This window comes from Oncorhynchus kisutch, linkage group LG27, assembly GCF_002021735.2.
Source record: "Oncorhynchus kisutch isolate 150728-3 linkage group LG27, Okis_V2, whole genome shotgun sequence".
Lineage (NCBI taxonomy): Eukaryota > Metazoa > Chordata > Actinopteri > Salmoniformes > Salmonidae > Oncorhynchus > Oncorhynchus kisutch.
The window spans coordinates 10,683,824-10,753,901 of NC_034200.2; the positions used below are offsets into that span (position 1 = coordinate 10,683,824).

Consider the following 70,078-nt stretch of genomic DNA (forward strand, 5'->3'; position numbering starts at 1 on the left):
GAAGCTTCCAGAGGCGCCCTTCAAAAAGCTCTCTACGAGGGTCCCCAGTCCGGGGTCCGCAACGAGGCTCCCCAGTCCAGTGTCGGCGGCGAAGGTCTACCAGAGCATCGACCAGAGCATCCACCGTGGAGAAATGCCCACCCAGACTCTCCCCTATAGGTTCAGGTTTTGCGGCCGGAGTATGCACCTTTGGGGGTGGGTGTCCCTATTTTGGTTTGGTCAGGGTGTGATTTGGGTGGGCATTCTATGTTCTTTTTTCTATGTTTTTGAATTTCTTTGTTGTGGCTGGGTATGGTTCTCAATCAGGGACAGCTGTCTATCATTGTCTCTGATTGGGAACCATTCTTAGGTAGCTTTTCCCCACAGGGTTTTTGTGGGTAGTTATTTTCTGTTTTGTGTTTCTGCACCTGACAGGACTGTTTTCGTTCATTCTCTTTGTTATTTTTGTTATTGAATGTTCAGTTGAAATAAAAGTATGAACACTTACCACGCTGCGCTTTGGTCCACACCTTCTTCAACAGACGATCATTACAGAAAGCTTCAAGTTCCTCGGCATACACATCACTGACAAACTGAAATGGTCCACCCACACAGACAGTGTGGGGAAGGTGGCGCAATAGCACCACTTCAACCTCAGGAGGCTGAAGAAATTTGGCTTGGCACCTAAAACCCTCACAAACTTTTACAGATGCACAATTGAGAGCAAAAGCATCATCAGGGGTAAACTACCTGCCCTCCAGGACACCTACAGCACCCAAAATCACAGGAAGGCCAAAAACATCAAGTACCACCTAAGCCACTGCCTACTGAGCCACTGTATACTGAGATTTTTTATATATAAATATGAACTTTATCAAACAAAACATATAAATATTGTGTAACATGAAGTCCTATGAGTGTCATCTGATGAAGATCATCAAAGGTTAGTGATTAATTTTATCTCTATTTGTGCTTTTTGTGACTCCTCTCTTTGGCTGGAAAAATGGCTGTGTTTTTCTGTGAGTAAACATAATGGTTTGTGGTGCTTTCGCTGTAAAGCCTATTCGAAATCGGACACTGTGGTGGGATTAACAACAAGATTACCTTTAAAACGAGAAATTTTAATTATGGGATTTCTGTTGTTTTGAATTTGGCGCCCTGCACTTTCACTGGCTGTTCCCGTTAACGGGATTGCAGCCATAAGAAGTTTTAAGCAAGTCAGCCATGTTTTTTTTAAAGGCAGTAAATGAGGCTGAATGATGTCACGTTCGTCATAATGATCACTGAACAACTACAACTACTTTCGTCAGAATGAACACTGAACAAACAAACAAAATAACAAAACGAACCGTGAAGCTAATATGAGTAGTACAGACAGGCAACTAAACATAGAACAAGAACCCACAAAAACAAAAGGGAAAATGGCAACCTAATCAGAGACAACGATAAACAGCTGCCTCTGATTGGGAGCCATATCAGGCCACCATAGACATACATATACCTAGACCTACCAAACCCCTAGACATACAAAAACCCTAGACAATGCAAAACTAGCATACCCACCCTTGTTACACCCTGACCTAACCAAAATATAAAGAAAACAGAGATATCTAAGGTCAGAACGTGACAAATGAACTGTTTTGCTGCCAGACAAGTTTCTGCTGATAGCCAGGTGTAGCCAGGTGTAGTTCCTTCTTAGGCCCCCTTTCAACATCATCAAACACATGGTTTCCATGTGTTTTGATGCCATTCCATTCACTCTGTTACAGCCATTATTATGAGCCATCCTTCCCTCAGCAGCCTCCACTGAATTATATGCATGAGATTTTACATTTCCTCAGGTTAAATTGTGCTAGACACTCCTTTGTCTGAAGCTACACAATTTGAATAGATAATAACATGTTAATGAGGAAGCCAAGGGTGTATAAAGTTATAATTCTGTATTTTAAAATAAGTGAGCCAGGGAGGGAAAGTTTGGCTACTAGTGGTATGTACTTGCTACTCTGTTACATTGAACAACGTCATCTTTCTGATCTATTCACCCCATTTTGTCCTACAGGGAGTCATCATGCAAATAACTTAATTAACTACAAAGTAACTTTCCAGTGTTTCCACCTTTCTATGAAATATGACCTGTAAATAATTACATTAAGAGTGAAATAGTTTTCCTTTCATGAAATAGTAATTAGGTATGTTAAAAAACTGCTTTTTTTGTGTTGGAATGGTGTGGGTGCATATACAGGTCATTAAAAATATTTATGTGAGTAGACTGCTGATTGGCCAGTTCATCCTCCTCAGGATGACATGAGGAAATAGTAATACTTTTTTAAACGGTTTGTTTGAGGTGGAGTTTTTAAAGTGTTTATTTTTTTTCTCCAATTAATACTTTGACCACAAATACGAGTATAGGCTGAGTCGGCAACATTATTTGGTTATGAGTAAACAGATTATGAACTTTTAAAAGGGAGATTTTCACCGGGCAATTTAACAGGGAAGATTGTTGATTAACAAATACATTGACAATTGAAAAAAAAAACATGTATATAGATGAATTAATACAATCTAAATGCAATGCGTTAAAACGTTTCCTTTCTTGTATTTTAAAGTCCAAACACACAAACTATGAGAGCAGAGCAAGGTCAACAAGGGTCATGGATACAACTGTAAACTCTCAGGAGGTGACTGCTGTTTGGAACAGTGATTTCATAAGAGCACTTTAAGGCAAGGAAATACTATTAGCAAAATAAGATAATAATGTCTTCAATTCCTTCATATAAAAATAAGCAAACACATTGAGAAGGACTTCTTTAGGCATAAGCATCATAAAATCAAACTGAAGCGCTTCACCTTCATATAAACCATGTGACGCTACATACAGCATATTCAATAATGCACAATGCATACATCTTGAATAATAACATCATTGGATACTCTTAGGCTTTTACAGTGTATTAATAAAATATTTGATGACAGAAACTTGACATCGTTTGTTCAGTACATTCTACTGAAAATGGGTGCATTAGATAACATTAGTAACATTAGATCATGTATATCTAGATAATAAAATATACCACAGGATTCTTCATAAAGCATTTCAGTGGCCCTAACAATAATTCTGTTTCTTCTTCATAAGTGTGGACGACCCTAACAGAAATGGAAAATCCATTTCAGAGCAAGGCACGCTGGTGAAAAGCTTGGACACCTACTCATTCAAGTTTTGTTATACTTTCCAGGTCTATACCCAAACAGTTTGAGCTTCTATTTTTTTTTTATTAATCTCTCCATAAATAAGTCTCTCACTGTTGCCTCCTGTTATAGACCCCCCTCAGCTCTCAGCTGTGCCCTGGACACCATATGTGAATTGATTGCCACCCATCTATCTTCAGAGTTCGTTCTGTTAGGTGACCTAAACTGGGAGATGCTTAACACCCCAGCAGTCCTACAATCTAAGATAGATGCCCTCAATCTCACACAAATGATCAAGGAACTCACCAGGTACAACCCTAAATCCGTAAACATGGGCACCCTCATAGATATTGTCCTGACCAACTTGCCCTACAAATATACCTCTGCTGTTTTCAATCAGGATCTCAGCGATCACTGCCTCATTGCCTGCATCCGCTATGGGTCCGTGATCAAACGACCACCCCTCATCACTGTCAAATGCTCCCTAAAACACTTCTGCGAGCAGGCCTATCTAATCGACCTGGCGCAGGTATCCTGGAAGGATATTGACCTCATCCCGTCAGTCGAGGATGCCCGGTCATTCTTGAAAAGTAATTTCCTCACCATCTTAAATAAGCATACCCCTTTCAAAAAATGTATAACTGAGAACAGATATAGCCCTTGGTTCACTCCAGACCTGACTGCCCTTGACCAGCAAAAAAACATCCTGTGGCGGACTACAATAGCATCAAATAGTCCCCGCGATATGCAACTGTTCAGGGAAGTCAGGAACCAATACAGGCAGTCAGTCAGGAAAGCAAAGGCTAGCTTTTTCGAACAGAAATTTGTATCCTGTAGCTCTAACTCCAAAATGTTTTGGGACACTGTAAAGTCCATGGAGAACAAGAGCACCTCCTCCCAGAGGCTAGGTAAAACAGTCACCACCGATAAATCCATGATAATCTAAAATTTCAATAAGCATTTCTCTACGGCTGGCCATGCTTTCCTCCTGGCTACCCCAACCCCAGCCAACAGCACCGTACCACCACAGCTGCTTGCCAGAGCCTCCCCAGCTTCTCCTTCACCCAAATCCAGATAGCAGATGTTCTGAAAGAGCTGAAAAACCTGGACCCGTAGACATCAGCTGGGCTAGACAATCTGGACCCTCTATTTCTAAAATTATCCGCAACCCCTATTATTAGTCTGTTCAACCTCTCTTTCGTATCGTCCGAGATCCCTAAAGATTGGAAAGCTGCAACGGTCATACCCCTCGTGAAAGGGGGTGACACTCTAGACCCAAACTGTTAGAGACCTATATCCATCCTGCCCTGCCTTTCTAAAGTCTTTGAAAGCCAAGTTAATAAACAGATCACTGACCCTTTCGAATCCCAGCGTACCTTCTCCGCTGTGCAATCCGGTTTCCGAGCTGGTCATGGGTGCACCTCAACCACGCTCAAGGTACTAAATGATATCATAACCACCATCGATAAAAGACAGTACTGTGCAGTCGTCTTCATCGACCTGGCCAAGGCTTTCAACTCTGTCTATCACCGTATTCTTATCGGCAGACTCAATAGCCTTGGTTTCTCAAATGACTGCCTCGCCTGGTTCACCAACTACTTCGCAGACAGAGTTCAGTGTGTCAAATCGGAGTGCAGTCTCTGGCAGTCTCTACCGGGGTGCCACAGGGTTCAATTCTCGGGCCGACTCTTTTCTCTGTATATATCAACGATGTCGCTCTTGCTGCGGGTGATTCCTTGATCCACCTCTATGCAGACGACACCATTCTGTATACATCTGGACCTTCTTTGGACACTGTGTTAACTAACCTCCAAACGAGCTTCAATACCATACAACACTCCTTCCGTGGCCTCCAACTGCTCTTAAACGCTAGTAAAACCAAATGCATGCTTTTCAACCATTCACTGCCCGCACCTGCCCGCCTGACTAGCATCACTACTCTGGACGGTTCTGACCTAGAATATGTGGACAACTACAAATACATAGGTGTCTGGCTAGACTGTAAATTCTCCTTCCAGACTCATATCAAACATCTCCAATCCAAAATCAAATCTAGAATCGGCTTTCTATTTCGCAACAAAGCCTCCTTCACTCACGCCGCCAAACTTACCCTAGTAAAACTGACTGTCCTACCAATCCTCGACTTCGGCGATGTCATCTACAAAATAGCTTCCAATACTCTACTCAGCAAACTGGATGCAGTCTATCACAGTGCCATCCGTTTTTGTTACCAAAGCCTCTTATACCACCCACCACTGCGACCTGTATGCTCTAGTCGGCTGGCCCTCGCTACATATTCATCGCCAAACCCACTGACTCCAGGTCAAGTCTATGCTAGGTAAAACTCCACCTTACTGCTCACTGGTCACGATAACAACACCCACCCGTAGCATGCGCTCCAGCAGGTATATCTCACTGGTCATCCCCAAAGACAACACCTCTTTTGAACGCCTTTCCTTCCAATTCTCTGCTGCCAGTGACTGGAACGAATTGCAAAAAATCTGAGCAGCTAACCGATCGCTGCAGCTGCACATAGTCCATCTGTAAATAGCCCACCCAATCTACCTACCTCATCCCCATATTGTTTTTATTTACTTTTCGGCTCTTTCGCACACCAGTATCACTACTTGCACATCCTCATCTGCTCATCTATCACTCCACTGTTAATCTGCTAAATTGTAGTTACTTTGCTACTATGGCCTATTTATTGCCTTACCTCCTCACGCCATTTTCACACACTGCATATAGACTTTCTTTTTTTTCTATTGTTGTCACGTTGTTCATTGACTATAGCTCAGCATTCAACACCATTGTGCCCTCCACGCTCGTCACTAAGCTCAGGACCCTGGACCTGAACACCTCCCTGTACAACTGGATCTTGGACTTCCTGATGGGCCGCTCGCAGGTGGTGAGGATAGGCAAACACACATCCGACACGGTGACCGTCAACACGGGCCCCTCGCGTGCGTGCTTGTTCACCCACGACTGCGTGGCGGTGCATGACTCCAATACCATCATTAAGTTTGCTGATGACACGACGGTGGTTGGCCTGATCACCGACCATGATGAGACAACCTATGTGGAAGTCAGTGACCTGGCAGTGTGGTGCCAGGACAACAACCTCGACGTCAATGTCAGCAAGACAAAGAAGCTGATCGCGGACTACAGGAAAAGGAGGGCCGAGCACGCCCCCCATCCACATCGACATGGCTGCAGTGGACGGAGCCTAGAGCTTCAAGAATTTGTGTCCACATCACTAAGGCATTATCATGGTCCACACACACCAACACAGTCCTGAAGAAGGCACGACAATGCCTCTTACCCCTCTATTGCTAAAAAGATTATGCATGGGCCTTCAGATCTTCAAAAAGTTATATAGCTACGCCATTGAGAGCATCTTGACTGGCTGCATCACCACTTGGTTTGGCAACTGCTTGGAATTTGACCGCAAGGCCCTACAGAGGGTAGTGCATATGGCCCAGTACATCACTGGGACCGAGCTTACCAGGCGGTGTCAGAGAAAGGCCAGTCAGCCTCCCAAATAATAGAATGTTTGTTCTGATACCACACGGCAAGTGGTACCGATGCACCAAGTCTGGGACCAACAGGACTCTGAACAACTTCTACCCCCAAAAGCCATAAGACTGCGAAATAGTTTGTCCGAGTAGCTATTGGTTAACTATTTAACTATGTGCATTGACCCTTTTTGCACTTAACTCTTTTTATTCATCACTTAGGCTACTGCTGTTTATGATCTATCCTGTTGCCTAGTCACTTTATCCATACCTATTGTATCTACCTCAATTACCTCCTACCCCAGCACATTGACTTGGCACCCCGTGTATATAGCCAGGTTATCATTACTCCTTGTGTATTTATTCCTCAAATTCTTCTTCTTCTATTGATCCTTCTTCTCTCTCTGCATTGTTGGGAAGGGCCCGTCAGAAAGCATTTCACTGCTAGTCTACACCTGTTGTTTACGAAGCACGTGACAAATAAACTTGATTGATTTGCGAAAAATATGATGTGAGTATTAAAAACATTAACACGGGTAAAAACAATTTAGTGTACAACTTCATCCAACGATCAGGGTATTTCCATAATTACATGTCAGCATGAAAAAAAAAATATTGCACTCAAATCATGGGAAAACTGAATAAAAAGGCTTCCCATTCTCTTTTTGGAGACTTGAATGAAACACCAGATAAGTGGACAGGAGAGAGCAGTTGAAGGCTCCCTCTCATTGGTCCTGGACAACGATGTCAGCAACCCCGTGCACCTGTGTCAGCTGTTTACAGTCCAGAGCTGCTACCAGCTTCCTGTGTCCAGCCTGGGTGGGTATGAAGTGTTCTGTCCGAGTCACCGTAGAGTGGCTCCCAACATCACTTGAGAGAGGAGAGAGACAAGAGTTATCACTTAAAGCAGGGATGAGCAACTGATGGGGGGGGCCTACAAAACATCTGAACTCAGCATGAGGGGCCGCAGTGGCTCAAGGGTCTGGGTAACAACATCCATACCCACACATGCAGTCAGCGCTCGAAGTGAAACATTTTAGTGGCTCGCCCCCTCTCGACAGCGGAGAGAGAAACTTTTAGAGTTCATTTCCTGCAATTCTACACATTGTCATGTTGCAGTTCTAAAGGAAGTTTGTTGCAATTCTACACATTTTGCCATGAGGCGGATAGAAGATTTAGCCATTTTAAAGCTCATTTCCTGCAATTCTACACATTCTGCCATAGGATAGAGAGAAATGTTTTCAGTTTTTAATATATCTGAGTGAGAGTGACTAACAAAATCAATGGGAGGCCCCCCCAGTTGTAGTAACCTTATAGTTACCATGACTACTACAAGTTTAGATAGCTGGCGTGACAGAAAATATGTATTTACCTCATTTGTTGGATATTTAACAATTATTTACTTAACAAACAGTAAGGTACTTCTGTCCTACCAATTCTCTGTTGAAGAGATGGTTTCCACTCTAGCTTCCTGCAGTTAGTCTGGACGTATGGTCAAGCAAACAGGTTTTTGCTAGAGATAGTTTGAGCTGACAATGACTTAGTGATTAAAAACCTAAAAACGGGCATTCTATAGACAAGATGTGGTGTGTGTGACCCGAGGTAGAGAGAGCCTGGAGTTTAGCACAATGCCTCATTGCCTCACCTTCCTGGCATCTGGGAAACTACGCCGGGTTGGAAGAAAAACAACATCCCGTGCAGATAACCAGGAGATGGACCAAGGAGGCTTATGGGAATGGTAGAAATGATTGACTAAGCATTTTTTAGGGCCTATATAAGATCTGTTTTCTCATGATCAGTCAAGCACTCGGCAACACACTTTGGAGTGTGGGGTCGACGCTTTCATTATTGCAATAATGAATCGATGTTAAATAAAGATGATTGCTTGAATAACTGTCCAAGTCTCTCTGAAATTTCCACGACACTGGCTAGACTAACTAAAATAAATTCTTGACATGAGCTAATTGAGTGACTGTCAGTGACTGACATAAGAAACAAACTGCTGATGGACAACCACATTTCAAAATTGATTCTAACTCTCAACAGTAAGTTGAGTTCCCAAATGATTTGTAAAAAAAATAATTGGGGGAGGGAAATTGATGTATGTGCATGCGGCTCGTGTGCCGCCCATTGCCCATCCCTGACTAAGAGTAACTGGGAGAGGAACAGAGGAGTTGATATACATATGGAGAGAGATCGAAAGGAATATCATTACTGTAATTGACAGTTATAAAGTGAAAGAGAGAGGAGAGAGCAGGATAATAGCAAGCTAATAGAGGTGGGTAGTGTCTTACCCCACAACCACCTCTTTGACCTCCTGCAGGCCCAGTCCCTCCACCCTGAGCACCACGCCCCTCAGTGTACGTGGCAGAGGGTTGGTGAACGTGATCTTGGCTGTCATCTTCTTACCTACCACCGCCTCCCCTACAGCCTGAGGAAACAAACACAATAACTATTTTCAGCGCTGCTGTTTATCTGTGCAGTGACATCTGTGTGCAGTCTGTGCCATGGTCCTGAGGCAAGACATCAGTACTTCATTTCTGTGGCATTACATTTGTTTTGGGATACTATACTGAACAAAAATATAAACGCAACATGGAAAGTGTTGGTCCCATAATTTCATGAGCTGAAATAAAAGATCCCAGAAATGTTCCATATGCACAAAAAGCTTATTTCTCTCAATTGTTGTGTTTGGCAGTACGTCCAACCGGCCTCGACTGCATGCCATGCGTAATCAAGCCAGCCCAGGACCTCCCCATCCGGCTTCCTCACCTGCGGGATCATCTGAGACCAGTTATCCGGGCAGCTGATGAAAGTGAGGAGTATTTCTGTCTGTAATAAAGAGCTTTGTGGGGAAAAACTCTCATTCTGATTAGCTGTCCTTGCTCCCCAGTGGATGGGACAGTTTACCAAGCGCCCCTGCCCAGTCTCATGAATTTATTTCAATTGACTGAACTTGAACTCCGTAAAATTTTTGAAATTGTTGCATGTTGCGTTTTATATTTCTGTACAGTATATGTTAATAGAGACAGAGGGAAAAATGACTGATAGAATCATAACCAGCGTATTGTATACCATTGATTACAAAAAAAACGTGTCTCTACACTGTTTGAAATTCAATTGTAAACGGCTTTTATTGACCATCGAATTTACAAAAGATGGAAAAGGTACATCCTGAATCCCAGTAACAGATTGTGTTCATGTTAAACTGTGTCTTACCTCGATGCTGAGGTCGGGTGTGCGTAGCCTGAAGCTGGTCTGAGTGGCCAGGACCTGTTGGGTCTCGCTGACCCGTCCAGACAGAGTCAGCATTAGAGCAGCCTGGTCCACCAGCTGGTCCTGGTAGCTATGGTAGGGCAGGACCCACTGCATGGCCTTCACTGAGGAGGAACAGAGAGAGATTACTACACATTCTACAGGGACCATTTGAGAGGATGGAGGATGCAGCGCGGAGAACATTTTTCATATTACGGTGACTGAGCTGAAATGGTGGCAGTGGGGCTAGCTGCTGGCTTCTGTTTGCTTGAGATTAAAGTTGCCCTTAACTCCAGAGGGTTATGGACACCCTCCACCTCCAGCCACTTACTAACCTTCATTGGGCTTGAGCGCCACAGGCATCTTGTCCTTCTTGACGGTGCCCTTCAGCACCCCGGTGTAGTACATGACTGCCACCTGGATGTGTAGCGTGGTCTTGCGGGTCTGGGAGCTGAAGTTGGTCATCACGATGGTCAGCTGGGCGTCAGCCCCCATACGAGGCCCCTCTCCCTCCAACTTCACCTCCAAGCTCACGTCCTCCGCCATGGATGTAGAGTACACGTCAGGCTTGGTGCCATAACGACTGGCTGTCTCCACGGCGATACGTTCCTCCTCTGATCCTGGTGGGGGGAGAGTGGTGAGAGAGGGAAACTTTGCTGGAAACTTTGGTGTGTAAATATCTATCCCCGATGTCTGCACAATTAATACATTAATAGTATGTTTAATAGTATGTTTCCTCAGAGCCTCAGATGTGAACTCTGATATTACTGTCTTTGTACAGGTAACCATCCGAACCTTAGTGTTTTTATGTGTGTGTATGGTTGCCAAGCTACCCTCTGACAGTGTGTTGAAGTGTATGATGACATGACTGTACCTTCGGTGTATTTGTACAGGTGTGTGATGTCATTGCGTTTGTCAGAGCCCACAGCCTTGGTGCTGATGCAGTGGCCCACAGCCTTCTTTTCACATTGGATCTGAGTGAAGATACCATCCAGGTTCCTCTGCCAGTAGATCTTATCACTGTTCACCTGACCAGACACACACAGAGACAGACAGGAGAAGTAGGGAAAGTGTGCCATCTTTGATCAAACCTAGGTAGTTATCCAAGGTCAGTTTTGCCATTCCCTTTCTATTTGGAGATTTGGGATGGTTAAGCTGAAAAAACTGATCCTAGATCTTCGACCATCTCCTTCCCATAGTGCTCACCTCAGCAAAGATAAAAGGTGTGTCGTATTTGAGGTAGACCTGGCCGGTGCGGATGGCGGTGACAGAAGCAGGGCCACAGCGGAAGGTCCCCTGGCTGGTCTCCTGCGGGGTGGCGTCTAATGCCTGCCAGCCGCCGTTACCAGGAGGAAGGTCTGGCCTGGCCATCCAACAGTCGTTCCATACATGGAAATTCCTACAGAGAGGAGGAGGGGGTTGAGATTACATACGTAGTTAGGATCAGGAGTTTGACCATAGACATCTATTTATATAACTAGAGCCTGGAGTTTTTCTTGATCCCAGTCACATGGTCAGGAAAATCTCCTGGGCCTTTTTATAGAGTATGACTTGTGTGGCAAGGCAATGGGTATTTAAAGTGGCACACTTTAATCTTAGACGCATTTGAGGTGACGAGGAAAACCGGGCCCTACTTAAAGTGGATGATAACTCACCAAACAGAGTCAGTGTTGAGTTCGTCGAACGGCTCCATTTTCTCGTCAAAATACATATCTGTGGTGAGTGAGACGTCTGTGTCGTGGGCCGACTGGAAGTTTGTTACGCTACGGCACGGTATACCCAAGCCCCTGAGCACTGAGAGTTGGAGAGAAAATGGAAAGGAGGGGGAGGGAGAGCGAGGAGCACAAATGAGGCAAGGCATGAACAAAATTGACAGAGATATGAAAAGCAAGCAAAAGGGAGAGATCGCACAGAGAGCAGGGGTGTAAAAGTACTGAAATAGAGCCTTGTGTAGTCTTAACATTCTGTGTACTCCCCTTGTCCTAAGGGTAAAAAATGACCCGCCTTCACTAAACCCCTAACATAAAAGCAGTTTAATTGAATTTTAAACCCCAAATCTATTTCTGCATGAAGAAGCAACCTGTCATTCATCACAAACTTTGTGAATATCTGGGGTTTTCCCTCTGCACAATGCAGAAAGACTGCATTTAATCAGTGGACACCACTCGTTTTTATTACAACACACCTGTCATAATGGTTTTCTTTACTAAAGCAGAGGTTTATTATTATTATTGTTAAAGGTACTGCATAGGTGTAAACATTTTTTTTTAGCAAGAGATAACACTTGTATGGCCTAAGAAAGTTGCAGAAATTTGCAGAAAGTAGTTTTGAATGCATTTTATTGAAGGGAAACAACAGTCTTGAACTTTTTTGGCAACATAGTGATATATTCTTATATACTGTACAATGAGGAATTCAACTACAAAATACTAGTCTTCTCCCATTTTTTTTAACTATTCCCCCCCCGCACAAGGTGTATAAACAACAACAATATAGAAGAATAAAATACGATACTCTAATTAGCACATTTGTATTTGTTTTTACAGTCCTTCTTTGGGGGGCAGAATTGGCATCTCCTCCTCTTGCCTGCCCCAGCTGCAGCCTCAGATGGATCAGGACAAGAATCAGCCCCCTGAACAGCTTTCTCAAGTGCTGCAGAGGCTGCTGTGCACGGGAGGCGCTCCCTTCTTTGAATGTGTGGGGTTAAAAGTGCCTTTCCCAGCTGCTCCAGGAACACACTCCTCTTGTTCCGCTTATCAGGTATCCAGGTAGGGTTGATTTTGTTCCATATCATGAAGACATTGTATGAGGACACATTAATGATGTTATGGACAACCTGGACAAGATGATGTTATGGAAGATGACCAGGGGCCAGCGGGCAGTTGTCTTCCTGCAGCTGTAAGTTCCAATCACCTTGTCCAGGTTGTCCATGCCTCCTTTGTTGTGGTTGTAGTCCAGGTTAATGGCTGGCTTCTTGTCCTCACGATCACTGATCTCAGCCGTTTTGGGCAGTGTGCTTAGGAGGACAACATTCTTGTTCGTCTTCGGGAGGTAAGAAACTAGATTGGTGGTGGGTGGGAAGGCAAACTTTGATGAAGGCCTCGTTCCCCCTTGTTGCGAGGAGTGCAGGTTGGGAGCTCAGGCTTGTTCTTTCTAACTATGCCAACCATGGTGATCTTCCTCTTCAGGAGCTACTGGCTGAGTTCAATCAGTAGCACACATAATCTCAATTTCTCATTGTGTGTGTGTGTGTGTGTGTGTGTGTGTGTGTGTGTGTGTGTGTGTGTGTGTGTGTGTGTCTGTGTGTGTGTGTGTGTGTGTGTGTGTGTGTCTTTGTGGTTTTTGTGGTGTGTAAATGATTTTATAACTGCCGGGTCAAAATTGACCCGAAGACAATCTTTATACCCTGGTGGTGTACAGCTTTCATGGAAATATGAACAAATGCGATGTTTCACTTTTTCTAATGTTGTTGAAAAAACATAATTTAGGTTTTTTTTTACCCTTAAGACAACACAAGGGTTAAGTAAAATACTTTAAAGTACTACTTAAGTAGATTTTTGGGTATCTGTACTTGACTTAACTTTTTTTGTCAACCTGTACTTTTATTTCACTTACATTCCTAAAGAAAATAATATACTTTTACTCTACACAATTTCCCTGACACCCAAACTTATTCGTTACATTTTGAATGCTTAGCAGGACAGGAAAATTATCTAAATCCTGCACTTATCAAGAGAACATACTCAACACAAATGCTTCATTTGGGGCGTGCCCCTGGCACTCCTTAAATAAAATAAAAATAGAAAATAGAAAATGGTGCTGTCTGGTTTGCTTAACATAAAGAATTTGAAATTATTTATACTTTTACTTTTGATACTTAATACAATTTTAGCAATTACATTTACATTTGATTCTTAAGTATATTTAAAACCAAATACTCAAGTATTATTTTACTGGGTGACTTTCACTTTTACTTGAGTCATATTCTATTAAGGTATCTTTACTTTTACTCAAGTATGACAATTTGGTACTTTTTCCATCACTGCCAGAGAGTCAGCAATAAATGTGCCTGTGTGTCTGTGACAAAAGTGTTAGGAATGAAAGGAATGCTGTTGGGGTATTTTGGGTAGATATCAGTTTTGGGACCCTATCAGAGGCACTGCTATGTGCTGCTCTGGGGTCAGCTACCGAGTGAGGGCCACCCTGGCCTGCACTCAGTATGAATGGTGTTCTGTTACTAATTAGAACTAATTAGCATGACAGACTAGACACATAACAGGATGTGATGGATAATGATATTGTTACTGTGTCTACCTCATTTCTACCTAGCATGCCACATGTGCAACCAGAGGAAAAAAATTCTAGACCACCTTTACTCCACACAAAGCTCTGTACAAAGCTCTCCCTCGCCCTCCATTTGGCAAATCTGACCATAATTATAGCCTCCTGATTCCTGCTTACAAGCAAAAACTAAAGCAGGAAGTACCAGTGACTCGCTCAATACAGAAGTGGTCAGATGACAGGGATGCTAAGCTACAGGACTGTTTTGCTAGCACAGACTGGAATATGTTCTGGGATTCATCCGATGGCATTGAGGAGTATACCACATCAGTCACCAGCTTCATCAATAAGTGCATCGATGACGTTGTTCACACATTGACCGTACATACATATCCAAACCAGAAGCCATGGATTACAGGCAACATCCGCAATGAGCTAAAGGCTAGAGTTGCTGGATTAATCCAGACGCTTATAAGAAATCCTGATATTCCCTCAGACGAACCATCAAACAGGCAAAGCATCAGTACAGGACAAAGATTTAATCTTAATAGACCATCTCTGACACTCGTCTGGTGTGGCAAAGCTTGCAAACTATAACAGATTACAAAGGGAAACCCAGCCGCAAGGTGCCCAGTGAAGCAAGCCTACCAGATGACCTAAATACCTTTTATGCTCGTTTCGAGGCAAGCAACACTGAAGCATGCATGAGAGCACTAGTTGTTCTGGAAGACTGTGTGATCACACTCTCCGTAGGGACCAGACGAGTTACCAGGATGTATACTCAGAGCATGTGCGGACCAACTGGAGAGTGTCTTCACTGACATTTTCAACCTCTCCCTGACCGAGTCTGTAATACCTACTTGTTTCAAGCAGACCACCATAGTCCCTGTGCCCAAGAACGCCAAGATAACTCGCCTAAATGAATACCTCCCCGTAGAACTCCCGTCTGTAGCAATTAAGTGCTTTGAAAGGATGGTCATGGTTTCCATCAACACCATCATCCCGGAAACCCTAGCTAGACTCACTCCAATTCGCATAACGCCCCAACAGATCCACAGATGACGCAATCTCAATTGCACTCCACACTACACTTTCCCACCCGGACAAAAGGAACACCCTATGTGAGAATGCTGTTTATTGACTACAGCTTAGTGTTCAACACCATAGTGCCACAAAGCTCATCACTAAGCTAAGGACCCTGGGACTAAACACATCTGCAACTGGATCCTGGACTTCCTGACGGGCCGCCCCCCCAGGTGGTAAGGGTAGACAACAACACATCTGCCACGCTGATCCGCAACACGGGGGTCCTTCAAGGGTGCATGCTTAGTCCTCTCCCGTACTCCCTGTTCACCCAAGACTGCATGGCCAAGCGCGACTCCAACACCATCATTAAGTTTACTGACAACACCGACAATGAAGAGACAGCCTATGGGGAGGAGGTCAGAGACCTGGCAGAGTGGTGCCAGGACAATAACCTCTCCCTCAATGTGAGCAAGACAAAGGAGCTGATCGTGGCCCACATGAAAAGTAGGGCCGAGAATGCCCCCATTCACATCGACGGGGCTGTAGTGGAGCGGGTCGAGAGCTTCAAGTTCCTTGGTGTCCACATCACCAGCAAACTAATATGGTCCGAATACACCAAGACAGTCATGAAGAGGGCATGTTAACACCTATTCCCCCTCAGGAGACTGAAAAGATTTGGCATGGGTCCCCAGATCCTCAAACAATTATATAGGTGCATCATTGAGAGCATCCTGACAGGTTGCATCACCTCCTGGTATGGCAACTGCTCTGCATCCGACTGCAAGGCGCTCCAGAGGGTAGTGCATACGGCCCAGTACATCACTGGGGAAGACTCCAGCCACCCAAGTTATAGACTGTTCTCTGCTACCGCACGGCAAGCGGCCCGGGAGCGCCAAGTCTAGGTCCTAAAGGCTCCTTAAAAGCTTCTACTCCCCCAAGACATAAGACAGCTGAACAAGTAATAAAATGGATTCCCGGACTATTTGCATTTCTTTACACTGCTGCTACTCGCTGTTTATTATCTATGCATATTCACTTTATCCGTACCTACATGTTCATTTTGCCTTATAAACGAACCTATACCAACACACATTTACTCGGTACCAGTGCCCCCTGTATATAGCCTCATTACTGTTATTCTATTGTGTTACCTTTTTTTACTTTAGTTTATTATATTATAATAATAATATTATATTTTCTTAACTCTTATTTTCTTAAAACTGAATTGTTGGTTAAGGGCTTGACAGTAAGCATTTCACGGTAAGGTCTGCACCTTACCGGCGCATGTGACAAAATTAAATTGTGATTTGATTTGATTTGACACACCTGTGGTGGTGACCCCAGAGAAGACCCAGCACTGTCCGTATTTGACAGGCAGGCCTCCCTCCTTGTGGTATTTCTTCAGGATCTCCACACTGCCATTCCAGGCTGTCGGGGAAACTCCTCCTACATAGTTCCCTGACCAATTCCCAGCCAGGACCCCATTGTCATCTTGGGAGTTGATCTGGAACGCAACAAAAAAAATGGGAGAGACCGTTTTGTTTACAATAAGATAAAATACAGCAGCACGTGGTTGTTTTTACTTAAAGGTCAAATAAGTCGACAGGTAACGCACCATGGCAGATATGACTCTGACCACGTTGACAGGGTCCCCTCTACCAGGCGGAGGGATCTCACTCTTCTCCAGCACATAGAGACAGGCCTCCAGCATCCCCTCAAGGAACTGAACAGCACAGCGAGTGGGAAACAGACAGACAGGGAGAGATGGAAGACATGATAGGGGTCAACCAATGAATAAATGACTTGTGTTCTGTGGTTCATAAATGGCTTAAACGACGGTGGTTTTCAGGATGACTGGAATTCGCCGAAAGACATCATCGCCACCGCACTTGATGTTGAATTCCCTCCCCGTCTCGTACTTGTCCGTAGTTCCATGTGCGATCTCCAATCTGTTTCTCTGTGCCGTAGTAGAGTCTTCCTGTGTCATTCAGCACATACTCCTTCTTCTCCTCCTCATCATCCATGTACACGGTGTCATCTTAGGGGGAGTGGGAAGAGGGACAAAGATTAGGTATGCATTTTTCAGTTATTCATGGCAAAAATGATTTCTGTTTTTCTTAACATTTCTGAAATGTAATCTGGTGTGAAGTCCACAACACAGTCACATCTGCCAAAGATAACTATTTTGATAAACACCGGGGAGAATCGGAGAGAGAGGCAAGGATAGGGTTCACTGTTATTTGATGAATAGGGGGAGAGTGAGTGTAGCCAGGAGAGGGTAAATCACTACTAGCAAAATGTCTGGACTTCACAAAGCCGGGAGAGGGTTTACTATTACTAGAGGCCAGAATAGGTTTAAATGTTGCTAGCACAGTGGCTGGCGCTCACTGAGGGGCCTTACTCCTTTAGAGGAAAAGGGATGGATTGTGTGAAATCATCCTAAATGGATAATACACCACAGGGTGGAGTAAGGACCCTATGGGAATATCTGGTTCTCTCTTTTCCATCCGTTTGTTGTCTTTACTGACCACATGGACATGATTATCTGTGTGAGACACTGTGAAACAGGAGAAAGCTATTGGGAGGAGGGACAAGAAGAAGGGGAAGCAGAGGAAAAAGCTAGGGTGGGGAGGGGGGGGGGGAGTGAGAACTAGCAGAAGGGGCAGAGAGGTTCAACGATATGTTTGGGAGCAGTGGTCAAGATGGGATGTGGGAAGGAAGAGGAAGGAAGAGGTACAAAAAGGCTACACAAACTAATGGCGGGAGAGGACGCTATAAAGAGGGAGTGGTAGAATCTCAAGGAGGGAGGGAGGAAGGGTAGAGATTGTGTAGAGGTTTTATGGGAGGAGGTACAGTATAGATTTGAGCTGTTGACAGGATCTAGCAGCTGAGATTTGGCTGGCTTTACTACTTAATAAACATCTACAGCACGGTAGAGAGAGAGAGAGAGAGAGAGAGAGAGAGAGAGAGAGAGAGAGAGAGAGAGAGAGAGAGAGAGAGGAGAGAGAGAGAGAGAGAGAGAGAGAGAGAGAGAGAGAGAGAGAGAGAGAGAGAGAGAGAGAGAGAAGAGAGAGAGAGAGAGAGAGAGAGAGAGAGAGAGAGAGAGAGAGAGAGAGAGAGAGAGCAATAGAGAGAGCAATAGAGAGAGAGAGAGAAAGAGAGCAATAGAGAGAGAGAGAGCAATAGAGAGAGAGAGAGAGAGAGAGAGAGAGAGAGCGCTCAGATTGCCAGCAGCTGTATTACTGTCATATACTCCTACGGTGCAAGGCAGTTTGTACAGGAATTGCACAGAAGTTCTCTTGTTTTAACTCCAGAAGCCTCAAAATACAGGATTGATTAAAAAGACAATATAGCAACATAAGGGAAAACAGGCCAAGCAGGCCAACATGTCAATTGGCAAAGACCAGAGTCCCAAGCAAATGTATGTGTGGTCTTGACGTGCAACCAGAGAATGAAACAAACATTCTGGGTCACACTGGGTCAAGCTGTGACTTTATGATGGATAGCAGCACATTATTGGGCAGTGAGCTGAGTTTCTCGCCTATGTGCAAATTAGCGCTTCTCTGTGAGACCAAGAGGCTAAATAGAGCACAGTCCTAGAGACAGCCTCTGTTAGACACTGAGGGTACAAAACATTAGGAACACCTGGTCTTTCCATGACATGGAAGGTGAATCCAGGTGAACGCTATGATCCCTTATTGATGTCACCTGTTTAATCCAATTCAATCTGTGTAGATGAAGGGGAGGAGACAGGTAAAATGATTTTTAAGCCTTGAGACACCTGAGGCATGGATTGTGTGTGTGTGGCATTCAGAGGGTGAATGGGCAAGAAAACACATTGAAGTGCCTTTGGTATGTCAGTAGGTGCCATGCGCACCGGCTTGTGTTTCACGCTCAACAGTTTCCCGCGAGTAACAAGAATGGTCCACCACCCAAAGGACATCCAGCCATCTTGACATAACCGTGGGAAGCATTAGAGTTACCATGGGCCAGCAATCCGATGGAACTCTTTCGACACCTTGTACTCCATGCCCCGACTTATTGAGGCTGTTCTCAGGGCAAAAGGGGGTGCAAACTCAATATTTAGGAAGGTGTCCCTAATGTTTTGTACACTCAGTGTAGAAACCCCTAGCTCTTTTGAACTCTACGTCTACTCTGTGATCTGTCACTTGGTCCTGGTGTTTAGATGGGGTCATAAGTCTGTTCCTTTAGCAACGGAATAACAACATTGAAACATTAGACTTATATACAGCATTGAAGCTGAACTGTGATACAATGGGATACCTTTGTTTGACCCACTGTGTCAACTTTAGGTGAACACGGGGGTGGGGTTGGCACTTCAGTGGCAATGGGATGGTCCTTAACGTGCCGACCTTGCCTCCCAATATTTATTTTTTCTCCCCCTTCTCTCTCATTCCTTCCTCCCACATTTCCCAACAGTCTTTACCTTCACACCAGGGGTTGAACAGCATGACGATGTCTTTCCTGGGGTCGCGTGTGGTTGCAGACCTGCCCTTCGGAGACTCCACCGTCACGGTGAGCTTGTACTTGCCAATCACAGCTTTGGCGTGCGAGTTGACGGACAGCTTGATCCTGTTGCCGTTCCGCTCCACTATCTTGGCCTCCCAGCGGTTGTCCTCCAGCTCTTCCACCAATTGAATGATGACGTGCGTGTTCTTTGACACCATGGGGAGGGGTCCTGTCAGACACATTAGTAAACGGTTTGTCAGGTTATTATTTATGGTCATCACAAGCGTGTGCCAAATGGCGCCCTTATATAGTGCAGTGCACTATAGGGAATAGGGGGGCCCTTTCAGGTAAAGCTTCAGGGGGATTGAAGCAGTGTAATATTGGTGGAATATCATTGTAGTAACAGTGTAGTGGTGCCTGAAACCCATCTCAACAAACTATGCAGTGTTCAGGACCATCGTGTTACTCCCAAAGACCGCCGTAAAGATAGATTGTTCTCTTATCTCTGATGGAAACCGTACCAACCCACATCGAATTCCTACTGCACCTCTCTTGGACTTAAGCCCTCACCCTTCACACAGAAAAGGTCCACAATACACACGCAATCATTGAAACCTGCTTTCAGTCAAATACACCATACGGATAACACCTGCACTTGACTGGCATACACATTCTATTGCAGAGGCAGGAATCCCATTCTTCACATAACCAGAGGGGTGGAAATTCCAAATCCCGTCACACCCCACTTGGCAAATACCAATGCTGACTATTTATACAGAATGAATGTGTGTGTAATTGCATGTGAGAAACAGTAAGAAAAAGCTCTGCAAACTATACCAGTGAAACACTGTCTTGAATTGACCTTAAAAGAGTTGAAATTAAGGTAAGATAGTGGAATGACAACGAGTGGCCTTTAAAGGTAACGTTTAGTCTGCTGTGCAGGAAAGTGAGGAAACCACAGTATCCACACCACTGTAATTCAGAGCCAGTTGTGCCAGAGGGTGACAGTGCCAAAACCAAATGTGAACCACAAGTGTGTCACTGTTACGCAGTTCAGTTCAGCTTCGGTAAACTGAGCTGAGTACTGTGAAAACTCCACTGAGGGTAAACACACAGAACGTCTTCACACATACAGCGGGGTCTGAAGATAAACTGACACCCTTGTTAAAGATGAGCCAAAATTGACCGTATCAAATATATCATTGAAATACTGAGCTATGTTGTATGCTCAAAGCATATGGGAGAATATATTATTTTATTCTAATACAACTGCTCAGAGAAAGAGATTTTGATGATCAAGTATTCATTTTGATTTTCTTCGTCTGCGCCTATCGACTGGCCTCTTCGATTCAAACCACAGTTTTTCAATGGGATTCATGAAATGGCAATTGCAAAATGTTGATTTTGTGGTCAACCATTTCTTTGTGGATTTTGATGTGTGCTTGGGGTTATGGTCTTGCCGGAAGACTCATTTGCGGCCAAGTTTCCTGGCAGAGGCAAAGTTCAGCTCACTGGTCACCATAGCAACACCCACCCGTAGCACGCGCTCCAACAGGTATATTTCACTAGTCATCCCCAAAGCCAACACGTACTTTGGCCGCCTTTCCTTCCAAGTTCTCTGCTGCTAATGACAAAAAAAATCACTGAAGCTGGAGTCTTATATCTCCCTCTCTTACTGTAAGCATCAGCTGTCAGAGCAGCTAACCGATCACTGTACCTGTACACAGCCAATCTGTAAATAGCCCACCCAACTACCTCATCCCCATATTGTTACTTGTCCTCTTGCTATTTTGCACCCCAGTATCTCTACTTGCACATCATCATCTGCACATCTATCACTCCAGTGTTACTGCTAAATTGTAATTATTTTTCCTCTATGACCTATTTATTGCCTTACCTCCCTACTCTTCTACATTTGCACACACTGTACATAGATTTTTCTATTGTGTTATTGACTGTACGTTTGTTTATGAGTAACTATGTGTTGTTGTTTTTGTTGCACTGCTTTGCTTTATCTTTGCCAGGTCGCAGTTGTAAATGAGAAATTGTTCTCAACTGGTTAAATAAAGGTGAAATACAGTGCCTTGCGAAAGTATTCGGCCCCCTTGAACTTTGCGACCTTTTGCCACATTTCAGGCTTCAAACATAAAGATATAAAACTGTATTTTTTTGTGAAGAATCAACAACAAGTGGGACACAATCATGAAGTGGAACGACATTTATTGGATATTTCAAACTTTTTTAACAAATCAAAAACTGAAAAATTGGGCGTGCAAAATTATTCAGGCCCCTTAATAATAATACTTTGTAGTGCCACCTTTTGCTGCGATTACAGCTGTAAGTCGCTTGGGGTATGTCTCTATCAGTTTTGCACATCGAGAGACTGACATTTTTTCCCATTCCTCCTTGCAAAACAGCTCGAGCTCAGTGAGGTTGGATGGAGAGCATTTGTGAACAGCAGTTTTCAGTTCTTTCCACAGATTCTCGATTGGATTCAGGTCTGGACTTTGACTTGGCCATTCTAACACCTAGATATGTTTATTTTTGAACCATTCCATTGTAGATTTTGCTTTATGTTTTGGATCATTGTCTTGTTGGAAGACAAATCTCCGTCCCAGTCTCAGGTCTTTTGCAGACTCCATCAGGTTTTCTTCCAGAATGGTCCTGTATTTGGCTCCATCCATCTTCCCATCAATTTTAACCATCTTCCCTGTCTCTGCTGAAGAAAAGCAGGCCCAAACCATGATGCTACCACCACCATGTTTGACAGTGGGGATGGTGTGGTCAGGGTGATGAGCTGTGTTGCTTTTACGCCAAACATAACGTTTTGCATTGTTGCCAAAAAGTTCAATTTTGGTTTCATCTGACCAGAGCACCTTCTTCCACATGTTTGGTGTGTCTCCCAGGTGGCCTGTGGCAAACTTTAAACAACACTTTTTATGGATATCTTTAAGAAATGGCTTTCTTCTTGCCACTCTTCCATAAAGGCCAGATTTGTGCAATATACGACTGATTGTTGTCCTATGGACAGAGTCTCCCACCTCAGCTGTAGATCTCTGCAGTTCATCCAGAGTGATCATGGGCCTCTTGGCTGGATCTCTGATCAGTCTTCTCCTTGTATGAGCTGAAAGTTTAGAGGGACGGCCAGGTCTTGGTAGATTTGCAGTGGTCTGATACTCCTTCCATTTCAATATTATCGCTTGCACAGTGCTCCTTGGGATGTTTAAAGCTTGGGAAATCTTTTTGTATCCAAATCCGGCTTTAAACTTCTTCACAACAGTATCTCGGACCTGCCTGGTGTGTTCCTTGTTCTTCATGATGCTCTCTGTGCTTTTAACGGACCTCTGAGACTATCACAGTGCAGGTGCATTTATACGGAGACTTGATTACACACAGGTGGATTGCATTTATCATCATTAGTCATTTAGGTCAACATTGGATCATTCAGAGATCCTCACTGAACTTCTGGAGAGAGTTTGCCGCACTGAAAGTAAAGGGGCTGAATAATTTTGCACGCCCAATTTTTCAGTTTTTGATTTGTTAAAAAGTTTGAAATATCCAATAAATGTCGTTCCACTTCTTGATTGTGTCCCACTTGTTGTTGATTCTTCACAAAAAAATAAAGTTTTATATCTTTATGTTTGAAGCCTGAAATGTGGCAAAAGGTCGCAAAGTTCAAGGGGGCCGAATACTTTCGCAAGGCACTGTATATAAATAACAAATATTTATTTTTGCAATATTCAATTGGTAGTTAAGGTCTTGTTGGACTCAGGAGAGGCAAAGGTCAAGAGCTGTGTGTCCTCTGAAACATGACCCAGCCAAGCTGCACTGCTTCTTGACACAATACTCACTTAACCAGGAAGCCTTGTCAGCGTGCATTGCGCCCGACCCACCACAGGAGTGGCTAAAGCGCGATGAGGCAAGGACAACCCAGCCAGCTAAACCCTCCCTTAGGCTAGCGAGCAAACATGAACTTGATTGACCATGCTGTAGGTCATGTAACTGTTTGTTAAATGCAATATGTTTTGTGGACTCCACTGGACAGATGTTGCTCTCCGGTTTTGTGATGACAAAGGTGTGGTTGAATTTATTCTGCTGAGGTATCTTATTGTCTCGGGCCTTAGGCTTAGATATCACGGTGGCAAGGCATATGAACTAACAGGTTATAGAGTGGCGCAGTCGTCTAAGACACTGCATCTCAGAACAAGAGGTGTCACTACAGTAGCTGGTACGAATCCAGACTGCATCATATCCCGCTGTGATTGGGAGTACTGTAGGGCGGCGCACAATTGGCCGAGTGTAGTCCTGGGTTTGGCCGTTATTGTAAATAAGAATGTGTTCTTTACTGACTTGCCTAGTTAAAAATATTTTTTGCAAACTATGCAATTATCACAACACATGGGTTGTAATATATATATTTTTCCTGGCTTGGCTTCCTCAGTGATTTTACCCACTCACAGCTACTGGTAACATCAAATTTCCACCAACATATTTTACAGTATGTATGGGGTTATTTTCTTCTCATGCATCCTGATTTCGACGTTAAACCCACCACTGGTGTGCGTGGCCAAAGAGCTCTATTTTCATGTCATCTGATTTCAACCCAAGTGCCGTTGCCGTATAGCAAACTCCAGGTGTTTACATTTGTAGGATGACATGAAAATAGAGCTCTTTGGCCATGCACAGCAGTGGTGGGTTTGGCGTTGAAATGAGAATGAGAATGCATAAGAGTCCTTCTATAAATAAAGGGACTAATGTTTGACATCAGGGTCAACATTTCAAAATGATTTGATATACATTTAAATATGATTTTGTGGTAGCTTCACATGTGTAGTTGCAGGAATAAGACTCTAGATATAGGCACAATGAGACCATAACTCCTAGCAACAACAAATCATCTACATGTCATAACAAAATGTCACAAGAAACATATTCTTTGTCATGCCTCGTAGCCAGGGCTGTTTGTGCTTCAGTCAACTTCTCTATCAATTATAGACATTATAGACTAAACCTATTTAAATAAATATATATATATATATAAGGACATCACTGCTCTAGAGGAGATCTGCATGGAGGAATGGGCCAAAATACCAGCAACAGTGTGTGAAAACCTTGTGAAGACTTACAGAAAACGTTTGACCTCTGTCATTGCCAACAAAGGTGTCACGACTCTGACCGAAGGACACTCCCCTTCCCATTCGGGTGTCGCTCGGCGGTCGTCGTCGCCGGCCTACTAGCTGCTACTGATTATTTCCTCCCCCTCCTTATGTGTTGATTGTGTGCACCTGTTTTGTGTTAGGTAGTAGGCTTTATTAGTCAGCCGGCCCGCAGGGTTCCTTGTGCGGGATTAATTATTGTGATCGTCTGTTTGGTGTACTATTGTGCACATCGATGGGTTTTGTGTTTTCCCATTTTGTGGTTTTTCCCTGGACAGTTTAAGTCCCCCTGTTTGGGGCATTTGATTGTTCAGTACGCCCTGTGTGTTTGTGAGGGTTGGCTTATGTTCAGTGTTTTCTCTCAGTGCATTAAAGTAGCACTCCCCTGAACTCTCTGCTTCCTGCGCCTGACTCCTCACCCACTACACTCAGACCGTTACAAAAGGGTATTTAACAAAGTATTGAGATAAACTTTTGTTATTGACCAAATACTTATTTCCACCATAATTTGCAAATAAATTCATAAAAAATCCTACAATGTGATTTTCTGGAATTTTTTTCTTCTCATTTTGTCTGTCATAGTTGAAGTGTACCTATGATGAAAATTACAGGCCTCTCTCATCTTTTTAACTGGGAGAACTTGCACAATTGTGGCTGACTAAATACTTTTTTGCCCCACTGTATATGCTGGATAGAGCTAGAGAAATGTAACCACTCTCAGATTTATACACAGAGCAAGGACTGACCATCCATGATTTCAACATTATTGTTTTAACCATGTTATGAAGCATTGTTGTTTACGTTTACAAAGTTTAAAAACGTACGAGAAAAACAAGCTTATATTTTGGGTTCTCACGGAGTGACAGTTGAACCAAATTCATGAGGCATGTATAAGTTATATTCTTCAAGAATCAATGGATATATTTATTATTCAAAAATGGATGTAGCAACTACATTTAAGTCTATCAAAAGTGTATAAGTTTGAGCATGTGTCCATTAGGCATAAGGATTTTTTTTTATCAGCATGAATTAGATTGAGCAAGAAAAGCCACACTTTTATTCTATAGGCTGGGATCCGCACTATGCAGCTGTTGCAAGAGTGCATTTTTCACTGGCTGTCCACTGGTATGATTGATAGGCAGCTTAAACCTGTTGAATTCAACCATTATTGGGTTCAAATACACATTTAGATTTGTGAACAGCCATCCACAACAACCACAATCCATAAGGCGCAAATGGCTAAATGAGAGAGCAGCAGTGTGATTCACATCAATGCGCTATGTAGATATCAATGATAAGTGAAATCCGTATGGCCATAGTCTACACCACTGCTGTCATCCTTACCTCCAAACGTTCATTCAAGTTGGATAATCTTTGGATGCCGACAGCATTCGCACCATTGGAAGACATAGCTTGGACTATAGCCTACAAAAGCCTATTCCTGACTATTCCATCAAACCCATTTGGTGTGTCATCATAGTGGTCTCTGACTTGTGGTCAGACTCCCTTTTTTCAATGCTGATTTGTAACGTTATTGAGAAAACAGAGAAGTGTCAAAGATTTTTTTTTCCGCAATCATCTTTTCTGAATATAAAAGTGATCTTCTAAGTAGTCATCTAGTTTTTCAAAAGTATCTGTTCTCATAAAAAAGAAAAAAAATGCTGGTAATTTAACGGATTACCGTTACAGTTTTTTTTTGTAATCCCCAACCTTGGCCCTAGCTATAGTTAGTCAGTGGTTGCACATCTAACTAGCTGGAATGACGCAAAGGTGTGACATGAAAATACACTCCCAGTCAAAAGATGGGACACACCAACTCATTCAAGGGTTTTTCTTTATTTTCACTATTTTCTGCTTTGTAGAATAACTATGAAATAACACTTATGGAATCATGTAGTAACCAAAAAGGTTAAGGTTAACGTTTTTCGTCATGAATCTGGAGGCAGCTCTGCAGAGTGGTCGCTAGCTGGCACTGACACAAAGTCATAAAATAGGATTTTAAACATAACCCTGACCTTAACCCTAACTTTAACCACACTGCTAACCCTAATGCCTAACCTTAACCTTAAAAGGGATAATCCAACACCCAGAAAAAATAACAATTTCCCCCATAATTAAGTGGTCCGTCTGTGAAATCAGGAAATTGTGTAGGAACGCGTCGTAGCTACATGGTTCTCGTCACTGTGGATAACACACTATCACATTTCGTAACGCTTTTAAAATAATTACCTGCACTCCAGATCGCCAAATAAGCCTATATCAGTGGCGGTCGGTGCCATTTAAATTGAAGGAGGATGATGTACATTGATAGGTTTAGGCTACTACATGATACTTGTTTTCCCTATACCCATAATGAGGCTGCTACAACCTAGCTGAAAACGATGGTTTACAACGTAGGTGCACACAGGTCGAGAGAAAAATGTGAGGTGACACATTCAATACTGCCTTGCACACTCTTGGCTGCATCTAGCTGATCTAGGGTGTAATTATTAGTCCAACAGTTACAAACGAGAGTTTCTATTCGACAAATTCCAGAATGTTCATAGCAGCCACGTTGTATTCCTTCTCGCATCTACAGGCGCTCCTCCTCTCACCTTTCCCTTCCCTTGTGTACTTCAATGCACAACACATAAGCTGTATGTGACCAAGCAAAAAAAAAAAAAGCCAAACCATATCATAACAATCATGCAGTACAGTATACAGTCAGTAAACAGGTGTTCGAGTATGCTAAACTAGCTAGCTGCATATGCTAGCTAAGTATTTACAAAAAAATAATCTCTCTCTCTCGCTCTTGCTTCTCCTTCATTTTTAAAGAAATGTATTTGTTCAAAACTGTTCAACTATTGTCTTTCTCTCTCTTTGAGTCAGCGACTCACCACATTTTATTCACTGCAGTGCTAGCTAGCTGTAGATTATGCTTTCAATACTAGATTCATTCTCTGATCCTTTGACTGTGTGGACAGCATGTCAGTTCATGCTGCAAGAGCTCTGGGAAGAGATGAACTGCAAGTTGATCTTGTGAGATCGACTTGTAAATTGATAGTACAGTTTGTTTAGGTGATTTTACAGCTACCCATCTACTTCACATGTTGATATTGACTTTGGTATTATTGTATGTAGTTACATTCGTCAGCTAGCTAGCTAGGTAGCCAGCCAGCCCAGTGAGAGAGCATTGCATTGTGGATTTAGTAGTCAACTTGAGCTGTAACAGATTTCTACAACGATTTTCACATTGCTACCTTGCTATAACAACAAAATGAAACATTTGTTCACAAAAAATATTGTTTTCACATATTAGTGTTATTTAGCACTGTTTAACAGTGTCAATCATAGGAATGAGTGGTTTGGGTTGTATTATCCTTTTCAATTAAGACCAAAAAGCAAAAATGTTTTTCATAAATTTTTACAATATAGCTAATTTTGACTTTACACCTGGTCTATCTAAGGGGAAATCACTCAGTTCTTCCTCTAGGACAAGACTCAGGACAATAAATGTCCACCTGCTCTCAGTCTCTGGACTTGAATCCCATTGAAAACCTGTGGTTTTAGTTGAAATGTGCAGTCCAGAAGCGCAGAATAAGGATATGGAAAGATTCTGTATGGAGGAATGGTTTAATATTCCTCCCAATGTGTTCTCCAAACTCATAAAGCATTTTAGAAAAAGGCTCAGGGCCATTGTCCTTGCAAGGTGATGTATTAAAAGGTATTGAAAACAGGTGTGCCAATAATTTTTACCCCTATATTTAAAATAAATAAAAAAGAAAGTATTACTTCTTAAAAAAAACATTTTCACTTAGCAATTGTATTAGTACAGAAGAAACAATTTCCCCAATTTTTTGAGCATATAATCACCATTTGAGTAATTGACTTCATACAGTATATTTTGCTCTTCTTTATCAAGGGTGTCAATCATTTCTAACCCCACTGTATATAGTACATCATAAAGTGTTTGTCTTTGTGCATAGGCCAAATCAAATAAAATGTTATTGGTCACATACACATGGTTAGCAGATGTTAATGCGAGTGTAGCGAAATGCTTGTGCTTCTAGTTCCGACCATGCAGTAACATAAAACAAGTAATCTAACAATTTCACAACATCTACCTTTTACACACAAGTGTAAAGGAATGAGTAAGAATATGTACATATAAATATATGGATGAGCGATGGCCGAATGGCATAGGCAAGATGCAGTAGATGGTACAGTATATACATATGAGATGAGTAATGGAGAGTATGTAAACATTATATAAAGTGGCATTGTTTAAAGTGACTAGTGATACATTTATTTCATCCACATGTTAATTATTAAAGTGACTAGAGATTTGAGTCAGTATGTTGGCAGCAGCCACTCAATGTTTAACAGTCTGATGGCCTTGAGATAGAAGCTGTTTTTCAGTCTCTCGGTCCCAGGTTTGATGCACCTGTACTGACCTGCATCTGTAAGTTTGTGAGTGTTTTTGGTGACAAGCCAAATTTCTTCAGCCTCCTGAGGTTGAAGAGTCGCTGCTGCGCCTTCTTCACCACGCTGTCTGTGTTGGTGGACCATTTCAGTTTGTCCGTGATGTGTACGCCGAGGAACTTCCAAAACTTTCCACCTTCTCCACTACTGTCCCGGTGATGTGGATGTGAGGGGGGGGGGGGGGGTGCTCCTCTGCTGTTTCCTGAAGTCCACGACCATCTCCTTTGTTTTGTTGACGTTGAGTGTGAGGTTATTTTCCTGACACCACACTCCCTGGGCCCTCACCTCCTCCCTGTAGGCCGTCTCGTTGTTGTTGGTAATCAAGCCTACCACTGTAGTGTCTGCAAACTTGATGATTGTGTTGGAGGCGTGCATGGCCACGTAGTCATGGGTGAACAGGGAGTACAGGAGAGGGCTGAAAACGCACCCTTGTCGGGGCCCAGTGTTGATTCCTACCCTCACCACCTGGGGGGCGTTACGTCAGAAAGTCCAGGACCCAGTTGCACAGGGTGGGGTTGATACCCAGGGACTCGAGCTTAATGACGAGTTTGGAGGGTAATATGGTGTTAAATGCTGAGCTGTAGTCGATGAACATCATTGTTACATTGGTATTCCTCTTGTCCAGATGGGTTAGGGCAGTGTGCAGTGCGATTTTCTCTCTCTCTCTCCCTCTCTCTCTCTCTCTCTCAAAAAAAATTAACAGTAAACATTACATTTACAACAGAATAAAGACATTTCAAATGTCATATTATGTCTATATACAGTGTTGTAATAATGTGCAAATAGTTAAATAAACATAAATATAGGTTTTATTTACAATGGTGTTTGTTCTTCACTGATTGCCCTTTTCTTGTGACAACAGGTCACAAATCTTGCTGCTGTGATTGCACACTGTGGTATTTCACCCAATATATATGAGAGTTTATCAAAATGTGATTTGTTTTCAAATTCTTTGTGGGTCTGTGTAATCCGAGGGATATATGTGTCTCTAATGTGGTCATACATTTGGCAGGAGGTTAGAAAGTGCAGGGTCTGTACAAAGTCAAAGATTTCCTTAATTATGGGTCAGTCAGAGTGGTCAGGTATTCTGCCACTGTGTACTCTCTGTTTAGGGCCAAATAGAATTCCAGTTTGCTCTGTTTTGTTGTAATTATCTTTTTGTTTTCTCATGATTTGGTTGGGTCTAGTTGTGTTGCTGTCCTGGGGCTCTGTGGGGTCTGTTTGTGTTTGTGAACAGAGCCCCAGGACCAGCTTGCTTATGGGGCTCTTCTCCAGGTTCATCTCTCTGTAGGGGATGGCTTTGTTTTGGAAGGTTTGGGAATTGCTTCCTTTTAGGTGGTTGTAGAATTTAACGGCTCTTTTCTGGATTTTGATCATTAGCGGGTGTCGGCCTACTTCTGCTCTGCATGCATTATTTGGTGTTTTACATTGTACACAGAGGATATTTTTGCAGAATTCTGCATGCAGAGTCTCAACTTGGTGTTTGTCCCATTTTTTTAATTCTTGGTTGGTGAGCAGACCCCAGACCTCACAACTATAAAGGGCAATGGGTTCTACAACTGATTAAAGTGTTTTTTGCCAGATCCAAATTGGTATGTCAAATTTGATGTTCCTTTTGATGGTATAGAATGCCCTTCTTGCCTTGTTGCTCAAATCGCTCACAGCTTTGTGGAAGTCTGTAGCGCTGATGTTTAGGCTGAGGTATGTATAGGTTTTGTATACTTTAGGGCAATGGTGTCTAGATGGAATTTGTATTTGTGGTCCTGGGAACTGGACCTTTTTTGGAACACCATTATTTTTGTGTTACTGAGATTTACTGTCAGGGCCCAGGTCTGACAGAATCTGGGCAGAAGATCTAGGTGCTGCTGTAGGCCCTCCTTGGTTGGGGACTGAAGCACCAGATCATCAGCAAACAGTAGACATTTGACTTCAGATTCTAGAAGGGTGAGGGTGCTGCAGACTGTTCTACTGCCCTTGCCAATTTGTATATATATATATATATATATATATATATATATATACACACACACATATATATGTGTTGAAGAGGGTGGGGCATAAGGTGCATCCCTGTCTCACCTCCCGTGAAAAGAAATGTGTGTGTTTTTTGGCAAGTTCAACAGCGCACTTGTTGTTTGTGTACATGGATTTTATAATGCCGTGTGTGTTTCCCCAACACCACTTTCCATCAATTTGTATAGCAGGTCCTCGTGCCAAATTGAGTCGAAAGCTTTTTTTAAATCAACAAAGCATGAGAAGACTTTGCCTTTGTTTTGTTTGTTTGTCAATTAGAGTGTGCAGGGTGAATACGTGGTCTGTGGTACGGTAATTTGGTTACATAGTTTTCGCTGAGGAAATGTATGAGTCTGACGTTATTTCTGACGTGCTGTTCTTTCTTTTTCCGTAGTGTATTCCTGTATTGTTTTAGTTATTCACCATAGTGAAGGCGTAGGCTCAGGTTTTCTGTGACTCTATGCTTTTGGTTGGATACGTTTCTCAATTTCTTTCGTAGGTTTTTGCATTCTTTGTCAAACCATTTGTTATTGTTGTTACTTTTCTTACGCTGTCTGCTTGACCTTTTTAGATTTGATAGGGAAGCCGAGTGGTCAAATATACTGTTTAGGTTTTCTACTGACAAGGTTACACCTTCACTATTACAGTGAAACATTTTGTCCAGGAAATTGTCTAGAATTTGCTGCTGCCTAGCTGTTTTTTGGTAGATTTCCATACTACTTTCCTTCCATCTAGAGCATTTCTTAATATTATTAAATTATCTTTGGTTTTGATGCCTCATGATTGAGCAAATCTCTGTTCAAGGGAATGCTGTCACCTCCAGGTAGGTATTTGTCCCCCTTTGTGCTGAGGGTGTCAGGTTCTTGTCCAGTTCTGGCATTTAGGTCACCACAGGCTAGTACATGTCCCTAGGCCTGGAAATCTCTAGGATGGAGAAGCTGTCATCGTTAAAGTATGGGGATTATACAGGTAGCACAATAGGTCAATTTCCTTATTAATTCCTATAATTGACACTGTTCATTTGGGCTGGCAGGTAGCCTAGTGGTTAGAGCATTGGGCCAGGTTGCTAGATCAAATCCCTGAGCTGACAAGGTAAAAATCTGTCATTCTGCCTGTGAACAAGGCACAACCCACTGTTCCTAGGCTGTCATTGTAAATAAAAATGTGTTCTTTACTGACTTGCCTGGTTAAGTAAACCCTGTTTTGAATAATTTGATAGAGTGGGTTAGGTCTGCTATATACCAAACTATCATCCCCCCCTGAGTCTCTTCCCTGTTTCACACCTGGTAGTTTGGTGGATGGGACAACCAGCTCTCTTTAACCTAGAGGGAAACCAGTGGTTCCATCTACTTTATACCATGTTTATGGATGACAATGTCTGTATATTCAATTTCTTTGATGAAGTCTGAGTTCCTGCTCTTTAGGCCAAAGGCAGATGACCTCAGACCTTGTATATTCCAGGATGAGATTGTAAAAGCTTTGTGTTCCATCGTGTCTAGTGTTGATTTGGTGTGGTTTAAGTCCGGACCATTACAGTAGGTGTGAGCAGAGCATGTTAGGCATGTGATACATACCTCTGAGGTCGCAGGATGGGGCTTGGGCGGGTGTAATAGTGGGGGTTGGGCCTGTAGCTCTGCTCACGGCCTGGGCATATGTCCTGCTGTCATGTTGAGGTCCTTGCCGCAGAGGCGGGGGGCATGGATTGGGCAGAAGGAGCATAGGTCTGATATGGGGGGGCTATATATGGTGTGGCCAGGGTTTGCTTGGGGTGGTCTTAGCTGGTTGGGGTTTGGCTGGCGATGCAGTGGTCTGGGTGTAGGTCCTCTTGACGTGGGTTCTCTCGGTGCAGGTCCTTTAGGAGGGGGTCTTGCAAGTCTGGGAGGGTGTCTCGCTGGTCTGGGTGGGGTGTCCGTTGCTCTGTTGTTCCTGTGTGAGGTGCTGGGGCTATGGTTGAGGGTGATGTCCTTCAGGGTCCTGGCAAAAGTTGGGATTGCTGCCTTGTAGAGGCGAACCTGTTCGTAAAGGCTGTTCAAGTCCAGTGTGGAGTGGTGGGCCCGGTAGACATTAGGTTTTGAGGCACAGTCGTGCTGGTCTGTTTTGTGGGTTTGGTCTGTGTGTATTGTGTGGACTAGCTCTCTTAGCTATCTGAGCAGCTAACCAATCACTGCAGCTGTACATAGCCCATCTGTAAATAGCCCATCCAATCTACCTATCTCATCCCCATATTGTTTTTTATTGACTTTTCTGCTCTTTTGCACACCAGTATTTCCACTTGCACATCATCATCTGCACATCTATCACTCCAGTGTGTATTTGCTAAATTGTAATTACTTTGCTACTATGGCCTATTTATTGCCTTACATTCACACCATTTGCACACACTGTATATAGACACATTTATTTATTTTCTATTGTGTTATTGACTGTACGCTTGTTTATTCCATGTGTAACTCTGTATTGTTGTTTGTGTCGCACTGCTTTGCTTTATCTTGGCCAGGTCGCAGTTGTTCTCAACTAGCCTACCTGGTTAAATAAGGAATACTAACCTCATACTAAATAAGGAATACTAACCTGTGTTCCCTTTTTTGTGATAGACATCAAAGTCAGACTTACCTGTCCTGAGGTCCAGGTGGAGTTTGTCTGTGTTGGAGTTAAAAGGTCGCGACAGGTCCAGTTCTATCTGGAAGGTCTGGCCACGTCGGATGATGAGTGCGTTGCCATGGTAATGGTCGGTGTGATGCTCCATGCGGTTCGGACCAGTTTTAGAGCTCAGTAGATCCACCGAGTGCACTGACAACATCAACTCTGAGAGAGAGAGAGAGAGAGAGAGAGAGAGAGAGAGAGAGAGAGAGAGAGAGAGAGAGAGAGAGAGAGAGAGAGAGAGAGAGAGAGAGAGAGAGAGAGAGAGAGAGAGAGAGAGAGAGAGAGAGAGAGAGAGAGAGAGAGAGAGAGAGAGAGAGAGAGAGAGAGGAGAGAGAGAGAGAGAGGAGAGAGAGAGAGAGAGAGAGAGAGAGAGAGAGAGAGAGAGAGAGAGAGAGAGAGAGAGAGAGAGAGAGAGAGAGAAATTGAAATTGAAATTGAAAAAGTTAATGCAATGATCATTGCTTATAGGTAGGGCCAGGATTTTTCCCATCTACATGGGCTTACCATTAAGAACTAATTAACTCCACTGAGACTATACCTTCCAGCTGATTGTCTCCAGTGTGGGGCTGAGGGGGCTCAGGAAGCGGGGCCTGTTTCCCCACTTCGTCTGTGACAACTGTATCGTACAAGCTGCTCTGGCGTGGCCAGCAGCAGCATATCTTCTGAACACCCAGGAGAGAGCCCCCCTGCTCCTTAGACTCCGCCTCCTCCTGGTTGGTTGCCTCCACTATGGTCAGGGCATTGCCATGGAAACGGCCCACATCAGAACCGCTCGCCATCAATCGTTCTCCTGGCATTCTGAAAGGGGTGCTACGAAAGATAAAGTTTGAGAGTAAATAGTAAGATTGAGATTGTAAGAAACAGTAAGATTGGTCATGCAGACAGTCAGAGATAAATAATAATGATGTATAATGAGGAGTGCCCAGTTTAAAAAAAAGTAAAATATAGGAGAAAAGCACAATTGACTGAGATAAATCTATGAAATAACAAAAGCATGTCAACAATTCAATGTGAGAGAGGTTAAGTGCACACATATCAGTCGGACAACACAGCGCACAATTGTCTACTGAGAAAGACTGTTAACATTACTACTCCTATTCTTCCTCCTGTGTTTCCCCAATGTAAACCTCTCTTCTGCATGTTCTCTCTGTTTACATTTCTTCTCCACCTCTTTTCCTCCCTCCATTCCTGAAACCAGCTTGTTTTCTTTTTAAACTTTTCCTACAATTACCCCGTTCTTGACTCACTCTTTACAACAGCATGCTGTTCCCAAATTCCCCAAACACCCCAACATTCCTCTTGACTGATAACAGCCATTATAGCCCCCACCCAGCCACAGATGTGTGTGTAATCTCTAGATATGATGGGGACCATTTATCATATTGCCATGACAATGCAAAGTGCTTAATTATTCAGTTAGTCTAGTTCATCTATTTATACCACCATTCATCAAACTGCAAGGTTAAGCGAACCATGAGACTATGAAACTCTGGATCCAGTCTACCACGCTAGAGTCCAGGCTACAAATCTAAACATAATGAGGGTTCTAAGGTCAAATGTGAAAGGTCATGCAATGATTTGCATTGCATCGCTAGCATCCAACATATCCCAGAGAGGTTTTAAATTCACGTCTGTAGCCATGAAGTGCTCACATGAACACCATCATCACAGAAACCCTAGACCCACTCCAATTTGCATACCGCCCAAACAGATCCACAGATGACGGAGTCTCTATTACACTCAACACTGCCCTTTCCCACTTGGACAAAAGGAACACCTACGTGAGGATGCTGGTCATTGACTACAGCTCAGCGTTCAACACCATAGTGCCCACAAAGCTCATCACTAAGCTAAGGACCATTGACCCAAACACCTGCACCTGGATCCTGGACTGCCTGATGGGCTGCCCCCAGGTGGTAAGGGTAGGCAACAACACATCTGCCACACAGATGATCCTAAACACAGGGGCCCCTCAGGGGTGCTTGCTTAGTCCACACCTGTAATCCCTGTTTACCTATGACTGCATTGCCATGCACGACTCCAACACCATCAATACGTTTTCTGATGACATAACGGTGGTAGGCCTGATCACCGCCTACAATGAGACAGCCTATAGGCTAGAGTAGGTCAGAGACGATGCAGTGTGGTGCTAGAACAACAACCTCTCCCTCAGCATGGTCAAGACAAAGGAGATGATTGTGGACTACAGAAAAAGGAGGACCGAGCTTGCCCCCATTCTCATTGATGGGGCTGTAGTGGAGCTGGTTGAGAGCTTCTCAACAAACTATCATGATCCAAACACACCAAGACAGTCGTGAAGATGGCACGGCAACGAAGGCTTCTTAATCTACCCCCAAGACATAAGACCACTGAAGAGCTAATCAAATGGCTACCCGGACTATTTGCATTGACCCCCACTTTTTTGACACGGCTGCTACTCGCTGTTTTTTATCTATGCATAGTCACTTTACCCCTACATACAGTGGGGCAAAAAAGTATTTAGTCAGCCACCAATTGTGCAAGTTCTCCCACTTAAAAAGACGAGAGGCCTGTAATTTTCATCATTAGGTACACTTCAACTATAACAGAATGAGAAAAGAAAAGAAAATCTAGAAAATCACAATGTAGGATTTTTTATGAATTTATTTGCAAATTATGGTGGAAAATAAGTATTTGGTCACCTACAAACAAGCAAGATTTCTGGCTCTCACAGACCTGTAACTTCTTCTTTAAGAGGCTCCTCTGTCCTCCACTCGTTACCTGTATTAATGGCTGTATTAATTTTTCTCATTTTGTCTGTCATAGTTGAAGTGCACCTATGATGGAAATTACAGGCCTCTCTCATCTTTTTAACTGGGAGAACTTGCACAATTGGTGGTTGACTAAATACTTTTTTGCCCCACTGTACATGTACAGTACCAGTCAAAAATCTGAACACACCTACTGATTTTTCTTAATTTTTTACTATTTTCTACATTGTAGAATGATAGTGAAGACATGACAACTATGAAATAACACCCATTGAATCTTGTAGTAACCAAAAAAGTGTTAAACAACTCAAAACATATTTTATATTTGAGATTCTTCAAAGTAGCCACCCTTTGACTTGATGACAGCTTTGCACACTCTTGGCATTCTCTCTACTAACCTGTACCCCCACACATCAACTCGTTACTGGTACCCCCTGTATATAGTCTCGTTATTGTTATTTTATTGTTGCTCTTTTATTTTCTACTTTAGTATATTTAGTAAATATTTTATTACCTCTTAATTTTCTTAACTGCATTCTTTGCTAAGGGCTTGTAAGTAAGCATTTCACGGCAAGGTCTACTCCTGTTGTATTCGGCACATGAAACAAATAGCATTTGATTTGCTGATTTTATTGACATATTTACCACCAAGCCGTTCAATCTCATGCCTTCTAGGAATTCCTTCTGAGAAGATGTATGTCGAGGCCAGGGTTGGACAATTCAATAATTCAAAAAGGGCATTTATTTTCAATGACTTCTCAATAAACTGAAAAGTAAAATCTATTTATTTCAAAAGTTCTACCATTTCTGAATGTTAAGTTCAAATCACTTCCTGAATATTCTGCCTTCAATTCGAATTGAGGCCAAGTCTGGTAGAGGCTAGTTAAAAGGTGTCACAACCCTTTTGATAATAACAACTGGTAGGATAGTTCTGTGACAGCTCAGAGGGAGGAAAGAGAACAGCTGGGTGAAGAAGAGGGGCGTTTTGTACATGGTGGGTTTGGCAACTTTATCAACTAAAGCACTGTGTGCGTGTGTGTGCGCGTGTGTGTGCACGTGTGTGTGTGTGTGTGCGTGTGTGTGTGCGCACGCACGTGTGTGTGTGTGTGTGTGTGTGTGTGTGTGCGTGCGTGTGCATGTGTGTGTGTGCGTGTGCGTGTGTGTGTGTGTGTGCGTGTGTGTGATTTAGAAACTTGTCAGTCCATATGCTGGTCCAATGATGATAAACCTGTGTCCTTCTCCCTGTTTCTCTCCTGCCAAGTAACTTTGTTTTGGCAGCTAGCACCATGCAAGCACCGTTAGAATGCACATGGGCCACTGAGATAAGAGCCTTTAATTCAATGCAGTTTCCCAACAACAACACCCACACTTTAAATGCTATGGGTTGAAGGCTGCTTTATCAACACACATATAAAAAGTCACCCAAATTGATGCCAGATGTAGAAAACACCCACTATCAGCATTTGTTTGCAAATTAAATGGCATACAACATGCAACCTATAGTACGATATATCGAACAAATTTGTTTCATTCGAATTCATGTTTTTGCGCGATATTCCAAATGCCTGTATCACAAGAATCAATGTTTTGTTATTTTTCGTTTTTATGAGTGTATATGTCCACTTGTTCTCATTGTATTTTTGGTCTCGTCTCCTTCGCTCCTCTGTGCTGTGTGCACCTTTCCATTTACACCAGAGATCTGTCTCCGTCCAACAGATTTGAACAAGAGTGAAACCTCTCAACTTGCCTCTTTCTATGTGGTTTACATACATACCAAGCCCTTTCCTCTCAACAAAGTTGAAAGATCACACCTTCCTCTCTGACAAGCGGTTTGAACTCATCAAACAGAATTGGCTATATGGACACCAAAACACATTGAGACATTATTTTACTGTAATAGTGGAGAAGTAAACTTTTCAATCAATACCCTTTTTATGTCTCAACTACTCAAAATGCGCACAGAGCAGACACTAGCAAAACAAGAGTATCAATGAACATCGATTCTGGAAAATGAATGCTCAGTTTGTCGTGCGCGACATTGGGGTACCACGTATCACTAGCAGTATTTCAGCCAAAGACGGTTATACTAGCTGTCTAGTCTTTTTGAAATTGTGTTTTATAAATGTGCAATAAGCATAAAACACAATTATATAAGGAATTGGCAAATCGTTCTCATTCTGAGAAATAGGGTTGGCCACTTGATTTCAAGAAGTTGACAGGCTAACATGTTTTCAAACAGTTGGAGGCAGACTGAAGGGTGTGCTCATTGCAATTCCACTGTTCAGCCTTGTTAGCTAGCAAATAGTTCCAGTTGGCTAAACTTCAAATATAAAGATTATCTTGGCTAATCCCTAGCACATGGGCTTGAGATATTGTTGAGACCTTCATTTTCTATAGCCCAATGCCTGCTCCAAGAAGTTTGTCATTATTAGTGAATGTGCATTATGCATGGTTCTAGTTAAATTTGTAACAAAAAAGGGAATTTTCATAGACAGACTTGAAAGCCAGATCAGTGATTGTTGCACAAAAAAGCAGGTTAAACTATTTTGATAAACTCATTAAATTAGCAGTGTGTCAGAGTCGTGTGTATAGGTGGCAGGGAAGTCAGGCGCAGGAGAATCAAACTTAATGGAATGGAGTTGTTTAATCATGGTAAACAAAACATAACTCCAAAACTAATGAATCATAATAAAACTAAATGGAGTACGAGGACCCGTCGCGCACCAATACAAACAACACAAAAACTGAACAACAAACAATCTCCGACAAAGACATGAGGGGAAACAGAGGGTTAAATTCACAACAGGTAATGAACGGGATTGAAACCAGGTGTGTAGGAAGACAAGACAAAACCAATGGAAAATAAAAAATGGATCAATGATGGCTAGAAGACCGGTGACGTCGAGCATCGAGCGCCGAGCACCGCCCGAACAAGGAGAGGCTTGTTGTGTGTGAGGTGTGTGCCTCTTTGGGTCTCCGAGACCAGGATTGAGAAGCACTGCCTTTGAACAAAATACACTGAAATGGCAAATCGTGAAATGTGTAATAATAACTTGAATAATGAATTATGTGGAGGCCAGGTCATCTGATGCAGTACTCTCCTTCTTGGTCAAATAGCCCTTACACAGCCTGGAGGTGTGTTGGGTCAATGTCCTGTTGGAAAACGAATGATAGTGCCACTAAGCGCAAACCAGATGGGCTGGCGTATAGCTGCAGAATGGTGTGAATCAGTCAAATGTATTTATAAAGCCCTTTTTACATCAGCCGATGTCACAAAGTGCTATACAGAAACCCAGCCTAAAACACCAAACAGCAAGCAATGCAGATGTCGAAGCATGGTGGCTAGGAAAAACTCCCTAGAAAGGCAGGAACCTGGGAAGAAACATAGAGAGGAACCAGCCTCTGAGGGGTGGCCAGTCCTCTTCTTGCTGTACCAGGTGGAGATTATAACAGTACATGGCCAAGATGTTCAAACGTTCATAGATGACCAGCAGGGTCAAATAATAATAATCACAGTGGGTGTAGAGGGTGCAACAGGTCAGCACCTCAGGAGTAAATGTCAGTTGGCTTTTCATAGCTGAGCATTCAGAGTTAGAGACAGCAGGTGCGGTAGAGAGAGAGTGAGAGAGTCGAAAACAGCAGGTCCGGGACAAGGTAGCACGTCCGATGAACAGGTCAGGGTTCCATAGCCGCAGGCAGGACAGTTGAAACTGAATCAGCCCTTCAGTGTCACCAGTAAAGCGCCATCACACCATCAGCGCCACAACACCATCAGACCAAAGGACAGATTTCCACCGTCTAATGTTCATTGCTCATGTTTCTTGGCCCAAACAAGTATCTTCCTCTTATTGGCGTCCTTTAGAAGTGCTTTCAGCAATTTGACCATGAAGGCCTGATTTACGCAGTCTCCTCTGAACAGTTGATGTTGAGATGTGTCTGTTACTTGAACTCTGTGAAGAATTAAAAAATTTCTGAGGTGTAGTTAACTCTAATGAGCTAATCCTCTGCAGCAGAGGTAAGTCTGGGTCTTCCTTTCCTGTGGCGGTCCTCATGAGAGCCAGTTTCACCATAACGCTTGATGGTTTTTGCGACTGCACTTGAAAAACTTTTAAAGTACTTGAAATGTCCTGAATTGGGCCTCCCGGGTGGCGCAGTGGTTCTGGACGCTGTAGCACCAGCTGTGCCACCAGAGACTCTGGGTTCGCACCCAGGCTCTGTCATAACCGGCCGCGACCGGGAGGTCCGTAGGGCGACGCACAATTGGCCTAGCGTCGTCCGGGTTTGGCCCGTAGGGATATCCTTGTCTCATCTCGCACCAGCGACTCCTGTGGCGGGCCGGGCACAGGGCGCGCTAACCAAGGTTGCCAGGTGCACGGTGTTTCCTCCGACACATTGGTGCGGCTGGCTTCCGGGTTGGATGCGCGCTGTGTTAAGAAGCAGTGCGGCTTGGTTGGGTTGTGTATCGGAGGACGCATGACTATCAACCTTCGTCTCTCCCGAGCCCGTACGGGAGTTGTAGCGATGAGACAAGATAGTAGCTACTAAAACAATTGGATGCCACGAAAAAGGGGTAAAAATAAAATTACAATTAAAAAAAGAAATGTCCTGGATTGATTGACCTTCATGTCTTAATGAAAAAGGGGTCAAATTTAAAATAACATTTTAAAAAGAAATGTCCTGGATTGACTGACCTTCATGTAATGAGACATGTTTCTTATTGCTTTTCGTGCCATATTATGGACTTTGTCTTTTACCAAATAGGGCTATCTTCTGTACACAACTCCTACCTTGTCACAACACAGCTGATTGCCTCAAACGCATTATGAAGGAAAGCAATTCCACAAATGAACTTTTAACAAGGCACACCTGTTAATTGAAATGCATTCCAGGGACTACCTCATGAAGCTGGTTGAGAGAAAGCCAAGACTGTGCAAAGCTGTCACCAAGGCAAAGGGTGGCTACTTTGAAGAATCTCAAAATATTAAATAATATTTTGATTTGTTTAACACTTTTGTGGTTACTACATGATTCCATATGTGTTATTTCATATTTTTGATGTCTTCACTACTATCCTACAATGTAGAAAATAGTAAAAATTTAAAAAACCCTTGAATGAGTAGGTGTCTCCAAACTTTTGACTGGTACTGAATATATATGTATATATATATATATATATATATATATATGTATATATATATATATATATATATATATATATATATATATATATATATATATATATATATATATGTATATATATATATATATATATATATATATATATATATATATATAAAAATGCCTCATATTTCCATTGGTTGTCGACGCACAACATTATGTGATGGAACAGGAAAACCTTTCCATTTTTTTATTAGCATGGTATCTAAAATATTTCTCACTTTATGAGCAGAGCCTGGTACCACTGGAACCAATAACACCCATCACCCTGTGTGCGCGTGTGTGTGTGTGTGTGTGTGAGAGAGAGAGAGAGAGAGAGGGAGAGAGAGAGAGCAATTCAGTGTTCAGTAATTCAATGGCCAAATGAAACGTAATATTTCTCAGTCAGCTGAGCTAATAACTGTCTGCCATTTAAAAGTGCCTTTTATTTTGATTTCTCCATTGGCAACATAAGCACTTTCCTCTGCCTGCCTTTCATGCCAAGTTAATAAGCTACATGTGGTGGATGCAGGCTTCTAGTTGCAAGCTTTCAGCCTATAGGCTACTCACTTTCAAATCAAATCAAAGTTTATTTTTTCCCTTCATACCTCATCAAAACACATCCCAACTGCGAAATTTGTGAAAGTTCTTTACTTGAGTAGCCTACCACAGTGTAACTAATTGTCAAGAGTGAAATGAACAATTGCTTACGTTGTGTTGAGTGATGGCTTCTTTTATACACTTTTTAAAGCTTCTAATATATATATCCTTGTTCGTGTAGTATCAGCTTTAAAAGTTTCAGCTCGTGCCAGTTCTTCTGTCTCTAACAGACGCTTCTTGGATAAGGTCTAGCCTATGCTCCTCTGGAGGAACGCAAAGGGGAAGTGACTTGACACACCCCCTGCCTCAGACAGTTCCAACCTACGACCCCCTCACCATTATGGTATCAAATAAACCATAGCCCTCTATCGGGGACATCCTGTGTGGAGCGTCAAGGCACTGCAGCAGACAGCACACACGGCAAACCCACAGGTTACTTAATACAATAACAGGCGCGTTAGTTTATAATGCAGAAAGGCAGTGGAAACCAAGCAGGCACATTTTTTGGTGGCAACCCTTTTGATGGCAGAGGGAAAAATGTTCATTTTAAAGTTGATTTGAGACATTTTTCCATGTGGCAGAGAGAAAAATGTAGATTTTAAAGTTGATTTTAGACATTTTGCCATGTGGCAGAGAGAAAAATGTACATTTTAAAGTTGATTTTAGACATTTTGCCATGTGGCAGAGAGAAAAATGTACATTTTAAAGTTGATTTTAGACATTTTGCCATGTGGCAGAGAGAAAAATGTACATTTTAAAGTTGATTTTAGACATTTTGCAATTTTATAACAAATTTGATGGAATTCTACTAATTTTACCATGGGGTGGAGAGAAATTAAAGGGCAGTTCCACCACTTTTCAACTTCATATTCACCATCTCAGCACCAAACCAGGGTCTACATACGTAAAAACGGTGCGTTTCTCTGTCTGTGGTTAAAAAAAGAAGGTTCTAAAAATTGCTTCTCTATCACATGGTGGGATAAAAAATAATAATTTTGGCAAACATTTCAGTGTCCATACCTTCCTGTGTGCTGTCCCGTATACAAAATCAAATCAAAATCTAATTTAGTTTATCACATGCGATGAGTAATGGTCTAGACAGTGAAACGCTTGCTTAAGAACCTTTCCCAACGATGCAAAGTTGAAAAAAGAATGATACACATTTTAAAGTAACTTATGCAAGGAATAAAATACACAAGAATGGAGCTACAGTATATACAGGGAGTACCAGTACAATATGCAGAGGTACGAGGTACTTGAGGTAAATATGTACATGAAGGCAGAGTAAAGTGACTTCGCATCCGGATAGATAATAATAAGAGTAAAATAAAGAACAGATAAGCAGCAGCAAATTAAAAGTGTGTGTGTGAGTGTGCGCGTGTGTATGTATGTATGTTTGTTTGTGTTGTGTCGGTATGTGTGTGTGTGTGTGCGTATGTACTGTTTGAATGTGTGAGAGATTTGTGTGAGAGTGACAGTGTAGTGTGTGAGTGAGTGAGTGTGTATATCAATTCTAGCGAGTGTTCATTGGGTCAGTGCAAGATAGAGTCAGTGCAGATAGTTTGAGTACTATTAGTTGACTATTTAGCTGTCGGACTATTTAGCAGTCTTATGGCTTTGGGGTAGCAACTGTTTCCGAGCCTGTTGGTCCAAGAGCTGATGTTCCGGTACCGTTTGCCGGACAGTACCAGAGTGAACCGTCTATGGCTTGGGTGGCTGTTGTCTTTGGCAATTTTTCGGGCCTTCCTCTGACACCGCCTGATGTATAGTTTCCCGATAAACCAGGTTTCTATCTCCCCATATTGACTGATACCATTCAATCAACAACAAAAAGACAATACAAGAACAAAAACCAGTGCCTGGTCTCTGAATTTAGAGACTTAAGTATCAAGCCTGTCTGTGCGTCTGGCAAGTCTCCATGTGCTGGCTCCATACATTTCTGTGAAAACATACACACAGTCACGGTTCTATAGGATCGTTTTCAATAACACGTCACAATACCTTTTGATTTGGCTGCTGGGGGTCTACAGTGCCATCTACAGTGCCTTCAGAAAGTATGAGTTTTTACACATTTAGTTGTGTTACAGCCTGCATTTGAAATGGATTACATTGAGATTTTGTTTCACTGGCCTACACACAATACCCCATAATGTGAAAATGGAATTATGTTTTTAGACATTTTCACAAATTAATAAAAATGAAAAGATGAAATGTCTGAGTCAATATGTATTCAACCCTTTTGCTATGGCAAGCCTAAATAAGCCCAGGAGTAACATTTTTCTTAAAAACTTCTTAGAGCTAGGGTCTATTTAAATATTAGTAGAGAGAATGCTTTATTTCAGCTTTTATTTCTTTCATCACATTCCCAGTGGGTCAGGCGTTTACATACACTCAATTTGAATTTGGTAGCATTGCCTTTAAATTGTTTAACTTGGGTCAAACGTTTTGAGAAGCCTTCCAACAAGCTTCCCACAATAAGTTGGGTGAATTTTGGCCCATTCCTCCTGACAGAGCTGGCCTCCTTGCTCGCACAAGCTTTTTCAGTTCTGCCCACAAATCTTCTATGGGAATGAGGTCATGGCTTTGTGATGGCCACTCCAATACCTTGACTTTGTTGTCCTTAAGCCATTTTGCCACAACTTTGGAAGTATGCTTGGGGTCATTGTCCATTTGGTAGACCCATTTTGCGACCAAGCTTTAACTTCCTGACTGATGTCTTGAGATGTTGCTTCAATATTTCCACATAATTTTCCTCCCCATGATTCCATCTATTTTGTGAAGTGCACCAGTCCCTCCTGCAGCAAAGCACCCCCACAACATGCTGCCACCCATGTGCTTCACAGTTGGGATGGTGTTCTTCGGCTTGCAAGCATCCCCCTTTTTCCTCCAAACATAACGATGGTCATTATGGCCAAACAGTTCTATTTTTGTTTCATCAGATCACAGGACATTTCTCCCAAAAGTACAATCTTTGTCCCCATATGCAGTTGCAAACCATAGTCTGGCTTTTTTTATGGTGGTTTTGGAGCTGTGGCTTCTTCCTTGCTAAGCGGCCTTTCAGGTTATGTCGATATAGGACTTGTTTTACTGTGGATATAGATACTTTTGTACCTGTTTCCTCCAGCATCTTCACAAGCTCCTTTGCTGTTGTTCTGGGATTGATATGCACTTTTTGCACCAAAGTACGTTCATCTCTAGGAGACAGAATGCATCTCCTTCCTGAGCGGTATGATGGCTGCGTGGTTCCATGGTGTTAATACTTGCGTACTATTATTTGTACAGATGAACGTGGTACCTTCATGTGTTTGGAAATTGCTCCCAAGGATGAGCCAGACTTGTGTAGGTGTACAATTGTTTTTCTGAGGTCTTGGCTGATTTCTTTTGATTTTCCGATGATGTCAAGAAAAGAGGCACTGAGTTTGAAGGTAGGCCTTGAAATACATCCACAGGTACACCTCCAATTGACTCAAATTATGTCAATTAGCCCATAAGAAGCTTCTAAAGCCATGACATAACTTTCTGTAATTTTACAAGCTGTTTAAAGGCACAGTCAACTTAATGTATGTAAACTTCTGACCCACTGGAATTGTGATACAGTGAAAGTGATAAGTGAAATAATCTGTATGTAAACAATTGTTGAAAAAATGACTTGTGTCATGCACAAAGTAGATGTCCTAACTGACTTGCCAAAACTATAGTTTGTTAACAAGAACTTTGTGGAGTGGTTGAAAAACGAGTTATAATGACTCCAACCTAAGTGTATGTAAACTTCCGACTTCAACTGTATAATGGAAAGCTATGGGTTCTTTGTAATTCCAGCTCCCAGATTGCAATTCCTATGGCTTCCACTCGATGTCAACAGTCGATGTTCATTGTTTCATGCTTGTTTCTTCAAAAACAAGCAAGAATGTTTAGTTTTTGTACAAAGACTCCCATTTCAAAATCAGTCTGTTTTTAGCGTGGTGAAGAGGATGCACGCTTACTAATTTGACTTTTCTATTGAACATACTTCTTTCCATATTAAATATTATAATTTATTTACATTTTAGGATACCTGAGGATTAAATAGAAACGTAGTTTGACTTGTTTGAACAAAGTTTAGCGGTAGCTTTTTAGACTCCTTTGTCTGCACTTTGAATGAGTGGATTACTGAAATCGATGGCGCCAACTAAACAGACATTTTGGGATATAAAGAAAGATTTTATCTAACAAAATCACCATTCATGTAGCTGGGACCCTTGGGATTACAAACAGAGGAAGATTTTCAAAAGTAAGTGATTTATTTATTCACTATTTGTGATTTTATGAAACCTGTGCTGGTTGAAAAATATGTTGATGTGGGGCGCTGTCCTCAAACAATTGTATGGTATTCTTTTGCTGTAAAGCCTATTGGAAATCGGACAACTCAGTTAGATTAACAATAATTTAAGCTTTTAAATGATATAAGATACTTGTATGTTCATGAATGTTTAATATTATGATTTATTTTAATTAAGAAGATAAGAAGATTTAACAAGTCACATAATAAGTTGCATGGACTCACTCTGTGTTTAACATGATTTTTGAAAGACTACCTCATCTCTGTACAATTATGACAAAAAAATACAATTATCTGTAAGGTCCATCAGTCAAGCAGTGAAATACAGATTCAACCACAAAGAACAGGGTGTTTCTATGTGTATGTGAATAACTCACCTCGGAGAGTTTGGTAAAGTTCAAGCATAATCCTTTACTCAGGTATAATAGGTTACGACATCGGTGCCCCACTAGCGCCATCTCTGGGTTGGCATTATGCCCGTTATCTTAACATCTTCCTTTTTATATAAAATTAGCCCGAGCACTTCATACCATTTTAATACCACAGTGATATCTATTTACACTATCAACACCCTTTTTATTTTTTAAATTTAAGATAAAAAAAACAAAAACAATTATGTCCATCTCTTTAACGCTAGCATCCCACCTCATCAACAGCCAGTGAAACTGCAGGGCGCCAAATTCAAAACAACAGAAATTCCATAATTAAAATTCCTCAAACATACAAGTATTTTAAACCATTTTAAAGATACACTTGTTGTAAATCCAGCCACAGTGTCCGATTTCAAAAAGGCTTACGACGAAAGCAAACCAAACGATTGTGTTTGGTCAGAGCCAAGTCACAGAAAAACACAGTCATATTTCCAGCCAAAGAGAGGAGTCACAAAAAGCAGAAATAGAGATAAAATGAATCATTAACCTTTGATGATCTTCATCAGATGACACTCATAGGACTTCATGTTACACAATACATGTATGTTTTGTTCGGTAAAGTTCATATTTATATCCAAACATCTGAGTTTACATTGGCGCGTTATGTTCAGTAGTTTCAAAACATCCAGTGATTTTGCAGAGAGCCACATCAATTTACAGAATAAACATTGCTAAAAGATACAACTGTTATGCATGGAATTTTAGATCCACTTCTCCTTAATGCAACCGCTGTGTCAGATTTAAAAAAAACTTTACAGAAAAAGCACACCATGCTATAATCTGAGTACAGCGCTCAGAGATCAAAACAACCCAAACAGATATCTGCCATGTTGTGTAGTCAACAGAAGTCAGAATTAGCATTATAAATATTCACTTACCCTTGATGATCTTCATCAGAATGTACTCCCAGGAATCCCAGTTCCCAAACTATAAATGTTTGTTTTGTTCGATAATGTCCATAATTTACGTCCAAATACCTCCTTTTTGTTAGCTCGTTCAGCCCAGTATTCAAATTCATAATGCGCGATCACTAGGAGCAAAGGAAAAGTCAAAAAGTTCTGTCAAACGAAGTATAGAATCAATCATTAGGATGTTTTTAACATAAATCTTCAATAATGTTCCAACCTGAGAATTCCTTTGTCTGTAGAATTGCAAGCTTACGATCACGTGAACGCGCGAGACTGAGCTCGTGGCTCTCTAGCAGACCTCTGACTCATTCCCCTCTCATTCGCCCCCACTTCACAGTAGAAGCATCAAACAATGTTCTAAAGACTGTTGACATCTAGTGGAAGCCTTAGGAACTGCAATATGATCCCATAGACACTATGTATTCGATAGGCCAAGAGTTGAAAAACTACAAAGATTTTTTACATGCATATTCTAGCTTTTATGTCTGAGTAGCAGGTGGTTTAATTTGGGCACACTTTTCATCCAAAATTCTCAATTCTGCTCCCAACCCTAGAGAAGTAAAGGGACATAGTCCCCAGACAGCAGGGGCAGTCTTATGTTAGCCATTGTCCTAGTGTGTAGTTATAAGCAGGCAGCTAGCTTCATCTGGCTCGTGAGGCTCGACCAGACTGGGTCATGTGTTGTGAAGCTAGCCACAATAAAGAATAAGCACAACAATAGTGGAATTTGTGGTTTGCCTTCAAAATAAAAGTATGGCATTGACAGTGATGCAAATGAATACAAATAGTAGAACTATGCCATACATTTAACTGTGGCATAAATGTATATATACAGTACCAGTCAGAAGTTTGGACACACCTACTCATTCAATGATTTTTAAAATAAATTTTTTACTATTTTCTACATTGTAGAATAATAGTGAAGACATCAAAACTATGAAATAACACATATGGAATCATGTAGTAACCAAAAAGTGTTAAACAAATCAAAATATATTTTAGATTTTAGATTCTTTAAAGTAGCCACCCTTTGTCTTGATGACAGCTTTGCACACTCTTGGCATTCTCAACCAGCTTCACCTGGCATGCTTTTCAACAGTCTTGAAGGAGTTCCCACATATGCTGAGCACTTGTTGGCTGCTTTTCCTTCACTCTACGGTCATCCCAAACCATCTCAATTGGTTTGAGGTCAGGTGATTGTAGAGGCCAGATCATCGGATGCAGCACTCCATCCCTCTCCTTCTTGGTCAAATAGCCCTTACACAGCCTGGAGGTGTGTTGGGTCATTGTCCTGTTGAAAAACAAATGATTGTCCCACTAAGCGCAAACCAGATGGGATGGAATATCGCTGCAGAATGCTGTGGTAGCCATGCTGGTTAAGTATGCCTTGAATTCTAAATAAATCACAGACAGTGTCACCAGCAAAGCACCCTCACACCATCACACCTCCTCCATGCTTCATGGTGGGAACTACACATGCAGAGATCATCCATTCACCTACTCTGCGTCTCACAAAGACACGGCGGTTGGGACCAAAAATCTAAAATTTGGACTCATCAGACCAAAAGACAGATTTCCACCGGTCTAATGTCCATTGCTTGCGTTTCTTGGCCCAATCAAGTCTCTTCCTATTGTTGTTGTCCTTTAGTAGTGGTTTCTTTGCAGCAATTTAACCATGAAGGCCTGATTCATACAGTCTCCTCTGAACAGTTGATGTTGAGAAGTGTCTGCATCTCAATTGACCGCAGCTGTTTATGTTGGCCTTCCGCATCTGGAAGGTGGCCGAGCTACTGCGTGTTTGTCAGACATTCCGAAAATCGGTCTTCTCACAAAAACGTCTGTAGTGTCCAAACGGTTTGGCCTACAAATGGTGTTCTCTAACCCATAAAATCGAATGGAAGTATGGAGATAATTTTGTGCCAACAAATGTATTGGGATGAATATGTGTAAAATATATATATACACTGCTCAAAAAATAAAGGGAACACTTAAACAGCACAATGTAACTCCAAGTCAATCAGACTTCTGTGAAATCAAACTGTCCACTTAGGAAGCAACACTGATTGACAATACATTTCACATGCTGTTGTGCAAATGGAATAGACAACATGTGGAAATTATAGGCAATTAGCAAGACACCCCCAATAAAGGAGTGGTTCTGCAGGTGGTGACCACAGACCACTTCTCAGTTCCTACGCTTCCTGGCTGATGTTTTGGTCACTTTTGAATGCTGGCGGTGCTTTCACTCTAGTGGTAGCATGAGACGGTGTCTACAACCCACACAAGTGGCTCAGGTAGTGCAGCTCATCCAGGATGGCACATCAATGCGAGCTGTGGCAAGAAGGTTTGCTGTGTCTGTCAGCGTAGTGTCCAGAGCATGGAGGCGCTACCAGGAGACAGGCCAGTACATCAGGAGATGTGAAGGAGGCCGTAGGAGGGCAACAACCCAGCAGCAGGACTTTACCTCAGCCTTTGTGCAAGGAGGAGCAGGAGGAGCACTGCCAGAGCCCTGCAAAATTACCTCCAACAGGCCACAAATGTGCATGTGTCTGCTCAAACGGTCAGAAACAGACTCCATGAGGGTGGTATGAGGGCCCGACGTCCACAGGTGGGGGTTGTGCTTACAGCCCAACTCCGTGCAGGATGTTTGGCATTTGCCAGAGAACACCAAGATTGGCAAATTCGCCACTGGCGCCCTGTGCTCTTCACAGATGAAAGCAGGTTCACACTGAGCACATGTGACAGACGTGACAGAGTCTGGATACGCCGTGGAGAACATTCTGCTGCCTGCAACATCCTCCAGCATGACCGGTTTGGCGGTGGGTCAGTCATGGTGTGGGGTGGCATTTCTTTGGGGGACCGCACAGCCATCCATGTTTTCGCCAGAGGTAGCCTGACTGCCATTAGGTACTGAGAGGAGATTCTCAGACCCCTTGTGAGACCATATCCTGGTGCGGTTGGCCCTGGGTTCCTCCTAATGCAAGACAATGTTAGACCTCATGTGGCTGGAGTGTGTCAGCAGTTCCTGCAAGAGGAAGGCATTGATGCTATGGACTGGCCCGCCCGTTGCCCAGACCTGAATCCATTTGACCACATCTGGGACATCATGTCTCGCTCCATCCAACAAGGCCACGTTGCACCACAGACTGTTCAGGAGTTGGCGGATGCTTTGGTCCAGGTCTGGGAGGAGATTCCTCAGGAGACCATCCGCCACCTCATCAGGAGCATGCCCAGGCGTTGTAGGGAGGTCATACAGGCACGTGGAGGCCACACACACTACTGAGCCTCATTTTGACTTGTTTTAAGAACATTACATCAAAGTTGGATCAGCCTGTAGTGTGGTTTTCCACTTAAATTTTGAGTGTGACTCCAAATCCAGACCTCCATGGGTTGATAAATTTGATTTCCATTGATAATTTGTGTGTGATTTTGTTGTCAGCACATTCAACTATGTAAAGAAAAAACTATTTAATAAGAATAATTCATTCATTCAGATCTAGGATGTGTTATTTTAGTGTTCCCTATATTTTTTTGATCAGTGTATATATTCCCTGCGGTTTCTTATATATCCTATATATATAGGAAAGAGACTCCCTCAATGTGAGCAAGACAAAGGATCTGATCGTGGACTACAAGAAAAGGTGGGCCGAACAGGCCCCATTAACATCGAAGGGGCTGTAGTGGAGCGGGTCGAGAGTTTCAAGTTCCTTGGTGTCCACATCACCAACGAACTGTCATGGTCCAAACACACCAAGACAGTCGTTAAGAGGGCACGACAACACCTTTCCCCATGCACGGAGCTACACCGGGGCTAGGGGTGATATGGCCCCGTCACAAATCTGCGTAGCCCCAGTTAAACCCCCTCAAGCATTTTTGTATTTTTTGGGTTTTGAAATAAAGAAATATGTAAAAGTTCAATAACAAGCCATTCTGTTCCCAATCCGATCCCTGGCTGCATGCTCGTGCCGTGCGTGTACCCTATGACGTGTGTGTGTGTGTGTATGTGTGTGTGTGTATGTGTCTGTGTGTGTATGTGTGTGTGGGAAACTGGTGTGTGTGCTCACGCACGTTAGGCTAAGTTATGTGAGCTAACTTCTAGCTAGCTAGTCGCCCATCTCGCACCATTGCGAGGGCTGGGCGTCTCAGGCTCTGCACACTCTTGGATTGCATCCTACCTGGCAGGCCGTTCCAGGTGACGTAGAGATGATCTGTGTCTGCACCACGTACTCTCACTACTGGTGTCCCCCAGGGCTCATTTCTAGGCCCTCTCCTTTTCTCTCTATATACCCCTCACCCTTCCAGCTCTGACTCTACTGACAGCTATGTTATTGAGGGAAAATGGCTTAGACTTTTAGAGGTTAAGCAATTAACATAATGCAGCAGTAATTGTATTTTCATTTCAGTAGCTAAATAAGGAGGTAGGCATATCCGTTCCAGCTAAAACTTGGATTGGAATGCAGGCAGCCTGCTTGCTCAAGAGCATCTGTCAACATTCCATACAACAGTTGGGACAGAGCACACTGTAGACTACACAACAACACAGCTGTAAACAACAACAGTTTCTCAACGTTTACACAACATTTTTAAGTAAAGCTGCAGTTTTGTTGGGGAGAAGAACGTAAAGGAAAGATTTGCTAGTTTTTTTAATTAAGAAGAAATTCTAATTTACAATGATGGTGTACTGAGGAACAGTGGGTTAACTGCCTTGTTCAGGGGAAGAACAACAGATTTTTACCTTGTCAGCTCAGGGATTTGATCCAGCAACCTTTCGGTTACAATACTCTAACCACTAGGCTACCTACCGCCCCTAGTTAACTAGCTAAAATTAGGCAGCTCAGTTAGCTAGCTATCTAGCTAACATTAGCACTGAGTAATCCTCCAATCCTCCAAGTTTTTTTATTTGTACCTGCTATAGGCGTTGGTTGTAGCTAGCTAAAATAACATATAGAAATGTTGATATCTGTTTAGTTAATGACAGTAAATGTCTGTATGAAAGACAGAGATGATGATCACAACAACTTTAGAAAACATTGTCATGTCAACGTTGTCATGCTAGTTATGTGTGTGTATTCTCTGTATGAGAGGGCGGGTGGTTATGATTGCAATAACTTGTAGAAAAGATTGCTGCCATGTCAACATTGTATCATGCTAGCTGTGTGTGTGAGAGAGAGAGCGAGATAGAGAGATGGTACATGGATACACATATAGGAAACATTGATTGTGTGTGTGTGTGAGAGACAGTAATCTAGCTTAATTCTTGAAACATGTACCCCCCCAACATGGATGTGAAGATTTTCTTGATTCGTCAGAGATCCTTGTATTTGTATGTATTTATCATTCTAATGTTACACCTCTCAACATCCTTTTTCAATTATTGATTCTCTTGCAGGATTCTTCTAGCTTGGATGGAAGGATGGAAGAGGGAACAAAGGGAAGGAGTACAAAAGTTATCCAGTCTGGTGACTAAGAAATGTATGTTATGTAAATAGCCTATGTTTTACTGTCTATCTCTCATCGTCTGTCTGCCTGACTGCCAGATTGCTGAGGGGCAACATAGTCAACGTATTTGTATTTATTACGGATCCCCACTAGCTTCTTCCAAGGCAGCCGCTATTCTTCCTGGGGTCCAAACACATTAAGGCCCTTGCATTACATGAAACAGAAAATTAAACAGTACATCATGAAACATTATTACACCACTGCATATCTACAATACAAAATGTATAATATCAGCATACAACAATATTACAATGTAGGCGTGTGTAGAGCGCAAGTGCGAGTGCTAGCATGTGTGTGTGTGTGTGTATGCGTGTGTGTGTAACTGTGTGTGTGTGTCTCTTCACAGTCCCCGCTGTTCCATAAGATGTATTTTTATTTGTTTTTTAAAATCTGATTCTACTGCTTTCATCAGTTATTACCTGATGTGGAATAGAGTTCCATGTAGCCATGGCTCTATGTAGTACTGTGTGCCTGTCATAGTCTGCTCGGATTTGGGGATTGTGTAGAGACTTCTGGTGGCATGTCTTATGGGGTATGTGTTATGTTCTGTTAATTACTGATGTTCCCTTTTAAGGATGGAGCACCCTTGGTCATGCGCAGTGTTGTTCTATGTTATTCTGGTACTAACTCGTTTGAGTAAATGTGAACCTTCAGTTCAATTGCTTGTATTCAGAGTCTTTCTTATTACATAAATAAGTACTAAGTGTTAAGACACTACAATGGTGATGAGGATGATTAGCTGCAGTGTGCATCACGAATACAGATGCATGGGTGTCCGAGTAGTTGTGTGCTAGTAGTTCAAACAGACAGCTCGGTGTATCCAGATTGTCAACACTTCTTACAAAAATAAGTAGTGATAAAGTCAATCTCTCCTCCACTTTGAGCAACTAGTGACTGACATGCATATTATTAATGTCAGCACACTGTGTACATTTAAGGGCCAGCTGTGCTGTCCTGTTCTGAGCCAATTGTAATTTTCCTCAGTCCTTCTTTGTGGCACCTGACCACACAACTAAACAGTAGTCTAGGTGCAACAAAACTAGGGTCTGTAGGACCTGCCTTGTTGATAGTGTTGTTCTTAGCTACTGTTGTATCAATATGTTTTGACCATGACAGTTTACAATCCAGGGTTACTCCAAGCAGTTTAGTCACCTCAACTTGGTCAATTTCCACATGATTCATTACAAGATTTAGTAGAGGTTTACGGTTTATTCAAAAACTTGCCCCCAATACAAAGCTTTTAGTTTTTGAAATATTTAGGACAAACTTAATCCTTGCCACCCATCCTGAAACTAACTGCAGCTCTTTGTTAGGTATTGCAGTCATTTCAGTTTCTGTAGCAGTTGAAGTGTATAGTGTTGCGTCATCTGCATACATAGACACACTGGCAAGTCGTGGATTATGTTGGAGATGTTTCCATTGAAAAAAAACATCTGTGTTATGTTAGACAGGTAACTATTTATCCGCAATATACAGTAGCAGGGGGTGTAAAGCAATAACACATTTTTCCAGCGATAGACTATGATCGATAATGTCAAAAAATGCACTGAAGTCTAACAAAACAATTTCTCTTAGCCAATCATCAGTAATTTGTTTAAGTACTGTGCTTGTTGAATGTCCTTTCCTATAAACATGCTGAAAGTCTGTCAAATTGTTTACTGTAAAATAGCATTGTATCTGGTCAAACATGATTTTTTCCAAAAGTTTACTCAGGGTTGGTAACAGGCTGATTGGTCGCCTATTTGAGCCAGTAAAGGGGGCTTTACTATTCTTAGGTAGCAGAATGACTTTTGCTTTTGCATAAGAGGTCATATAAAACTTTTTGTATGACCTCTTATGCGTTATATTAGGCCCAGCCATTGGAACTTTTGTATTCCTAGATATGGCTACTAATTGTGATCACTATATCCGATGGATTTGGATACTGCTTTAAAGTAAATTTCTGCAGCATTAGTAAAGATGTGATCAATACATGTTGATGATTTAATTAATGTCCTGTTTGTAAATACCCTGGTAGGTTGACTGACATCCTGAGCCAGGTTGCAGGCACTGGTTACAGTTTGAAGCTTTTTCTTGAGTGGGAGGCTTGATGAAAGTCAATATTGAAATCACCCAGAAAATATACTTCTCTGTTGTACTAGGCTAAGTCTAACTTAGTGAAGACCATAGGTAATGATTAATCATGATTAGTCTCTGTCTTTACAGTTCCTGAAACACGTCATTGACCGGATGCATGGCCTCTACAGCAATGCTTAGCCACCCACTCAGTTACCAGTGACCAATTCTGCCACATCCCAGGGAAAGGAGAGAGCAGAACCTCCCACTATTAAATCCATAGTGATTGACAGTAAGTTATCTGATCTTCAATGTGTATTGATTCCTACTAACCAGCTTTGTAAGAGCTACAGTAGGGTTGTACTAGCTATGCTGATAATCATTAACGTTTTTTCTCTGCATCAGGTCTCTCTGAGACTGGATTCCACAAGAGAAATGTTATTCAGCTGACCATGATTGCCTGATCTGACTGTGGTCTCTAGAAAAAAAGTGGTCTCTAGAACCTGAAAGGGTTCACCAGCTGTCCCCATAGGAGAACCCTTTGAAGAACCCTTTTTGGTTCTAGGTAGAACCAAGATGGCATAGCAGTGCAGACGTGGTTTGTTGTCCTCTCGTTTACTTTTTGTACTTTTCGTCTTTTATGTATATATATGTATTTCAATTTATTTTTCCATCTCTTTTCCATTTTTAAATTAAATATACCTTCCGGTAACCCACCTCACTCAATGTGACACGGATCCGCTATTTTCTTTAGACCTTATAGTCAGAACCTCCATCAGAAGCTAGCCATCAGCAGCTAACCAGCTAATTAGCTACTAGCTATTTAGTCATTGTCAGCCACGGCTAGCGGCCTTTACCTTCTGCACAGGCACCAGGCACTGTTTTTTTAGCCTGGATAATACCTGCCAGCCTCAGACTGTTTTTCTCCACTACAATAACCGTATTCCTGCCGTAAACCCTGGATCATTACTCCTGATCATCACAGCTAGCTAGCTGCACACCTCCAAACGAACTTCAATGCCATACAACACTCCTTCCGTGGCCTCCAACTGCTCTTAAATGCTAGTAAAATGCTTTTCAACCATTCGCTGCCAGCATCCGCCTTCCCGACTAGCATCACTACTCTGGACTGTTCTGACCTAGAATATGTGGACAACTACAAATACCTAGGTGTCTGGCTAGACTGTAAACTCTCCTTCCAGACTCATAATAAACATCTCCAATCCAAAATCAAATCTAGAATCGGCTTTCTATTTTGCAACAAAGCCTCCTTCACTCACGCCGCCAAACATACCCTCGTAAAACTGACTATCCTACCGATCCTCGACTTCGGCGATGTCATCTACAAAATAGCTTCTAATACTCTACTCAGCAAACTGGATGCAGTCTATCACAGTGCCATCCGTTTTGTTACCAAAGCCGCTTATACCACCCACCACTGCGACCTGTATGCTCTAGTCGGCTGGCCCTCACTACATATTCGTCGCCAGACCCACTGGCTCCAGGTCATCTATAAGTCTATGCTAGGTAAAGCTCCACCCTATTTCAGCTCACTGGTCACGATAACAACACCCACCCGTAGCACGCGCTCCAGCAGGTATATCTCACTGGTCATCCCCAAAGCCAACACCACCTTTGGCTTTGTACATAGCCCATCTGTAAATAGCCCATCCAATCTACCTATCTCATCCCCATATTGTTTTTTTATTGACCTTTCTGCTCTTTTGCACACCAGTATTTCCACTTGCACATCATCATCTGCACATCTATCACTCCAGTGTTTATTTGCTAAATTGTAATTACTTTGCTACTATGGCCTATTTATTGCCTTACATTCACACCATTTGCACACACTGTATATAGACAAATGTATTTATTTTCTATTGTGTTAATGACTGTACGCTTGTTTATTCCATGTGTAACTCTGTGTTGTTGTTTGTGTTGCACTGCTTTGCTTTATCTTGGCCAGGTCGCAGTTGTAAATGAGAACTTGTTCTCAACTAGCCTACCTGGTTAAATAAAGGTGAATAAAAAAATTAAAAAACCTTTGGTTCCAGGTAGAACTACAGTAATATAAGTTTGTAAAGCAAATAAAACCCTTGTGTCCTGATTCAGTCTCCCTTAGTGGGGTCATGTAAAGTTTCTCCCATTTCTCTCTTGCTCATTCTCCCTGTTTGCTCAGTCAAACTCACACGTGTACAATTCCAAAGAAGAGGACGAGATTAGCCAGTTACACCCATTTCTAACAATGTTTGTTGCAGGACTGATATGACAGACAACTATAGAACAAGATCATATTTTATTGTCTCTTTGTTGCCTCTTTACACATGCTTACATTTTTGCATTTATCTGTCTTTTTTTAAGACTGCCAAGCTGTACTCAATTGGGGGAACCTCTGTCCGGGACAATGTCCTCAGGATTATGGAGCGGTATGTTTATACTTTTTATTTGATTTTTTATATTACAACATATATAAGGATTAAGCAAAACTTTACCATTTAGAGATGAGTTAAAAATTGTCATTATCCAACCACTGTCGAATTCTGATTTTCTTTCTTAAAATGTTTCAGTTTGATGACCAATGAATGAATGTACCAATAGGAAGGGACAGAGGAGAAAACATCCCTTTGCTACCACTTTTAGTAGATTCTGACTGTTAGAGATATTTTAGCGTTACTGTTCTGTCGTGTTCTGTATGCCCACATTATGCCAATCACTCATTTATTTTTCTTCTCTTTTTATGCTTACAGTAAAGTGTCATGAAAGGCCAGAGACTCAGGATGTTGGTTTGTTGCTGGCCCTCTGGAAAGTCCTAAAATATTTCCCTGACCACCGTGAGGGAGGACACAAAGTGGGCATATGAGCAAGTTGCTCCTTACTGAAGACATCTCTAACCTACAACTGCCACAGAATTCTTCATGTAGTACCATGGAAATACATTTAGCCAGCTGAGTCCACAAAGTTTCTTCAAGAATGTCCTTTTCTAGTTTGCGTATATATCTAAAATTGATCAGTCGGATTGCGCTGATTCTCTTCAATGCAGATCTGACCAATCACACAACTCTTCAAGAGGGCCACAACGTTCCAGATCACCTTCTGTGCTCAGAGGTCCTTGATGAGGATCTACGCCATCACACCACTTTTATTAATCATTAATCAAATACAACAATGGGCCTTTATACACTCCCAGTATTTCTATGCATGTAATGTCTGTGGGTGAATTATGAAATAATTACTGTATGCAGATGTGCGAAAAATTGTGATGTAGATTTGTTTTTGCCATTGCTTGATCTGTTTTAAATGTAAGAATATGTTGAAGAATAACTTTAATTACTGACTATGGAAACACATATAAATGTAATGAACAATGATTTCAATATCCAACTTTATCCTCTGCAATACTTTTTACAGTACACTCAATAAAATGTGGAATCTAGAACCTAAAAGGGTTATTTGGCTGTCCCTATAGGAGAACCCTTTGAAGAACCCTTTTTTTGTACCGGGTATAACCCTTTTGGGTTCTATGTAGGACCCTTTCCACAGAATATTGTAGTTCTACATGGAAGCAAAAAAGGTTGTCCTATGGGGACAGCCGAAGTGTCCTTTGGAATCCTTTTTTCTAAGAGTGTGCGTAATAAGCTGTAGTCAGGTGGTCATTACCAGGTTATAATGAGGTCCTAACCATGACCAGTAGGTGACATAATATAGCACATAATGTAGTGGTCAGAATTATGACTAGCTGGTCAGATAGAGGTCACAATTATGATCAACTGGTCATATGGCCGTCAGAAAAATAAGTTTAAAAAAAGTACTTTTTCAACCTGTTTGCGACCAGAATAAACGTTATAAAAATACTTCATACTAACCATGCTTCCATCCACAGTTTTTATGCGAGTTAAGTCATACCATTTAAAACAAAATCACGACAGCGGTGATTGAAACAGGACGTTTCACTACAATTGTATTAACGGCGACACGACATTTAATCGTCCGCCATGAGGGATCTTTTTGTGTCCCTCATGGCATCTTCATGCTTGTGACACTTTTGAATGTGGGTCACAAAAGGGAAATAAAAGTATTATATTCGTTATTTTGCCACAGCCTCCCGGAGTCCTCCTTGCTAGCTAGCTACACCAGTAGGCAGTGTCCAGCTCTGCAGTTCAGCTCTGCTCTACTTTATGCAAATGAAACGCGGTCACCACTCCTGTTAACCAATCAGGTGAGGAGCAGATGTTTGCTTGAAAATCTTCTGTTGGATTGGCCTGCTCTGGTTGTAATGAGTTTGTAGCCTACGTTGTGTGTGATTTTTAACTGTATTGTTGTATAGAACATTTGCTAACATAAGTACACATACGACCCATGGCCTACAAGGATGTGCCAGTAGTCTCTTGGGACATTCACTGGAACCTCTTCATCTGCAGACAGGCTTTCGCAGCTCTCCATATCTAAGGATAGACAACATCACAAAGAAACGGGCTTTATTATTACAATGAGACATCTCTGACTATTATTTCTCTGTCTTCATAGTCTTCCTATCTAGGACTAGAATGGGAAAATATTTTCAGAATATCATCCCACAACCTGCCATATCTAACTAGCTAGTATACCTACTCCCTTTTCTGACAGCTGGAGCAGAATATCCTTACACCCTCTCCCATTTCTGTTATCATTTCTGTTATCATTTCTTTTATCTACAAACGCATTTGGAGTACAATGATTAATAGGCCTATATCAAAATAGCAAGTGTCATGACTGTCCTGTGAGGATCTGAATGGGTCAGCTCAATTTGGCAATGGATGACAGTAACCACACCCTCTCTCACCCACAGAGGGGGGAGGAGGGAGCTGGTGGGGGGTTACACCTCACGCCCTGTTGTAATTCAAGGAGAGAGAACCTGTCACGACTTCCGCCGAAGTCGGTCCCTCTTCTTGTTGGGGCGGTCGACGTCACAGGCCTTCTAGCCATCATTGCCGAACGCTGGCTCTGGCCCTTAATTCCAAGGTCTCTAAGCAGTCTGGTTGTAGATGTTGCCACAAAACCTCTGCAGCCCACCTCCACTGGTCGGACTTCTGTGTTCCAGCCATGATGCCGTGCTTCGGCAGCTAGATCGGCATAGCGCAGATGTTTTCGCTCATAAGCCTCATCTACTGAGTCCTCCCAGGGTACTGTGAGCTCAATGATGAAGACCTTCTTGAGCGAACGGGACCAGAGCACCATGTCAGGTCTTAGGGTGGTGGTTGCGATCTCCGGAGGAAACACAAGTTGCCGGCCAATGTCAGCTAGCATTTTCCAGTCGCGGACCATTCGCAGCTGGTCTCGCTCTAATGGTGTCGAGCCGCGCTTCGGTGGTTTAGCCCCTTCACGGACAAAGTTTGTCCGTAAGGGGTGTGATGCTGCTGGGGGTGGTAGGGAGTTGGTGGCAGCTCGCTTGTCCTCCAGGGCGGACGCAAGGTTTTTAAGGACTTGGTTGTGACGCCAAGTGTAGCGTCCTTGGGTGAGGCTTGTTTTACACCCCGTGAGAATGTGCCTGAGGTTGGCTGGCATGGAACAGAGGGCACAGTCCGGATCTTCACCATACCATTGGTGAAGATTAACTGGGGTTGGAAGGACGTCATATGTTGCTCTGATGGAAAAGCTCAACCGCCTCGCTTCCATGGCCCACAGATCCTTCCAGCTGATCTTCCTCTTCTCCACACTGTCCCATCGAGTCCACTGTCCCTGTTTGGAAAGAGAGACTGCCTTGGCCCACCTTGCAGCCTCCTCCTGATGGCGTACTTCCTGCACTACCATCTTCCGCCGCTCTGGTGCAGTGGCCTTACTCCAAGCAGCACGGCTAGTTAGCCCAAGGCCTCCTCTCCCTTGCTGAACATGACCCACAATGTCTGAGGGCTGCTGTTGCCTCCTGGACTGCTTTTCCTGGCCTCCATTTGCGCCCAGTTGCCAAGGTCGGCGCGTTGTTGCTCACCACTGGGTCTCGAGATTCATTCAGTGTCATCTGGAGCCTGGTTTTTGAACACTTGAATTCCTCTGTTAGACTGGTGAGGGGCAGCTTGAGGACACCATCTCCATAGAGGCCGATGGTGGTAAGGCATCGTGGAACTCCGAGCCACTTCTTTAAGTAGCCTGTGACTCCTCTTTCCATCTTCTCCACTGTTGAGATTGGAACCTCATACACTGCTAAGGGCCACAACACCCGGGGTAGGGGACCAAACTGCAGACACCAGGCCTTTAACTTTCCAGGTAGCTGGGTGTTATCGATGGACTGTAGGCTACTACTGATGTCTTTGCGCAGCTGTTGCACCTGGTCTTTGTCCTTCAGGCTTGCATCATACCACCTTCCAAGGCTTTTTACCGGCTGCTCAGACACTGTTGGGATTTGGTCATCTCCGATGAAGAATTTCAGGTCAGAGAGTACTCCCTTCACAATCGAGATGCTGCGTGACTTGGATGGTTTAATCTTCATACGTGCCCAGCTGATGTTCTCCTCGAGTTTTCTGAGCAGTCTCCTGGTGCATGGGACAGTGGTGGTCAATGTTGTAATGTCGTCCATGTAGGCTCTGAGTGGAGGGTGGCGGAAACCAGAGTCGACTCGCTGTCCACCAGCAACCCATTTTGAGGATCTGATGATAACCTCCATTGCCATTATGAATGCCAACGGAGAAATGGTACATCCTGCCATTATACCTACATTCAGGCACTGCCATGAGGTGGTGAACTCTGAGGTGGTGAAGCAGAACTGCAGATCCTGGAAGTACGACTTCACCAGGATTGTGATGGTGTCCGGTATGTGGAAAAATCTGAAGGCAGACCACAGGAGTTCATGGGGCACAGAGCCAAATGCATTGGCGAGGTCGAGAAAGACTACATGGAGGTCCCTTTTCTCCACCTTGGCCATTTGGATCTGGTGCCAGATCATGCTGGAATGTTCCAAGCAGCCAGAGAACCCGAGAACCCTGGTTTCAATTCCCCAATTACATGTTCATTATTTAACCCTCTGTTTTCCCCATGGTTTTTGTGCGTGATTGTTTTTTGTAAGTTCGGTCCAATGTTTGAAGGCTTGGTATGACTTCATGTATTTGGATATTTTGAGTAAAGTTCCTTTTGTTACTCATCTCTGCTGTCCTGCGCCTGACTCCTCTGCACCAGCTACTCCCAGAACCTTACAGAATCATGCACCTGAAAATGGAGTCAGCAGGAGCTCTTCGACCCTTTGGCGGTCGAAGATCACGTCCAGCAGCATGTGACCAGTGGTATTCGGCTCGCGCTCCTGAGGGAGTATGATGGGACAGATGCCGGATGCCAGGGGTTCCTACTCCAGCTGGAACTCTACCTGGCGACCGTCCACCCGGCTCCTTCGGTACTTGAGAGCGTGTCCGCCCTCGTCTCCTGTCTCTCAGGGAAATCCCTGGAGTGGGCCAATGCCGTATGGGGGGGAAGGTGAAGCGGAGTTGGACCATTACGCGGAGTTCAACGACTGTAAACGTCTGTTCCACTGCAGGCAGGGGATGAGGAGCGCACAGGAGTTCGCATTGGACCCTTGCCGCCAGTGCAGGATGGACCGACAGGGCCCTGATCGATCCCTACCGGTGCAGTCTGCGTGAGGACGTCAGTCGGGAGTTGGCCTGCAGGGACACCACTCTTACGGCTGACCAGCTGGTGAACCTGTCCATCCGGCTGGATAACCTGCTGGCTACCCGCAGACGTCCTGATCGGGGCCTGTCAGTTCCATCCCCCAGCACCACCGCTCCGATGCCCATGGAGCTGGGAGGTTCTGCGCTTAGGGCGACCAGAGGAGGGGCCGTTTCCTGTACCATCTGTGGCCGCAGAGGGCACACTGCTGGTCGGTGCTGGGGAGGTTCCTCTGGGAGTCGAGGCGGCAGGCAGGGCACTCTCGTGTCACCCCAGGTGATTCGGCACCAGGCTCACTCAGAGCCCCCTGTTGCTCGCATGTTTTTGTTTATACATTTTCCTGAGTTTTCCCCGCATTCCCAGCATAAGGCGCTCTTAGATTCAGGCGCAGCTGGGAATTTTATTGACAGAGCATTTGCCCATAGTTTAGGGATCCCCATTGTTCCTGTGGATATGCCCTTCCCTGTGCACGCTCTCAGGAGCGCTTACAACCTGGTGCATATTCGTGAGGGGGACGAGTGAAAGACGGCATTTTGTAACACCTCAGGGCAGTATGAGTACCTTGTCATGCCGTATGGGTTGATGAATGCCCCATCAGTCTTCCAGGCATTTGTAGATGAGATTTTCCGGGACCTGCAGGGTGTAGTGGTGTATATCGACTACAACATTCTGATATAATCCGCTACACGCACCGAGCATGTGACCGCATTTCAGCCCTGCGTAATTGTTTGACTCCCACCACGGTTAGTAAAAATGCTGTTTGCTGTAGTCCACAATTAGCTCCTTGAACTTTACTTGAATACGTTCACGCCCACGCCCACAAAGCGGCCAATCTTTTGGAGTGAAGCGGAGGTGCCGCTTCTGGTCAAAACTTGTAATGACTGGCAGGGGTGAAGGACACTGTCTACCGCTAGCACAGCAGGTGGGAGGATGGGGGGACACCATGTGCTAGCTAACTAGCTTGTTTGCTAGTTAGTGACACTGTGTGCTAGCTTGCTAGCTCCCTCCTGATGTGAACTGGAGAAAACCATGCCCAACCATTGGGAGAGAAGGACACGGTCTATCGGTGTAAGGCTAGCTAGCTACTGTTGTTGCCCCCGCCCCTTCTTCTGTGGGATTTATTTGCGGCTGGCTTCCACCGTTATTTTGTATTAACGCAACCTACTGTACTAGGGTGCCCCCACCTTCCACCTGTCCTAGCTTCAAAATATACCAATAGAGATATAAAGAGGGGTTCCTGCAGATGCAGGAATTGCTGGCCGCAATTGCACCCTTCTCTGTAGACTAGCCTACCTGCACTGCATCTGGGTCATGGCTAGAAGGGATCCAGCTTTTGTCAAATTTACATCAAAACATGTTTTTTCTGTTCATGAAAACTTAAGCGAAACGATACATTTTGTGTGCGTGTCACGCCCTGGCCTTAGTATTTTGTGTTTTCTTTATATTTGTGGTTAGCCCAGGGTGTGACATGGGTGATTATGTGTTTGTCTTGTCTAGGGGTTTTGTAGATTGATGGGGTTGTGTTCGGTGTAGTATTCTAGGTAAGTCTATGGTTGCCTAGAGTGGTTCTCAATCAGAGGCAGGTGTTTATCGTTGTCTCTGATTGGGAACCATATTTAGGCAGCCATATTCTTTGAGTATTTCCTGGGTGATTGTTTCCTGTCTCTGTGATTTGCACCAGTTAGGACTGTTTTGGTTTTGTCACGGTTTCTTATTTTGTATATGTATATTGTTCAAGTTATCATCTTTATTAAAGATGTTCAACCATAACCACGCTGCATTTTGGTCCTCCTCTCCTTCCCAGGAGGAATCTCGTAACAGTGAGCAACCTCATCATGCACTGATTGTTGCCAAGTGGATGGAAACCTAGCTACTGATGTCTTTTTAACCAGGTTTTGCCCATTGATGCTTGGCTGCCTTTTGACCAATAAAAATAATCTTGCTATTTTGTCCATTACCTTTTACATAGGCGTGATTACGTTACCATTTTTAAAATGATATCCCGATACATGAGTTGCAGGCTTATGTCTATCAGAGCAGAGAGTGGGAGAGAGATCATAGAACGTGAATCTCATTCTGCGCCGAGGAACTTGAAGCTTTCCACCTTCTCCACTGTGGTCCCATAAATGTGTTTTGGGGGGTGCTTGATGATTAAGTTGGAGGCGTTTGTGGCCACGCAGTCATGTGTGAATAAGGAGTACAGGAGGGGGCTGAGCACACAACCTTGTGGGCCCCAATGTTAAGGATCAGCGAAGTGGAGGTGTTGTTTCCTACCTTCACCACCTGGGGGCGGCCCATCAGGAAGTCCAGTCCCAAGTTGCACAGGGCGGGGTTCAGATCCAGGGCCTTGAGCTTAATGATGAGCTTGGAGGGTACTATGGTGTTGAATACTGAGCTACAGTCAATGAACAGTATTCTTACATAGGTATTCCTCTTGTCCAGATAGGATAGGGCAGTGTGCAGTGCGATTGCATCGTCTGTGGATATATTGGGGAAGGTAAACAAATTGAAGTGGGTCTAGGGTGTCAGGTAAGGCTTCCTACAGTCGGGAACATGCTGCAAATCTGTCAGTGAACAGCATTCAGCCAAAACAGGCCTTTCACAATATTTTAAGTACAATCACGGGAAAACACAGGTTGAAAAGCAAATGGCTCCTGCTGAAAAGAGAACATATCTGTCTGTAGGTTTCCAAATATGGTATCAACTTGCAAATAGGTCTATTAAACAAAGAGCATTGTTTTTTAAAAAGTAAAACAAGAGAGAGATAGGCTTTAATTTCATCATCAATACAGACAATATGTGTGTCCCCACACACCTAGGCCTAGGCTATTAATGGATTCAAGATAAGGTCATTTTTATTGATCTCAGATTTTCAGTTGGTCAGTGTCAAAGTAGCCTGTCATTTCGATCCATTGTGAGGTATTTGAAAAATATTCTGCTAATGTCTCCAGTCATCTAAAATGATGTCGAATTGCATGAAATGCGTTAATAAAAGGCAAAATGAGGCAAAATAAAAAATACATTCCCATGTGCCACTTCAATCAGTCCCTATACCAGTCTGCTGTTCCCACATGCTTCAAGAGGGCCACCATTGTTCCTGTTCCCTGTTCCTGTTCCCAAGAAAGCTAAGGTAACTGAGCTAAACGACTACCGCCCCGTAGCACTCACATCCGTCATCATGAAGTGCTTTGAGAGACTAGTCAAGGACCATATCACCTCCACCCTACCTGACACCCTAGACCCACTCCAATTTGCTTACCGCCCAAATAGGTCCACAGACGATGCAATCTCAACCACACTGCACACTGCCCTAACCCATCTGGACAAGAGGAATACCTATGTGAGAATGCTGTTCATCGACTACAGCTCGGCATTCAACACCATAGTACCCTCCAAGCTCGTCATCAAGCTCGAGACCCTGGGTCTCGACCCCGCCCTGTGCAACTGGGTACTGGACTTCCTGACGGGCCGCCCCCAGGTGGTGAGGGTAGGCAACAACATCTCCTCCCCGCTGATCCTCAACACTGGGGCCCCACAAGGGTGCGTTCTGAGCCCTCTCCTGTACTCCCTGTTCACCCACGACTGCGTGGCCACGCACGCCTCCAACTCAATCATCAAGTTTGCGGATGACACAACAGTGGTAGGCTTGATTACCAACAACGACGAGACGGCCTACAGGGAGGAGGTGAGGGCCCTCGGAGTGTGGTGTCAGGAAAATAACCTCACACTCAACGTCAACAAAACTAAGGAGATGATTGTGGACTTCAGGAAACAGCAGAGGGAACACCCCCCTATCCACATCGATGGAACAGTAGTGGAGAGGGTAGCAAGTTTTAAGTTCCTCGGCATACACATCACAGACAAACTGAATTGGTCCACTCACACAGACAGCATCGTGAAGAATGCGCAGCAGCGCCTCTTCAACCTCAGGAGGCTGAAGAAATTCGGCTTGTCACCAAAAGCACTCACAAACTTCTACAGATGCACAATCGAGAGCATCCTGGCGGGCTGTATCACCGCCTGGTATGGCAACTGCACCGCCCTCAACTGTAAGGCTCTCCAGAGGGTAGTGGGGTCTGCACAACGCATCACCGGGGGCAAACTACCTGCCCTCCAGGACACCTACACCACCCGATGCTACAGGAAGGCCATAAATATCAAGGACATCAACCACCCGAGCCACTGCCTGTTCACCCCGCTGTCATCCAGAAGGCGAGGTCAGTACAGGTGCATCAAAGCTGGGACCGAGAGACTGAAAAACAGCTTCTATCTCAAGGCCATCAGACTGTTAAACAGCCACCACTAACATTGAGTGGCTGCTGCCAACACACTGCCAATGACACTGACTCAACTCCAGCCACTTTAATAATGGGAATTGATGGGAAATGATGTAAATATATCACTAGCCACTTTAAACAATGCTACCTTATATAATGTTACTTACCCTACATTATTCATCTCATATGCATACGTATATACTGTACTCTATATCATCGACTGCATCCTTATGTAATACATGTATCACTAGCCACTTTAACTATGCCACTTTGTTTACATACTCATCTCATATGTTATACTGTACTCGATATCATCTACTGTATCTTGCCTATGCTGCTCTGTACCATCACTCATTCATATATCCTTATGTACATATTCTTTATCCCCTTACACTGTGTATAAGACAGTAGTTTTTTGGAATTGTTAGTTAGATTACTTGTTCGTTATTACTGCATTGTCGGAACTAGAAGCACAAGCATTTCGCTACACTCGCATTAACATCTGCTAACCATGTGTATGTGACAAATACATTTGATTTGATTTGATTTTGATTTGATTTGTACTCACCTATACTCTACTACTCTATGTCAGCATGCAAGAGTGATGATAATGCATGCAATGGTTTATTAAAAAGGTGTTTTTATGTAAAGTTTCCAGTACCTCAGAAACCCTCAGGTCAACCCCCTTTCCTTTTTTTTTCTTTTCGTGCACCTCCCAATTTAAAAATGAAGCACTGGAAAACATGCTTCTTCCGACTACCTTATTTACATAAGTATTCAGACCCTTTGCTATGAGACTACATTTGTTGTTATGTAACTAGGCAAGTCATTTAAGCACAAATTCTTATTTACAATGACGGCCTACACCGGCCAAACCCAGACGATGCTGGGCCAATTGTGCGCCACCCTATGGGACTCCCAATCACGCCCAGTTGTGATACAGCCTGAATTCGAATCAGGGTGTCTGTTGTGACGCCTACTAGCACTGAGATGCCGTGCCTTAGACCGCTGTGCCACTTGGGAGCCCAGGTGCATCCTGATTCCATTGATCATCCTTGAGATGTTTCGACAACTTGATTGGAGTTCACCTGTGGTAAATTCAATTGATTGGACATGATTTGGAAAGGCACACACCTGTCTATATAAGGTCCCACAGTTGACAGTGCATTTCAGAGTAAAAAACAAGTCATGAGGTTGAAGGAATTGTCCGTAGAGTTCAGAGACAGGATTGTGTAGAGTCACAGATCTGGGGAAGGGTATCAAAAAAATTCTGCCGCAATGAAGGTCAACAAGAATATAGTGGTCTCCATCATTCTTAAATGGAAGAAGTTTGGAACTACCAAGACTCTTCCTAGAGCTGGCCACCCGGCCAAACTGAGCAATCAGGGGAGAAATCCCTGGGTCAGAGAGGTGACCAAGAACCCGAAAGTCACTCTGACAGAGCTCCAGAGTTCCTCTGTGGAAATGGAAAAACCTTCCAGAAGGACAACAATCTCTTTAGCACTCCATCAATCAGGCCTTTATGGTAGAGTGCCCAGACGGAAGCCACTCCTCAGGAAAAGGCACATGACAGACAGATTGGAGTTTGCCAAAAGCCACGTAAAGGACTCAGATCATGAGAATCAAGATTCTCCGGTCTGATGAAACCAAGATTGAACTCTTTGGCCTGAATGCCAAGTGTCACGTCTGGAGGAAACCTGGCACCATCCCTACGGTGATGCATGGTGGTGGCAGTATCATGCTGTGGGGGTGCTTTTCAGCGGCAGGGACTGGGAGTCTAGTCAGGATCGAGGGAAAGATGAGCGGAGCAAAGTACAGAGAGATTCAGAGTGCTCAGGATCTCAGACTGGGTTAAAGGTTCACCTGCCAACAGGACAACAACCCTAAGCACACAGCCAAGACAACGCAGAACTGGCTTCGGGACACGTCTCTGAATGTCCTTGAGTGGTCCAGCCAGAGCCCGGACTTGAACCAGATCGAACATCTCTGAAGAGACCTTAAAATAGCTATGAAGTGACGCTCCCCATCCAACCTGACAGAGCTTGAGAGGATCTGAAGAGAAGGGTGGGAGATACTCCCCAAATACAGGTGTGCCAAGCTTATAGCGTCATACCCAAGAAGACTTGAGGCTGTAATCGCTGCCAAAGGTGCTTATACAAAGTACTGAGTAAAGGGTCTGAATACTTACGTAAATGTTATATTTAAGTTAAGTTTCTTCTAAAATACTGTTTTTTCCTATGTCATTATGGGGTATTGTGTGTCGATTGAGGAGGAAAAAAACAATTGAATACATTTTAGTAGAAGGCTGTAACGTAACAAAATGTTGAAAAAGTCACATCTGAATACTTCTGAATACACTGTAGTAATACCTTTAGCCGTGATGATGTGATTAAATGTGATGATGGAGATAGACATCTGGATGTACTGAATCGAGTCCCAGTACAATCCATTATTATGATTGGAGGAGAA

The 70,078-nt window shown here is 43.1% G+C and overlaps 1 protein-coding gene across 1 annotated transcript; it reads right to left on the reverse strand.

The window, feature by feature from the left end:
* Positions 1-7,170: 7,170 nt before the first annotated feature.
* Positions 7,171-42,760, reverse strand: LOC109871454 (protein-glutamine gamma-glutamyltransferase K). Its single transcript, XM_020462355.2, has 14 exons — positions 42,604-42,760; positions 34,524-34,795; positions 33,956-34,147; positions 19,690-19,941; positions 17,162-17,280; positions 16,858-16,965; positions 16,569-16,746; positions 11,591-11,729; positions 11,142-11,334; positions 10,810-10,963; positions 10,271-10,555; positions 9,900-10,060; positions 8,975-9,111; positions 7,171-7,550 (listed from the first exon to the last, which is right to left on the reverse strand). The coding sequence occupies exons 2-14, from the start codon at positions 34,780-34,782 to the stop codon at positions 7,406-7,408; spliced, it is 2,322 nt and encodes a 773-aa protein (XP_020317944.1). The 5' UTR covers positions 34,783-34,795; positions 42,604-42,760; the 3' UTR covers positions 7,171-7,405.
* Between the last annotated feature and the right edge of the window lie 27,318 nt (positions 42,761-70,078).

Coding starts and splice junctions, on each gene's coding strand:
- LOC109871454 (XM_020462355.2), bottom strand. CDS start 34,782: ATGCCAGGAGAACGATTGATGGCGAGCGGTTCTGATGTGGGCCGTTTC. Junction 10,556..10,809: donor CCTGTACAAATACACCGAAG/GTACAGTCATGT, acceptor TCCCCCCACCAG/GATCAGAGGAGGAACGTATC. Junction 10,061..10,270: donor GGCGCTCAAGCCCAATGAAG/GTTAGTAAGTGG, acceptor GTTCCTCCTCAG/TGAAGGCCATGCAGTGGGTC.